Below are 72,089 nucleotides of genomic sequence, written 5' to 3' on the forward strand. Positions count from 1 at the left end.
GGCGATATAATATCATAAAGATAAATAGTTTCTTGACCTCAGTGATGATGAATAATATGATCGTGGATATGAAGGTCAATTAAAAAGCGACAATTAAGTTGACGTTTCGGCCCGAGTAAGGGCCCTCCTCAGAACGAAAAATTATTTATTGACAACATCTGTCACAAGAAAAAAAAAAAAAAAAAAAATTAATGTGAACAGGATGGAATAGATAAAAATATTAAGATCCAAGATAACAGTGGTAATATAACCTATACATAACGTACCTTATAAAGATGCGACGGAAGCACATACAATATGCATTGTTTTTAATACAAATTACAAAAAGAGACTTAAAAACAATTTACAGTGAAGTGGGCAATAGCCCATGATAAAAGGAGTTTGCTATGCGTAGCTCCCAGGCTTGCATCGTTGAGAACAAAATTTTAAAGTAAGATCTCAATCTATATGTGGTCAATCGTTCAACATGCGAACAGGAAGAGAGAGTTAAACAGAAGTAGGTAAAAGGCCACTAATTACTTGAAAATAGATACGCAAGTTACATGATAGAAGAAGCAGCCGGTCAGTAAAGTAGATACTAGTAGTAAACATACATAGAACGAGAGCGAGAAGATAATAACAGAGCAAGCAACACAGTCGGTACCAAGGAGTTATCAGCCTAGCAATGGAGAAGTATAAATAGTACTGAGATGTTCTATATTATGCCTAAGGTTAACAGAATTTGTATGTGAAACAATATTACACATTTCGATTAATAGACGTTTGTAATAGACAGGTTCATTATCTAAAACAGAAGTGTGATCATAATCGAAGGCATGATCAAAATCCACCATATGTTTGGTTAAGGCTGTGTAGTTGTCTTCGCTGTCGTGTATATTGCGTTTGTGTTCACTCACACGTGTATGCAGGTGCCTGCTAGTTTCGCCGATATAAACCTTGTTACATTGTTTACAAGGAATCTTGTACACCACGCAAGAACGTTTATCCGACGGTAGCACATCTTTGCCAGAATCAAAGAGTGCCGATATGTCATGTGTGTTTTTTCCAACGAATTGAATATTATATTTGTTAAAGATTCTATTTAAGGATTGAAACAAGCCAGCTACATACGGAATAGATATGAAATGTTTAATATTAGAGTTGATTGTTGAGACGTTACTGTTACTGTTGGGATCAGTTATAGAGACTATGGAGTGATATTTGACGTGTATGTGTTTGTTAAGAAAAGCGGAAGGGTAAGCGTTCTTGCGTAGCGATTGAAAAATTAAAGTCAAATTCTTATCATGGAATTCAGAACTGGAAAGCCTGATGGCTCTGTCAACAAGACAATTAATGGTACCAACTTTGTATGATCGAGGATGATGCGAGTTAAAATTTAAATATCTTTGTGACCAAGTCAATTTGTGAAACCAATCCGTTTTAATGGACTGGTTACAATTAATGACGAGAACGTCTAAGAAACTGATTTGGTGGTTCCACTCAACCTCAGACGTAAACTGTAGACGAGGGTGGAAGCTATTAAAGACATCAAGAATTGAGCCGACCTTATTAGAAGAAACAGCGGTGACGATATCGTCTACATACCTGAGATAGAATGGAAGCACAAAATCAAGTTTCGATAGACAGTGTTGTTCCAAAACGTCCATCACAAGATCAGACAGAATTGGAGAAAGAGGTGAACCCATAGGGAAGCCAAAAGTTTGTGAATAGATTTTGTTGTCAAATTTGAAAATAGCGACCTTCAAACAGATATGCAAAGCTTTAACAAGTTCATTGAGAGGTACAGGAACTTTTCCAGAAATTTGAGACCAACGTTGAGTGACTGCTTGTATAGCTAAATCCTGCGGAAGGTTAGTGAAAAGCGAGATGACGTCTAAAGAAACCAAAATATAGTCAGGGGGGAGGGTGAGATCCTTAATAGCATTAGCGAATGCGAAGCTATTTTTGACGCCAGAGGCCGGAGGTATGATGTTATTACAAATCCAATTGCTGACAAGGCGTGCCAAACCAAAAGTAGAGCTGTTAGTGAAGGAGACACTAACGCGTACTGAACTCCCGGTTTATGAATCTTAGGTAACCCATAAGCGCGAGGAGGTACACAGTCAGACTTGGACGTCTGTCGTTTAAGTTGGTCAGAAATATATTTGGATCCCACCCACCCCGCCGTTAATTTTTTTTTAACATCTTGCTGTAAGGTACAGGTATAATCAAATTTGACAATGATGTAGGTGTTTAAGGTGCCGCTGACCTGACTTGAAAATATCAAATCGTGACGTCATAAATACGTGCAGCGCCTCTGAACGTTGAACAGTGAACTAAGGCCGCTGATTTCATTGGCTTGTTCTGTTAGATCCAACCAATGATGTCAGTTACAGATCGAAACATACTTCTTGTGGACCATAAACGGGCTGCTGTCACATGAAAAACGCGTATACGAATCGAGCCATGTTTACAAAAAAATAACTGATAGTATAAGTTTTCCCGGATAACGTGTGTGCTTTTGTACGTGTGAATCTCCCTGGCGAGGGTGAAAGAAATTGTGGAACAGTGCAATCAGTGAATATTCAACATGCGGTAGCTCCGATCGGCCATGTTTGTTGTCGCGTGATTTTATTCACTTCATCATTCTTTATTATAAACATTATCAGCGATTTGCCTGAGCAGTGACTGAGATTCACACGTACACTATTATTCAAGCTACGATTTAAAATATTTTCAAATAAGATTCATACTCTCGTTATCGCAGGATTCGTATAGGCTTTTTCACTCAATTTCCCCGCTTCTGACGTCACGAAATATATATATGACATGCCAGGTCAGCGGGGCCTTAAGTTAGAAAGCTGTTCTGACATTTTATCTAAATACATTTGTCTCGTGAGAACCACCGTCGTGTTGCCTTTGTCTACCTTTAGAAATGAAAGTTCACTATTAGACTAGCGGAAGGATTGTGTTTCCTTGATGTATTTAAGCATAGAAGAGTCATAAGGTTTGCACATACTAGGGACATTTTTGAATTTTTTGAGTTGGTTAGTGAACTCCAATCTAGTTTGATTCCTACATTCATTAGAAATTACAGAAATTTTAGACTCAAAGTCAGAGATCGATTTAATAGTGAGAATACATTAAGGTTTGAAGGCTGTACCATATTTAGGTCATAGTTGTAAAACTTTGGCAACGTTGACCGGTAGATCCGTGTTACTGAGATTAACCAACCATTCATCTTCAAAAAGGACGGATGGATAAGACGGTGGACATTGTTTCCCAACAAGATTAGCCCGTTTTATTTATATTAGCAGATTTATGACTGGCAAATGAAGCTTCTACTTTGAGCATTTGAGTGTCAAAGAATTTACTGGCAATCTCAAAAGGTAATTCTGATACGATATCATTTTTGAGTGAAGTTAAGCTGTTCGTCAAGTTGACTCAAGCTTTACTCAGTTTAGAGATAAGTGATTCCCATGCGGCCATCATCAACTTGACGAACAACTTAACTTCACTCAAAAATGACATTGTATCAGAATTACTTTTTGAGATTGCCAGTAAATTCTATTACATTTAATTTTTTTTTTTTCTTGTGACCGATGTTGTCAATAAATAATTTTTTGTTCTGAGGAGGGCCCTCACTCGGGCCGAAACGTCAACTTAATTGTTGCTTTTCAATTGACCTTCATATCCACGATCATATTATTCATAATATCATAAAGTTGCAAAGTGGGTCGATAAAAGATAATAATAAAAAAATGGCCGCTGGGTAAGGCAATTATTAATTTAAATAATAATGCAACAGTTAGATGGTGCTGCCCGCGCTGCGAATCGTCTAGTCATCAAAATAGCCGCCTCATGATGCTGTCACGCCGTCGTTCGTAATATTTGTAACAAATTAATATTTATTTATTCTTATGTTATCGAATCTTGAAATCAATTTGCAAAGTTCGTGAAAATGGGTCATGCCCATGGTCTTATGAGATAAGTGAGTGAGTGAATCAGTGATTATTAGTGGCATCTGCTTTACGGGCTCTTGTAATTTTACGAAACGAATCGTCCGAGGTAGGTGTAAAAAATCAGAATCCAACCAGAGAAAAGATGAGATATTCTGCAATCAGATACACATTCAACAGACAGCTTGACATGTCTCTTAAGCTGGAATAACCACTTCATCAAAATCAAAAATGACCTATATGGGGATTTAGTGCTCTTTAGTTGCTAATTTGTTCCCCAAATTTTGATTTTGTTGCTCCAGTAGTTCCGCCGAAATTGAGGGCGATGTCAGGTTTAAAAAAAGTTGGCAAAGCCAGACCAACGGATAACGGAATAATAACGAAAAAATGTTGAGAATTTGTTGCTAATTATTTGTTCGAGCAATACACTCATTTCGAACAGGTAGAATCAACCCCTGGTCCGAAAACCACCCCCGAGTCGTCACGTACAAACACTACGCTTAAAATATAATGGAACGTAGAGTGTATTTTGTTTTCTTTAGATGATTCACTGAATCAAGTAAATCTGACGTATCACGGATTTTGTTGCTCAACCCCTAATGCCCGAAACTCACCCCCATGCCAGCTACGTTGGAGAGAAATGACAGAACGCGTGTTTTTAAAAATTCGAAAAAATTGATTTCGGACCCACGATTTAGTTGCTCTCGATGTACTGCATCTCCGATTTTGTTGCTCAACCCCTAATGCCCGAAACTCACCCCCATGCCAGCTACGTTGGAGAGAAATGACAGAACGCGTGTTTTTAAAAATTCGAAAAAAATTGATTTCGGACCCACGATTTAGTTGCTCTCGATATACTTCAACTCCGATTTTGTTGCTCAACCCCTAATGCCCGAAACTCACCCCCATGCTAGCTACGTTGGAGAGAAATGACAGAACGCGTGTTTTTAAGAATTCGAAAAAAATTGATTTCGGACCCACGATTTAGTCGCTTTCGATATACTTTAACTCCGATTTTGTTGCTCAACCCCTAACACCCGAAACTCACCCCCATGCCAACTACGATGCATGGAACTGACATAACGCGTGGAGCTAAAAATTCGGTAAAAATTAATTTCAGACCCGCGAATTAGTTGCTTTCGATATACTTCAACCCCGATTTTGTTGCTCAACCCCTAATGCCCGAAACTCACCTCCATGCCAGCTACGTTGGAGAGAAATAACAGAACGCGTGTTTTTAAATGTTCGAAAAAAATTGATTTCAGACCCGCGAATTAGTTGCTCTCGATGTACCGCATCTCCGAGTTTTGAAGAATAATCCACAATTTTTGCAAAGTTACGAGAAGTATGCGATGCAAGTATGCTGATCCGCAAAATTTTAATTTTAGGCTAGTATGTTCAGAGTGCTCCTGTCAATTTGTGGAACTCTTGTTACTCATCACACGCGCACGGTTGCTAACACTATTGCGTTCAACTGTTTATAACGAATTTATGAGGTAAGGAAAGAAATTGTATTCACAATATGTATTCAAAACGATTCGCTCATTTCAGTGGCACTCTAAGATGCTTCGAATGATGAAATTCGCAGAGATCTACACAACAAATATATTTTTCTTTTTGCAACAGGGTTTTTATTAATTCGTTTGCCGTGCAAAAACCAAAATTTTCGGACTTGTGTTCCACGATTCTTTCAATTGAAGCTCCTTGTCGCGGGTATCGTCGTATTCGACCCAGGATTCTCCTCGACGTCTCGAAACCGCCGTGTAATGGCCTAAGGACCTGATGTTCATTTCGTCATCGGACCTACGCGTCCGTATTAATGGGCCCTTGTAGTGAACAAGACCCAGTAGTTCGTACATCGCCGATCCAGATGACACAGGGTTTAGAAACCGTTTAGGCATTTGGCTAAGCTTTATTGGCCAATCGTCATTCTCTAAATCGAACACCTCGAATAACACAAGCTCACCTGCAATTGGACATAACGTCTAACATCAATATTGAAATGTTTCTAAAAAAATGGATTGAATCAGTTAACATGAATCCCACAACATAAAAACACATTTCAGAATACTCACGACAGCATATCAAGTACATTATTTATAGATACGAAATTAAACTAGGTTGAAATTAGTATCAATACCGTTACACTACGTGTTTATAAATACCAGACAAATCTTTAATCCTGAAATGACGATTCATTTTCCGAGGTTGAAGTTATAAGCGTTAGGGTAACTGAACGTAAGGGGAAAAATCATCATTGTGCAATTGTAGAATTACTCTCATGCAGCTGGCCTTTGAAAATGTGGCATATAACACTGTTTGTTGAATCCCATTTCACGTATACTTAGAGCAAAAAAATTGTTCGCATCACGAGCGTGACGATTCACATCCTCGTGCAATCACGCCAAGCGATCGCACGGCTTCGCTGACTATCATGCGGTTAATTGCACTCGGGTATAAATCTTCACACTCTCAATGCAAAAACTACTAGTAGAGAATCAAAGTGAAGGGAGTGCAATATTCGATTTCGACGTTTTCGTATTCTGTATCTCTCAATATCCAAGATCACGTGACTCAAACGCGAAAAATGGCCTAACAGTCCCATTGTATACGCGATTCTCACAAGAAAATCACTTCAACACATTTTTATTCTACACAGAAATGAAGAAATGCCATGGATTCTACGAAATAGTATATTACGAAATAGTAAATTCGTATAATTCACGTAATTTATTCATTTCTGCGACAAATAAAAATGTATTGAACTGTTTTTTGTTTGAATTTGCGTATAAAATGCGTCTGTTATGCCCATTTTTGCGTTTGAGATACGTGAACTTCGATATTTGGAGATTTGATACATCAACGTCGAAATGTACCAGGGCACCCGCTTAAACGGGTATCCTTACAACTGTTTAGATACTGTGAGAATTACAAAAAAAAAAATGATATAATTTGAGTCACTATTCTGCTCGATTGGAGTTTTCAGGTATACTTCTCATTTTATTTTCCGGCAATTGAACCGCAAAATCAGTTAGCTTCGTTTACAATATTTTTCTAATTTAATAAGGTCTTAGCAGTAAGTGTTGTTGAGTCAATTATATTATCTTCATAGTTACAAGAAAGTATAGGAAGAGTAACCATAATCGAAAAGAACAATACAGATTCTAAATTTTCTGGCCGCAGTTAGACAAAACTAATTAGCATTTTCTTTCCTGTGACGAATATTTTTTGTAATGGCACGAAAATTTTAAAACTGGTATCATTATCTTGGTGTACGTTTATGTTTCGAACTTCAACTCCATAAATAAACAAAATTGTATTACATCATTCCTTGAGTTGCTATTACCATTTTCTACTTTGCCGTAACGAGATTTTTACGATTTTCGCATGATCAATTTGTCTCGATGACTTGGTTAAAATAGATAATTATGTATGCAAAATTTCACCTAATGCCGATATTTCTGTTGTTTCCCATCCCGAACATGATTTTAGAGGACATCTCTTTTGGCCAGCGAGCCTAACCTGATCCAAAATTACATTTTTAAATTCTTCTCCATTGCATAGAGTTCCTCGCTGAATTGTTACAATGGGCAACTTTTTCTCCCGAGTTGGGCATCCATTGTCACATTCTGATCTTTCTTGATAGCTGGGTATACTTCTAAGTAGTACACCAGCCAGGTAGCCAACATTTGTTGCGCAGTCAATTAGGCGGCATTCACCGCGTGTGACGTCACTGTCCTTCTTGAAAAGTTCGAGCAATATTGCGGCTCGCGATTTATAAGAGTAGGCTCTTAGTCCTTTGTCAAGGATATCGAAGCACAGCTCGATGAAAGGGTTCTCTTTCTTCGATTGTGTCATCTGTGATCACCGTTACACATTATGTTTGAAACACGAAATATCGAGAATTGCATATAAAAATTTTGATGTAACTAGGTAACCAATGTATTTAGTCAATAAAGCAATTTGCCTCAGACCTTTTTCAAATAAATTAATAAACCCATGTGTAACCTAAGAATGCAAGTTATCGAACTTATCAATCATATTTCGTTCAAAACAAGGAATAGCCAGGGAATTTTGTCCGTCGGAAAAAGTCAAGGAAAGACGTATGTTTTTTATAAATTGTTTTCAAACTTCAACTATGCTTCTTAAATTCAGCAAATCTAACTTTCGGAAATTACATTCTACAGTTTCTGATTATTTGTGTAGAACGAAGCAATACAATGTGTTTTTGAATTCAAATTCATATATTAAACGTGCACGATTTCTGGAGGTTTTAGTCGCAACAGCTGCCTAACATTACTCAAGTTTCGTGGAAAAAGGTCAGGGAATTCTAAATTTATTGACGGGAAAAGTCAGGGAAAATTCAGGAAACTTTATCTGAGCGAAATTATCACAACAGAAATCTATGTTTTACTTACTGCTTCTCTCAACAAAGGCCAATCACAGATCGCAGACAACATTATTTGGAGAAGACTATCGAAAGCACACATATTATTTAAGCACACGTTTTCGTTCCCAATTTTTACTGACTGTAGAGCGCCTGAATTGCCGTTTTTCATAATTGGTAACTTGTTGTGTTTTTCGAACAACAACTTGTCCCTAACTTCATCTGCTCTTATGTCCAAATATCGTGCCTTTCGTGACTTCATTTCGGATGCTTTGCCATGGCCCCGCCAATCTTCAACCTCACGTGTTGCAAGTATTTCCGGCACGCTTCGCGCACGGCTGCAGGCAACGCAAAGTCGACGTTGTCCATATCCTTCTTCGCTGTTTTTCACAGGGACGGAACATTGGCTTAGAGCATGTACTGGCGTTTCGCATATGACACAGAAGTATGCACCTGATGGCTTTCCATGAGTGGTGCATGCAGGACATGAATCTAATTCAACATTATCAGGGCTATTTCTTTTTTCTAAAGCCTTAGATGCTGTCGACGGTATATTGTGAATTTTTTTAGATTTCACCTGCACGCCTGGATCGATGTTAAGATAATTTTAGTTGAAAGACACACAATTATTAATTACTATTATGATTTGTCATTAAAAATAACTCAATCACCAATTACATTTCTAAAGTATACTTGAAAAAACTTCAATTTCAAATCACTTTTGTAATGCGTAAACGATTTCAATGAGGAATAACGTTTAAGACGGTAAATTAAAAAAAAATAAGTTACGGCTTACTTTTGCATTGGGTAATTGAATTTGTTTAAATTATCTTTGTGATTTATATATCTATTTGGAGAAAATTTGATTGAACTTATTATTCTTATGTTATTAAACTCACAATATTAATGTATTCTAACAAACAGACTGCCATTTTATTGAATTTTTATGAACATCCATAATTCACATAAGTAACCAGTCAACTGTGTAGTCAAATCAAAAATGTAATTACAAACTTACGACATTGATCGGAATATATTTCGGTTTGTGTTTCTTCGTCTCTGATTATGTCCTCTGTTTGATCTGTAAGTGCTGATGAATTATCTTTGCGAGATAATTTAGAACTAGCTATCTTAATACGGCCATTAATATAGTCTACGTGCTTCTGCAAAAAGATATCTGCCCTCATTGGCGTTGCACAATATTTTAAGAGGTGAGTCTTGATTTTATCAAACTCTCCCTCTACTGCAGCACTGGAAGCCGGTACACGGCCGTAGCCAAACTTACCGCGAATTATGTTTGACCAGAGCGGGATCAATTTAACATCTTTCAAAAGACGGTCTGCTAATCGCGGAAGATAGTGAGCATTTTCACGATCACCAACCTCTTTTGGAGCGTCATTCACTTCCATCTCAATTTCTGCCGCCCACCTAGACCAATAGCTGTTCGCCGAGCTTTCACTTGTGACAATTTCATCTACAGCAGCAGCGTTATGATAAGAATCATTGCACTATGAACCAACCAAAGGTGGAAAATTAATTGAATTGAACGAACAAGTTTTGAACCAACAGATACGACGGTGATTAGTAAAAGTAAAGATAATAAAATTTTTAATGTGAATAAGAAGCTACTCTGCGTGACGGTAATTATTTTAATAAGAAAAAAAATATACGCACTTCGACTGTTACACCCTCGACCAAATTACTCAACCGAATTTTGGCCTCATTTGATCTTCCAAGCCCAGTCTCTTGTCCAATATCTATAGTCACTTCAGTGACCAATATTTTCAAAGCCGATTTAGCTTCTTCGCATTGCGAGCTCCGCCCACAAGTTAAAGGACCATCTGTCTCAGACCGGGAAACCAGGATTATATTCTTCACAATGCTTCGAGCTTCCCAGATATCTCGTGCAACTACTAACTTCCCAATTGCAGCGAGATGAAAGATTTTAATGCGTTGTGGAATATCTTACAGAAATGAGGCATATGTTTTTATAAAATGAGCGACGTCAATGCGTACGTAATACGGCGGCAGCTCATCAACTCTGGATGCATCGGCATAATGTTCAATTGTGCTGCATGCTGTAAATGCACGTATTACTGCAGTTAACAGAGCTCTACTGGCATCTGTTACTACCTCACGAGGAATTGGAGCCCCAGACCGGATCCACTCCATAAGCCAGAACTGAATCGCGTTAGTATGGTGACTCTCGGATATCATTTGGCATATTGAAAACTGCTCTCCATCACAGTTAATTACACACTGGTATGAAAAGATATGTTTACAATGTGCCTTTTCCGGCTTCTCGATTTTTTTGATGATGCTTCCAGTGGCATCAATTGCAACGGAACAATTACAATTCGCTCTGAAGGACTGTGTTTGATAATTCGTCCAGTAATGAACATGGAACGGGTCGTATCCGATGTTGTGGACCACAGTCTTCAGATGAGTAGCCTTCATAACCGCAATTGCCTTCAATGGGTCCCGATCTAAATATTCGTGGGCGATAAATTCATGTTTCGCAACACCGAGAACTGTTGCCGAATAAAGGTGCGGTGGTTCTGCATCTCCTTCTGACATTAGGTCATTTGCTTTTTTCGCCCGATAAACGTGTACGGCTTTGTGCATCAGTTCTTTGGCTACTACTCCTCTGATTGGTGCTCGAAGGTACCTTTTACCGCACGTACCAAACCCTTTTGTGACAGTACAATTGAAATAAACGTTACTGTCATTTTCATCGACATCTCGTATGACACAGCGAAGTTTACTTCCGCAATTGCACATACCTGTACATCCAAAGAAACACATTCCAAAACATACAATGGATAATACATTTGATTACATAATTCGTGTTTCTTTTGATACACTTGAGAAAAAACTTTCGATTGCGTTTTACGGGCAAAATATCTCATGCACCAAAAACAAATTTTAATGTCGGAAATGCTATAATGGAGCGCAATCGATATTTATAACAAAATTTTCAAGAATAATAAAAAAACACAAAAATCTATTAGCAAATATGCCATACTGTAGACACAATAGTAAATATGGACACTTGTTGCGAATCCGACTTTTGATAAGGTTCGTATCGTTGCTTTAGCCACGGTAGCCGTGTGTGTTCATGCGAAAAAGTATAATACGTATACGTTGCATGTATGTATAATGCAATATTTTTGAATCGAATATAACATATAAATTCACTCAAATGAATATAAGTTCAATATAGGTATCAATCAAATAATGATGAGAAATAAATATCGTTTACATTAGAAATATGCAAAAAATATGTTGACTGTAAGTGAGTATTGAATATAGTACGAAATGCCGCCATGAATTGTGATCAAAGAATTTTATAAACAAACAGAAATTTGATATTTCTTACTCTGGGAAAAATTGCTTTGTTTATTTTAGGCAATTTAAAACAAAATATGTATCTACAAATTTCGAGTTTTTGTATACTTTGCCATTTTTTAGTCCAAAAATGTGCATTTTACAGACATGTTCATGAATATATTTTTTGTTTGAAATTCCTAAAACATGCTAACTAATTTTTTTCGAGGCAAAAAATTGGAAATTTCCGTTTATTTATGAAATTCGTTCATAACAATAAATGACGGAATTTGTTAGCAATCCATCCGCTGAATTGACGTGTCAATAGAATTTCGAATTAATTATAATTAACGTGAATTAATGAGAATTAGCTAAATTACTGAAATTCAACCGAAATATTAGGGATTAACTGAGAAGTAACTAAATTATTGGAAATTAAGTCAAGGTGATTTGAGTTAGTTCGGATTCATGCTAGAATTATCTGTTTACAGAGAAGAAAAATTGACCTGAAATAAGAAATCAAATTGTATTAAAAAAAAAAACATATTTTGAATCAACAGGAAATACAAAAGAATGAATTTAAATTCCTTCAAACTCACTTGAATTGAAGAGAATTATTATTAAAAAAAAATCAAAATTCATGAATTAAAATGAAATAAATAAATTAAGTTGAATGACAAAAAGTTTAAGGAAATACGGGAGAATAATTTTTAATCTTCTCAAACTCACTTGTATTAGAGTTGATTTTTATGGAGAAAAGATTGATATTCATGAATTGAAACGAATTAGGTTAAATCAAAAAGATCTGCCTGAATTAATAAAAAATAATTTCAACTAAAAAAAAAAAAAAAAAAAAATTAAGTACCGACGCGATATGTGCTTGACACATTTTTTATTGAAAAATGTTGCGTCAAATGTGATGACTGTTGGAACGGTTCTGACGGAATGAAGGAACGTTCCGACTGCAGGAATCGTTCTTGTCTCTCACTCCATATCTGTTGCACGTAACAAAAACATACAACGACCTTGAGCTTATATTATTTCCAAGTTCGCGTGATATCACATCCCATATTGGTTTAGATTTTGCAACCACTTTTTTATTCGGCAACAATATTTCTTCTCCGTGCTCCAGTATTTTATCGTCAATTATCGTCTGATTGACTTTTGAGGGTCGACCACGTGCTGGATTCATTGTTAAATCAAAGCTGATGCGTTCACGACAAGGGAATCAAAGATACTGGAGCAATGCGGAGGAGAACATGGAAAAAATCGGCAGTTAAGGGGAAATGCTAATTGAGTTTGGTGGGGATAAAAAACGCCGAAAAATCGGCAGTTTCATTGATTAAGACTGGACGGCGAAGATCAGTAAGGAGGCGCTGGAATACATTGAAATACCGCCACGCTTGAATCTATCCACCCTCCCGTATTAAATATCACAGGCAAAACAAAGCAGATATCAAACGAAAGGCGAGTGCAGGATGTTATATTTCGCGTACATCGAATCGAATATCATGGTACGACATGTTGACAGTATTCCTTGTGGTATCGATCAAAATTATTGGATTATTGAATCACTTGTACCTAGAATTATATTCCCTTAAATTGACGAGTTCAAAAACGAATCGATGTGGTAAGTGCCGGAGAGTGGATATAAACATAAACAGAGACCTCTTTAGACGATATATGGTTATATGCTCTTTCTCAAGACTCAAGCCGCTTTTGCAACCGAAAAATGAGGCCCATAGGCCCCTCAAGGCGCTAGTGGGTCTAGAATAACCCTCAGTTTTTTTAGCGATATTGGTCAAGTAAAGACGGTCCTTTCTCGTACATTTAAAATAAAAACCAAAGTAACGATTCAATTCACTGTGTTTAATATTATTTTAGTTCCATTTCCATTTGTAGAGTTACACTGCAAATAGAGGTACGGAACGTTTCTTTTGTTTAATTATCTCGCGTATTATCCTGTTTATTTTAAAAATGGTGAAAAAGAATCAAAAAGAGAATTTTGTTTTCTGCCCAGCAACTTTGACGCGCGACTCTCTAATTTTTACCAAGATTAGTTAGAAGAGGGGTTATTTAATTGAATAAGGGGTTGGACAGCAAAATCCCAATAACAGCATATCGAGAGACAATGCGCGTGCCGTCAGTTCCCTGCAACGTAGTTGTCATGGGGGTGAGTTTCGGGAGTTAGGGGTTGAGCAACAAAATCGGAAATGCGGTACATCGAGAGCAACTAATTTGCGGGTCTGAAATCAATTTTTTTCGAATTCTTAAAAACACGCGTTCTGTCATTTCTCTCCAACGTAGCTGGCATGGGGGTGAGTTTCGGGCATTAGGGGTTGAGCAACAAAATCGGGGTTGAAATATATCGAAAGCTACTAAATCGTGGGTCCGAAATCAATTTTTTTCGAATTTTAAAAACACGCGTTCTGTCATTTCTCTCCAACATAGCTAGCATGGGGGTGAGTTTCGGGCATTAGGGGTTGAGCAACAAAATCGGAGTTTAAGTATATCGAGAGCAACTAAATCGTGGGTCCGAAATCAATTTTTTTCGAATTTTTAAAAACACGCGTTCTGTCATTTCTCTCCAACGTAGCTGGCATGGAGGTGAGTTTCGGGCATTAGGGCTTGAGCAACAAAATCGGGGTTGAAGTATATCGAAAGCAACTAATTCGCGGGTCTGAAATTAATTTTTACCGAATTTTTAGCTCCACGCGTTATGTCAGTTCCATGCATCGTAGTTGGCATGGGGGTGAGTTTCGGGTGTTAGGGGTTGAGCAACAAAATCGGAGTTAAAGTATATCGAAAGCGACTAAATCGTGGGTCCGAAATCAATTTTTTTCGAATTCTTAAAAACACGCGTTCTGTCATTTCTCTCCAACGTAGCTGGCATGGGGGTGAGTTTCGGGCATTAGGGGTTGAGCAACAAAATCGGAGTTGAAATATATCGAAAGCTACTAAATCGTGGGTCCGAAATCAATTTTTTTCGAATTTTTAAAAACACGCGTTCTGTCATTTCTCTCCAACGTAGCTAGCATGGGGGTGAGTTTCGGGCATTAGGGGTTGAGCAACAAAATCGGAGTTGAAGTATATCGAGAGCAACTAAATCGTGGGTCCGAAATCAATTTTTTTCGAATTTTTAAAAACACGCGTTCTGTCATTTCTCTCCAACGTAGCTGGCATGGGGGTGAGTTTCGGGCATTAGGGGTTGAGCAACAAAATCGGAGATGCAGTACATCGAGAGCAACTAATTCACGGGTCTGAAATCAATTTTTACCGAATTTTTAGATTCACGCGTTATGTCAGTTCCCTGCAACGTAGTTGGCATGGCGGTGAGTTTCGGGTGTTAGGGGTTGAGCAACAAAATCCGTGATACGTCAGATTTACTTGATTCAGTGAATCATCTATAGAAAACAAAATACACTCTACGTTCCATTATATTTTAAGCGTAGTGTTTGTACGTGACGACTCGGGGGTGGTTTTCGGACCAGGGGTTGATTCTACCTGTTCGAAATGAGTGTATTGCTCGAACAAATAATTAGCAACAAATTCTCAACATTTTTTCGTTATTATTCCGTTATCCGTTGGTCTGGCTTTGCCAACTTTTTTTAAACCTGACATCGCCCTCAATTTCGGCGGAACTACTGGAGCAACTAAATCAAAATTTGGGGAACAAATTAGCAACTAAAGAGCACTAAATCCCCATATAGGTCATTTTTTATTTTGATGAAGTGGTTATTCCAGCTTAAGGGGTAAGGCCACTGTAACGGTCCAAAAAGAAAGGTTTTTTCACGAATTTTTTGCTTCCGAAATTGAAGGTAATTGAAAAAAAACTTTTAAGGGTGTTATCGGGCATACATTAAACTTTATTATCCAATTTTTTTACAGCGAAAAAAAAACAAAATGGCGGTTCCACAGCCATCTTCCCGGGGCATGTTTTGCTTGCAGGGCTCCGCGGCACGCAGCACCACTGCTGCACTTTTGAATCTAGAACAAAAAAAAAAAAAAACCGTTAATCTAGAGGGTTATAGCTAGAGAATGTCGATCGGATTTTAAAAAGTATTAATTTTTGTGGATTTGGCGTGCGTTTGAAAAAAAAAAATGATTTTTTACGAAAAAAACGGCTAGTTTTTTGTTAATAAAAAAACAATAAATAAAGTTATTGAAAATCCCGATCGACATTCTCAAGATAATGTTAATGTTCACATCTGGTAAAAATTTCAAGTAAAAAAAATGAAAATTGTTCGAGTGATGCTGCGTGCCATTTTGAAAAACCGTGTTTCGAGAAAAACGCGTTTAAAGTTTTACGACTAGTTTTTTATGGGAAAAAATTAAAAAAAGGAGGTAAAAAAAATTTGTACCGTTAGTCTGCAATTCCAGCACCATACATTTGTCCTTCGATGGCCAAATTTTCGTCTTCTTCGTCTTTCCTGGTCGATTTTTGGAGCGCGCGCGCACTTTTTGCCGCGTCGCTCAGAGATGCCTCGGCGTGCGTGATGCGTTCGGCGTCGGCTTCGATGCAGAAATTATATAATTGGGCACCAATTTCCACCTCCAACATCTTGAATATTTGCAAGACGTTGGTAAGGCCGCCATTGAATATGCAAACAGCGATATCCGTCGTGATATCCAGTACAGTTTTTCCGCTTGAGGATGATTTGGAGCCCAAACTCCAAACGTTAGCGTTGAAGCTTCCGTTATTGTTTTCTAAAGGGTTTAAACTATTTTTTAAGCCAATAAAAAAAAAATCGATTTTTCAAAAAATTTACAGTGGCCTTACCCCTTAAGAGACGTCAGCTTGACTAACAAACAGAGTTCACTCGTCATGAATCTCAGATAAAACAATGCTAACAAAAGCTATTGGAAAAATACTCACGATGCTTCAATCAAATCAGACGGTATGTTACTTCGTTAATTCACATTGGATGAGAATATATATTTATGTACAGAACATTTAATATATGAATAGCTTAGCCTCAACCTCTTCTCTATCAATTGCATGACTTTTTTGTTTATCAAATTGTATGTTTTGTCCGTATTTGTACAATACATTACTTTCATTCAGTGTTCTCCTGTGTGTGTTTTCTTCGCTTGTTTGTTGTTTCGTTTATTTGACAGTCATTCGTACCCCTGGAACCTATAACAAATATTACACTCCTGCAAGCCGACATTCCAAAGAGTACGTAACTGACAGCTGTGCAAGACTCAACACTTTACAGATCTTGTTAAAACAAGCAGATTGTCATCAAAGTTCTAAGCATTCACTTTACTTATCTGTTGGCCAGCACCACTATGTACTCACTAAGAAGACCAATATACATCTGTCAATATTGAAGTCAACAGTTTGCTATACATTTTCATATTGACCGAATCACCTAACCTTCTACGATGTGTACAAACGCAATGATAAGGTAAGAATGAAGTTGAGAATGGTGCTGTAACGATTCTTCTGTGAGAAAAATCGTCACTTTGCACCTTTGAGAATGTAGAATATTTAGTAAACCATGTAAAATATACTAGCCTCATATAGTAAGCTAACGTCATTTCTATTGTTTTAACTATATACGTAATATAACCCTAATTGTATTTCGTTTTATGTTTTACAGTCATCTGTCCTATTCTTATCCGAGTGTTGATCTGTTAAACTCACCAACATTACGCTGCGGCATGACTACGTCATAACACAAACGGGCAGCTACTCGGAAATTGGCACTCTATGTTTCACTTATTTTCTCGAGCTGGCTTTCCTCGACTTGCCAATCACTAACTTCATCTACCTTTCCATCAGCACTATTGACTTTCCAGCAAAAAGCGGTATGCACGGACCACAATACTATTACTAATAGACCACCTTTTACCATACGTAACAAACTGTGAACTTCATATACACAAATTGTATTATGACAGCATGAGTAGTTGAATGTTGTTAGTCTTGTATGTCATTGTTGTTCTTTATGCTTTATTCAGACAGTACCGTTCTTATTACTAACACACTCGTCACAGAAATTACTCTCAGTCTTAACGACAACAAAAATCAAGCGTTTCATCACAATAACAAGACTGAATTCAGCCTCATATAATAAGCTATAATCATGTCCTATGTTTGAACTACATCCATAATAAAATCCTGATTGCTTTTTATTTCATGTTTCACAGTCACCTGTCCCATTCTTGTCGAACCATTAATCTGTTGAACCCATTGATAACATTGCACTGTGGCAACTACATCACAACACAAAAGGGCAGCCACTTGGAAAATGGTGCTCTGGTATCACTCAACTCTTCGAACCGACTTTTGTTGACACACCAATCACTAATTTCATGTACCTACTCATCAGAACCATTCACCTTCCAGCAACAGGCGGTATGCATTCGGCATTACACTATTACTAACAAACCACTTGTTACTATATGAAACAAACTATAGACTTGATGAAAATATAATTGTAGTACAAATGCATGATTAATTGAATGTTTTCCGTTTTGTTTGTGATTGTTGTTCTCCCTTTTTATTACAGATACTTCCGTTGTTCTTACTAACACGTTTGTGATAGAAATTGTGCTTGGTAAAATTAGGATATGAACTAACCGGATACTTTGATTGATAGACTCGAACACCCATGAAATATGGTGAATTCCCCACTGAGAACTTGTGAATTTCTGTGTGGATCGTCACCTCTTTCGAAATTATATCTCTCAAGCATGTATATCTGGTTCGCTATTGCAGTACACAAGGCTGTAGCTAACAGCATGAATTTAAGATTTCAATGTTCATTCAAATAAGGTAGTGAAATATAAAAATTGAAATGTGGTGAAATAACTAGAACTCACGACATTTTTATAGCATCATGAGGATAAAACTGAACTACATTATTTTATTTAAAAAAAACTTGAACACATTTGACTGCCAACTTCAGCTGCTACCTTCAGCTTCATTTAAAGTAGCAATACTGCATTACACAGTATAACACCCAATTTCGTAATCAAACTGGAATTAGTAATGTTAATGTAACGAAGTGTCAGACTAACAAATCATCAGAGGATAATTTGATTTGAAATTGACTTTTATGAAGTTGGCCTGTCAAAATGGAAGTTTACTTTGTTCATAATAGTTCCTTAAATGTCGGACATTCCTAAATAAAGGTGCACAGTAGCAGGCTTTCTTAAGTATACGTTGTTAAAACGTCACTAATTTCATCATCATCCTTGATAAATTGGTAAATCAAAAGATACAAGTACTAGGAAATACCTAATACCTAAACGAAACAGATACACTGTAAAGAGCTTCCAATTATTTATATTCTCATCAAAATGTTCAAATTGTTTGGAGTCTACAAAATCTTGTCACATTTAGAATCTACTGATGTCTTTTGTATTCGAAATAAAATATTTACAAGTGTTATATATCGCCAACAAATTTGCAAAATCGTTTGAAATCATGTGAAGCTTATGAAATCATGAGGTTGTTATACTCAGAAAAAAAAATTTCAAATTTTATTTCCGTAAGAAACTTGGACCACAAAGCGGACTATCTTAGAGTTAAGATAAGAATCTGAAAAAATCAGGTAATATTTTTTCAATTATATTTTAAGTTGATTTGGGGGATGGAACGGCAAAAATTCGTAAACACACTAAATAAAGACCACTCTGTAAATGTAGCATTGATTAAGTATGTGACATATTAACTACAGGTATACATAGGAGTAGTCCACACATAAGTCCTGGGTCATACGAAGCGAACATACCGAGCCATAAATTTGGAACAAAATTTTATATAATTGAGTAAAATTCAAATATTATTATATTGAATGGCGGAGGGATATTGTAATAAACTGAATTTGAATCCAATTGCAATAAACAACCAACGGTGGATATCCTCAAATACCTAATTACAAAACAATTGAAAACAAACGAGGTACAAACCTTGATTTTCTAAAATTATACCAAACTTATGAATTTCCAACATGGCCCGATTATATATATATATGAATGTAATGTAATGTAATTTATTATCGAGGCCGTAGGACAAAGTCCTCTAACGGCCAAAAGCCCAAAAAAGAAGAAAAAGGTACACAGAGTGTACATATTTTAAACTTGACACTAGCATAATGTTAACATTGAAAATAGCGTTGATATTAATATTAATTGGTCTCACAACGTCATTTTTGCTACAAGAGAAAGCAAGAGAACAATAAAATAGATGATAAAATAAACATGGAAAAAAAATAAAAATAATAAAAATAAATAAATAAATAAGTAAATCAAAAAAGAAGTTAATTGCACTGACTCCACAAGCGTCTTCTCAAACAGCCAGCTAGCAGCTAAGACAACGCACTCACTACTTCGACACGCTCAATAGTCAGCAAATAATTGTAGCAACTCGTCTTGAACACGTCTGAAGATGAAGCGGTCGTGATAGCCGGCGGCAAAGAATTCCAGTAAGAAGTGCTCAAAACAAGAAACGAGTGCTGGAAGGTGAATGTGCGCGGAACTGGTGCAATGAGCGTATCAGTACGATTATTGTCTCTATACCTGGCTATGTTGTGGTTCATCCTTACACGCTCACATAAGAGAGCATTCTTATTCATGACCAGCATTCCGTAATAGATGCAACCCAAAAGATACAGCCGACGATTGTGCGGCGCGAGCCAACCCAGGTCAAGCCTGAGCCCGCTGATGTGCACTCCAAGTGGCTTGCGCAGTATAAACCTCACACAGTTATTCAATGCAACTGTCAGTTTCTTCTCAAGGTTCAAGTTTAGGTTAGTAAGGGCAGCTGCATAGTAGTCGAAGACAGGAAGCACTAAACTAGTAACAAGTTGCCGCTTCAGAGGGATATTTAAGTCATTGACGGAATGACGAAGGCGATACAATATTCTCGACGCCGAGCTGCACGTCTTCACAACCTGGCCTGTCCACGACAACCTTGGGTCAAGCATAACTCCGAGGTATTTGAAGCTGACCACGTACTCAATCACTTCACCGTCTAAAATAAGTCTTGGGATCTGATCAAGCCCAACTGAGTTCACATTGAATGCACTGCCCAGGATCATGGCCATAGTCTTTCCAGCATTAATCTTCAGCTTATTACGCTGACACCACATAGTCACAGCCACAAGATCTTCATTCATCCTTTCGATACCGCTATTTAGCTCAGTGAGCTTACACGTAAGGTAAATAGCGCCATCATCAGCATAGAAAAGATGACTGCAATACCTTAAACACTTGGGGAGATCATTTATAAACAATGAGAAAAGCAACGGGCCAAGTACACTACCTTGAGGCACACCAGTGGAGCACTCACGCCATGCGGAAACATTATCACCATCTCTCACTGCATGCTTTCTTCCCGATAGATAAAAGTACATCCAACGAATAACTTCATACGCGAAACCAAGTCCATGAAGCTTACGCAGCAAGAGCAGAGGATCAACAGAATCAAACGCTTTCGTCAAGTTAATAAACACAGCCATAGTAACTAACTGTTCATCTATGCCACACCGCACGTCATCAACAAACTTAATCACAGCAGTCGTACCCATACCAGGCCGAAAGCCCGTTTGACACCGATCCAGCACATCATGGTCATTAAGAAAACGAATAATCTGATCCAACACAACGCGCTCACAAACCTTAGACATTGCACATAGTATCGATATCGGACTCATATCAGCTACAGTCTGCGGGCTGCGAGCCTTGGGTATCGACGTGATAAGCGACGATCGCCAAAGCGTCGGGTAGCACCCACTGTCCAACGATGATTAATTAGATCTGTGATCCGCGGCCCAAACAGAAACTTGAATTTCTCAGCACATGAGCTGAGATGCCATCAACACCTTCAGCCCGCGAAGTCCCCAGTGAAATGCACTTCGCTACCTCACGAGCGTCAACACGAGCAAATGAGAACAGAACACCGCCCCCTGGCCTCGCTGAGCCTGCTATCTCTTCGTCTAGCGACGGAAGCTTGGCCTTCAGTTATTGTAGCATAATAGTCATTTAAATCCTCAACACTAAAACGCAAGGCATCACGCGACTTAGCAGACGTTGCTGTCAACCCAAGCCTGTCCATTTCAACCCAAAACTGCTTCATATGCCCAGCACGATTGAACATTGATTGAGGATAACTTGCTTGACACTTTTTCCAGAGTGACTGAGCCTGACGCGGCGACGTAACATAGTCTTCCCAAGCCTGACGATGACCACTTCTCTTAAATCGCCGGTAGCACCTATCACGATCTCTGCAATCGTCTCTTAGCTCCTGCGTAATCCATGGAGCCGGGCGACGCTTAGCAACGAACTGACGCACAGGAACGCACAGATCAACAACATTTTTGAATAAATTATTCAGCTTAATGAGACGTGAGTCTAAAGATCGCAGTGTACCACTAACATCCTCGTCCAGCTCATGCAGTCTCGAGTTAACCATCTCCGCCGCGGCAGCAAAATCAGCTTTCTTCAACGACAAACTCTTCACAAGCCGTCCAACGGGCTTTGGATGTTTATACTTGAGATAGAAGTAAATCAGGTCATGCAAGGACAGAAAGGGCTGACCTGACTGACCCCACGATTCAAGAGCAGCAAGATGACTAACAGCACAAACATCAATCCAGGTGTTTGCATCGACAGTGTGATTAGTTGGCTACAAAGGCACAATACTCATACCAGTTCTCTTCAGAATGAATATGTAAAACAAACTGTCACTTAACTGATTATGATACATAAGAGCAATACGCAACAGTAATGGAGAAAAATGTACAGCTAAGCAATATTCAAAGTATGATACTAAGTGCTGTGAAATAGAAAGACTGATATAATTACTAAAGTAAAATACGTTACCTTAGCAAGCTTGTCCTTCAGTCAGCTGAAGTAAGAACAAACTCGAAAGCCCGTATCATAGGTATAATCACAAATAACCGTGAACAGATGTATGGAAGAATTAGATCTGAATAAAAAAGTATCAAATTTATGTTGTACTATACCGATACCTGGTTCATATCAGGTGAAATAGGAATGGATCATACACATCATAAAGAAGGATATTAAAATATTATTTATGAAATGATTAGTTTACTCAATATTATATTATGAAGATTATAGATTTTATTATTTTTTATTAATTTACAGCTTAGAACATTAATAATTGAAATAAAATTGTATGGATCCCATATCTGGTCCTCCTCTTTGCCCTCCCCCTTGTCCTCTTCCGCCTCTTCTTCCTCTTTCTATCCATGCTCCTCTCCTCTGTCCTCTTACGCATCTTCCTCTTCCTCCTCCTCTCCCTCCTTTATCTATCCATGCTCCTCTCCGCTGTCCTCTTCCGCCTCTCCCTCTTCCTCCTCCTCTCCTCTGTGCTCGTTGGCCTCGCCCTTGCTCGTTTTGATTGTCCCTCCGCCAGACCAACTCCTCCATAAGTTCGAGGATTTGTTGAATCTGTAGATCAAAGTATGAACCGTTGGTAACAAATATAATTCGATTTCAGTTACCAAGTACGGAGAGTATTAGATCATGATTGTTTTATCCTTGGTACAAAGCATACGAACAATATAAAGTAAATAATTTGTTGCATGTTCATTAAAATCAACAGGTTGAAGAGATGAAATACAGAGGCATTGTGTAAGGTTATTTCAAACAGATATACGTGCAAACATGAAACTATAGAGCTGTATGCAGAGTCCGAAGAATCTATCGAAAGATCTGTTACAAACTAACTACGTAACGAAATATGTTCAAAGTAAATGGTCCACTTGCATACGATTTGTTGTTACAACAATTCGACATCAGATCATCTGGCTTGTAGAACAGAAGGTTTGGTAACATTGCAAGACTGTACGTACGTCGGCGTCGGGACGTCCATTTATACGCCGCACCACTGGCGCTGGTTCTGGTGCTGGTGCTGGTGTCGGAGCATTGTTGGCAACGGCATCTTGAATTGCCTCATCGATTTCTATATCGGCTACAATTGAATAGATCATTATACACTGTACTACAGGTAATATAACCATTATTGATATTATCGAAAATACAACAATTCAATAGAATAATGGATTAGTGTAATATTTATAAGTGCATCACAAAAATATAAGAGTTACAATGTCGAAAAACGACAGACCATACAAGATCATTGCCTACTTAGTTAGGAGATTGGACGAATGAAATAAATAATATTAGATGGCAAACAATGAATTATGAAACTTGATGCCGTTACAGTAAGCCATCTTATGTTCACAAATCCGGCTGTCCTTCCCAATAGGCAACACTAATAATTCATTCAATATAATAACAAGTAAAGTAAAACATATGCTAAATCACGCACATCGAACACCACTAAACACAAATTAGAACAATAGATCAGACACATGACGATATAAATAAGTAATTTGAACAATAGCTAACGATTTTGTACTTCCACATTCTGCTCGAGCGGAATCGAATGGAAGAAGGAAGATTATCCCGCGCCTGGTTGCATATCAATTATAAAAAACATTTGAATTTTTGAACCAACCAATCAGGTTCTCAGTAGTTTCGACTTAGGACGAATCAAAATCCGTGTACACAGAAAGTTGACCAATCGCATGCCACTGACAGCAACACCGATCAACACATTGATTACTGTATTCAAATTAATAATGTATTATATGGGTAGCATGTCATAATATCACACGACAAAATAACACCGACAAAATATCACAGACAAAATATCACAGCGACAAAATATCACACGAAAAAATATCACAGCGACAAAATATCACACGAAAAAATATCATAGCGACAAAATATCACACGACAAAACATCACGACGATAAAATATCACAATCCAATTATTCTCCCCTCGGATATACAGCGTCCTGTATATCCCACTGATTCCCACTCTCGCGTACGATACGTCTATCGGATGTGGGGGCAACGCGAGAGTGGGAGTGATTTCTGATATACAGCGTGATCTATCGCATGATTAGAATTTAGTATTGATTCTGTATTGCCTCGTTATGCCTCTCAAATTTCTCAAATCTCAGAAAGGTAAGCCGCTACTTATACACGAGGGCTTCGTATATTCGCGTCATCGTGAAAACGAGGAAGCGATTACTTGGCGCTGCACTTTGTACAAGAAATTATCTTGTAACTGTTATATTCGAACTACTTCCGATAAGCGCACAGGTAATATTTCTTTTTCCCTTTCCGCTGTTTTGTTATTTGTGAGTATGTATTCTTATATCTACATTTCGATGACCAGGCTCTGTCGTTGGTGATAAACCCGAGCATAATCATGCTCCGAACGTTGCGTCCGTCGAGAGTCGCAAAGCCCAAGAAAAAATGAAGAAACGGGCTGCAAAATCCAGTGAGGCTACTGGTGTTATAATCGACGAAGTATCATCAGGTCTTTCGGAAGCTGCTGTTGCCGAATTACCGAATCGTGATACTCTGCTACGAAGTATGCAACGTGCTCGAGCTGCTATTTGCATTCCGTTTCCAACTCCGCACTCGAGAAGGGAAATGATCATTCCGGAGTCGTACACCGTTACGTCAAAGGGGGAAGTGTTTTTAATGCACGATAGTGGAGGCGCCAATCGTTTTTTGGTTTTTTCTACTCAGCAAAACCTCCAATTGTTGGCCGAGTGCGATGTTTGGCTCGGGGACGGCACTTTTACATCTGTTTCGTCAATTTTTTTGCAATTGTATACAATTCATGGCCTGCGTGCTAATAAGATATTGCCTTTGATTTATGTGCTTGCTCCGAACAAGACAGAGCGTTTGTATACAAAGTTCATGCGGTGGCTCTTGGAACAAGACCTTCAATTTAATCCGAGAAGGATCATAATAGATTTTGAGTTGGCTGTGATATCGGCATTACAAACGTGCTTTCCGAATGTAGAGATAAGCGGGTGTTTATTTCATTTTGGCCAATGTATGTGGCGAAAGATTCAAGCTTGTGGCCTACAATCTCGCTATAGTCGAAGTACCGAATTTGCGGTACATATTAAAATGATAATTGCTTTGGCTTTCGTTCCGATTGATGATGTTGTTGCTGTGTATAAAGCGTTAATCGAAAGCGAATATTTCAAGCAACATGCCAATGAACTGAAAGATATAGTTCGGTATTTCGAGGAGACATACATCGGTAGCGAAGTTAGGGGGCATTGGCGTTCACCTCGAATTCCGGCAAGCATATGGAATTGTTATGCGTCCGTACTTTCTGATGAACCACGAACGAATAACGCCGTTGAAGGGTGGCATAACGCTTTTAATCGCCGAATCAGAATTGCTCATGCATCGATGGGACAATTTATCGATGCGTTGAAACGTGAGCAAAGTGCGACGGAGGTGGTCATGGCGCAAATTCGTGCGGGTTGCGAAGTTGCAAGACCACGTCGTCGAGTGTATCGTGATTACGATGCGCGATTAAAGCGTGTCGTTCTGGAATACAGTCGCGAAAATAGTGTTGATTATTTACGAAACATCGCGTACAATATCAGTTTGTAATTTTTCTAATTCTAATTCTAATTTCAAATCTAATTTTTCTACTATATATATTTGGTTCCGCAAGACTCTGATTGAATAAACATCCCTTGCTCTTGCTCAGTCTTGTTCTTGCTCTTGCTCAATCTTCCTCACTCACCCAAACCAGACCCACTCCCACTTTATACGACACCACCAAAAAGATGACCTGATTGCGTCCCAAGTTTCTGGGCTTTCGGGGATATTTTATCGTCGTGATGTTTTGTCGTGTGATATTTTGTCGCTATGATATTTTTTCGTGTGATATTTTGTCGCTGTGATATTTTTTCGTGTGATATTTTGTCGCTGTGATATTTTGTCTGTGATATTTTGTCGGTGTTATTTTGTCGTGTGATCAGGTGACATGGAACCATTATATGCTATTCATGAAATGTATCAAATAACTATTTATCGTACAGGATATAATTATTTGATGAATTTATTACAGAAAAGTCATGTATAAATTATTCGTATAATCACGAATGGGTAAAATCATGTTTTACTAATTCCGTGGTTATACGCAACGATTCACTTGACATTCTCAATCAGATAAAATAGATGACTTTGAGAACGGCAGTTCAAAAAATCAAGACGGCGGCCAGCCGATTCAGGGTGCGTTCCGATATTCCCTAACAGTGCTCAAAACTCCCTAGGACAAAGGCAGAGCAATCCACGAAGTCAGTAGCGCAAAAGAGATGAAAGATTGTTGGCATCACCCGGGAAGTAATATCTGAACGCAACCTTAACTTGGAGATACATTGTGTGCACATATCGAACAGATATAATTTTAAATTATTCGACAAGTGAGCTGTGTTAATGTTAATTGGAAAGAATTTGAATTAACACGAGAATACGAGATTATTGATATTGTCTTCAATAATATCAATATTAGACTTCTATGAGTGAGCAATTGATATTGTCTTCAACAATATCAATATTTAATTTCTTTCGGTAAACTCTTGATATTGTTTTCAACCATAGCAATATTCAACTGCCTTTAGTAAACTAGTGTTGATATTGTCTTTAGCAATATATTACGATTTCTTTTAGCGAACTAACGTCTTACGAAATAACAATTAAAGGACTTAAAATATCATCTTTCTCAACGTCAACTTCATTAGTATTAAACGACCGAGTGAAAAACTATAGGCCTGACACACACACACGAGTGGCGTATTTACAATTATATTAATCATCGCAACGGGTTGGTTCATTTTGATTACCAATTAATCGTTGACTATAAAACAGTGTCAAACAACGGTTACATTATAAGAAGACGTCGACTGTAAGTAGACTTTTAACGGTTTTTTTATATAACCTCAATAATACCATAGCATATTAAGCATATATTGACAAACATTACTTGTACTCAATAGAATTATACCAGGTTTTAATCCGAAAAAATGCCGAAAACTAAGAAACAAAGCTATGCGAAACGTAAGCAACGAAAAACTGAGGCGATACGATCTGCGCGAATAAATAAGACCGCTGCTCCGAAGCCCGCTACGGCAGCTAGTAAAGATTTGCATTCGGTGATACAGATTGACGATGACAATGAGACGATAGATGTGCAAAGTATCATACGTAGAAATCAGGCAGCGATCAGAGCCTGCATTTCAGATACAAAACGTGAGTTGACTGATGAATGTATAAACGCGTTCCTCAAAGTTCTTGCTACAAACACAACATTTGAGCCACAAGATTCGATATTTTATCAAGGGACACATTGGTACCGCCGAGTTACCAGTAATAAAGATATACAAATAATTTACCGTGGGGATGTGGGTATCGATAATATCGGTCACTGGACCTGCATATATTACGATGGTGCGGTAGTACACGTGTATGACACGTTGAAAATGCGATTGCTACCTATACAGCATGACATATTGAAATGTTTGTACGGAAATTATTCAATTGTGTACGAAAATGTACAAATGCAACCTGATTATGTGTCATGCGGAGTTTTTGCCTGTGTTATTGCTACATCACTCGCACTAGGTGAGAACCCTGTGTCAGAACAGTGCTTGGTAGATGACGATGGACGGCTCAAGTCTACACTGATGCTGCGACAGCATTTGGTGAAAGTGCTTGACGAACAATTATTGACGCTTTTCCCAACAAATCAAACGAGAACGTCCGCGCACCATGAACAGCAACAGACAAACGCACTGCGAATCGCGATAAAGATCGAGAATAAAGAATCAAAGACGTACGATCAACCAAAGAGAACTTATGCATCAGTTTGCAAAGAAATGGTACCTAAAATCTCCTCAACTTCATACGGTGTGTTAGACAATAAAGACAAAAAGCTTGAACAGCACCCTAATACCAGTCACGAAATAAACATTCATGTATGTACAGGGATTAATTACTACGAGGGCAGAAACGATAATACAAAACGAGTACGTTCTTCGTCAACTAATCGCCCATTTCGGAAAAACAAGAGCGATGATACATCGGAGTGCGCAACACAATCGGTTAATCACAAAACCAAATCGGTAATAAAACAGATTAGAAAAAGGGTTAGATGTGCTGAGACAAAAGCCAATGTAATTAAATATCAGAAGCGGGCGAAATATACGGCAAATCCGGAAATTAAGAAGGCATATCAAAGAACGAGGTATGCGGCCGAGCCCGAATTGAAGAAAAAAACGGAACAAGCTAAATATGCCATTAACCCGGATATTAAAAAGAAACTTGAAAAACAAAAATATGACGCTAATCCCGAAAAAAAAAAAATTAAACAACACAAAGATGACGCTAATCCAGAGATTAAAAAAAAACTTGAAAAACAAAAATATGACGCTAATCCCGAGATGAAAAAGAAACACCAAAAACAAAAGCATGACGCGAATCCCGAGATTAAAAAGAAACATCAAAAACAAAGCTATGACGCTGATCCCGAATAAAAATAACACATCAAAGAACTAGATATTTAAGGCATCCTGAGGTTCAAAAAGCAAAATACAAAAAAATTTACTATGCTCGTAAAGAATCTAAGAGTCACAGAAAATAAATTGTAACTAATAATATTAGTAGCAGTAGTATGCCGGTTCTGGACCACCGCGTGTGCGTGCGTCCGTGTGACCGGCCTAAGCTGACTTAACGTGGATATGCCGGTTCTGGACCAACGCGTGTGTGTCCGTGTGAGGTGTGTGTGTGTGTGTGTGTGTCCGTGTGAGGCGTGTGTGTGTGTGTGTGTGTGTGTGTGCGTGTCCGTGTGAGGTGTGTGTGTGTGTGTGTGTGTGACCGTGGTTCTCAACCCGCGGTTTTCTGACGTTTTTTGTTATCATCAGTGGGTGATTACCATCGCAGTGCGCGTGTGGGTGATTACCATCAGAGAGTGCAATGGTAAGTAGAACTCCCGTTCACGTCTGGTCAGCTGCTCGATCACGTCTGGCCAGCTGCCCAATTAAGACGCCGAGGCGGATTTTAACTTCCACATAAACCTGTCGTCCAAAATTACCTTGTTTTCGCGAAAAACTTACAATGTCGCCCGATTAACCCCTTCGCATAAACCTGTCGGTTTTTCGCGATTTAGCGCATCCCAAAATAACACGATCCCCAAGATCTTTTCACCCCACCCCAGCATTATCGTTGTATAAAAGCAGTTCGCCAGCAAAAATCCGCAGTCATAAAATCTCTTTCATCAGGTGAAACTTCCATCTGAACAACAACGTTGGTGTAGTTGCGGCCCAACTCGACTGGGCCGACCTCAGGCGGCTAACTGGCAAGCCTCTGCGAGAACACTTTGCCCAGCAGTGGGCTCGAGTTCGTTGCAACACAGTTAGTGCCGTCCGTGAAAAAAATGTACCAGGCTACATTTGCCTGCGATGTTTCGTCGTCCAGTGAGTATACACAACGCCTCAAAATCATCTACCATCAACATCATTTACAAAACATCACTTTTTTGCAGCGCCAACATAGAACACTTCGACAATAATGTGCTATTCCACATATCGTTCGTGAAGCCTGACTCGTTCACGTGTCGAGTTTGTGGAGATAGCTTATTCGAAACAACCCGGCCAATAGAGGGTTGTACTAAGTGCGAAGAACTGATGGTCAAATTGAAACATGTTGCTGAAAGTATTAATTTTTACTTTTAATTCAACGTCGGAACACGCCTCCAACACCGCACTCGCACATTCCCCTGAAAATATAATGTCTGCAGTATCATTTCCGGCCTCAAGCTCAAAGGTCATCAACTTCCGCCTCCTAATAGTCGATTACCCCACCATTCATTTTCCGCGAAATGCAGGTTTATAATTAGTCATTTATATGCTCTGCTTTGATATGCAAAAGAATTACATTGTATGCAGAACGTTCTCAAATGAGTTATTGCCCACAGACATCATTGTTTCATACTCCCACCACCATTTTCCTCGGTATATGAAAACGTCATCATACATGAACTGCAAGAATTGGTAAATATACGCCGCGCCGTCGGCGTTGATCGCATTCTAACCAATGAATTATATTTTGTCACAGACAAACTTACTCGATGAGCCACCAACCGCGTCGAACAACTCATTTTTCGGAGGCTTTGGTTTGAGTCAACTGCTACCCGAATGGGATGTATTACCGGAGAACGAGCCGAAGACTGGTATTCCCGAATCCATCAAACTACTCACCGACACACATTCCTGTTCTCTCAACAACGACGTCGGCAACGGAGAGGTAACCGTCCACATTAAAATCTACAATAACAAGGATATTCTACGAACTGACAAAACTGACTGGTGGCGAACCGCTCTGTCCAACATGCAGTTCACAACCAACCGAAGCTCTTCCGAATATCAGCTTTTGGGTGACCTGACTGCGAAAGTCATCTCCCGAATCCGCAAACTCCCCGGCAGCAAACCTGAACGCAAACGCCGAACCACTCAAAAAAACAAATTTAAACCTTATTGATAAAAAAAATGTATCGATTGAATAAACAACTTTATTAAAAATATAACAATTTTTTATTTTTCAGTGTACATCTATTTCATTCATCGAAATTACTCTTGTCCTGATATTCATTGTACCACAGTCTCATGAGTTGCACGTTTTCAAACGCACAAATCCCTGCATGCAGGGCCGGATTACGGTCTGGGGCGCCCCTAGGCGAATCTCATTTTTTGCCGCCCCCTCCCCAATTACTCGTCATCCAATCCATGTATAGAAATCACAGTGAAGTACAAATTTAAAAATATAATATAATGTAATATAAAATTTTTATTTATATATTATATTACATATATATTTATATATATTGCATATATATATTGATATACATATATTACATATATATTTATATTACATGTATGCATATTTATTATTTATATAATAAAACTCGTGACTCCCAAGTACAGATAATTTATTTGTATCATTACTCAACCGAAATAACCTCTGCGAGACTTCACACGCGCGAATTCTGTAACAAGGTTGTCAAATTGGGCATTCTTTGTAATTTCTGATTCGATACACAAGATGGCAAGAGCATTAAGACGCTCTTGTGATATGGTCGATCTTAAATAGTTCTTAACTCGGCGTAATACCGAAAATGAGCGCTCAGCCGAACAGTTAGTTGCTGGCATACTCAATAATATTCGAAGAGCAATGTTGACGTTCGGATAGACTGGACCCAAGTTTCTCTCGAACAGCATTGTGCACAATTTACTTGCTGAGATTGATTGCATTTTTAAGGTTTTTAAATGTGCCCCAAGATGTTGACATTCAATTTCAATCGACTCTTCTAAATCTCCAGAATAGAGGGACTGCAGATCACGTGTTTTCGATCTGATTTCATCGTGGTCCATCTCTCCAAGTCGTGTCAAAAAATTGAATTTTTTGCACACCGTCACGTACGATTTTGAGCGAGAAGTCAACTCATCGATAAGTTTGTCTATCATAAAGTAGAAGGTGTTGACCTTGAGATTCTCTCTGCCGGAAAAAAATATGCTCGTTCTCGCGATTTTCTTGAAAACTCGTTGCACGCCTACGCGGTCGCGACGTATCTTGTACATACTCGTTGATACCACACTTCTCTTGAGCTTTGCGTTTGTACACATCGAATTGATCTCGAAACCCTTTTATATACTTGATGAGAGAGTTGTATAACTCGACGATAATGGGCAACTCGATATCCATAGTTTGGAAAGCCTTACTTACGGCGTGAAACCTGTTCAGTATTTCGTTCCATACAACGGTGATAAAACAATTTTCTAATGTATTTAGAGAATTCAGTAATCCTGTTGCTGTTGCGCGCGTCTCAGCTTTTTCATCAATGTTCTCACAAATTTCAGTAAGTGCATCGAGAATTTCATCCCACGATTGACATAGGCTCTTACAGGCATCCGAATGAGCAGACCATCGAGTTTGAGAGAGACTTTTCACTACAATCCGCCGTCAATGACGTTAAGGTTCAGGTGTTTTAATAGAATCTCCCACCTATGAGTTGATACCGAAAAAAATGTATACAAGTTCTGTAAAACCGCGAAGAATCGAACAGCTGTAGAACATGACTCGACCGCGCATTTTCTGACGAGGTTCAATGAATGAGCTGCGCATGGTACGTAGTGAACTAAGGGATTGATCTCTTTAATTCTTGCTTGAAGACCGCTGTATACTCCGGACATATTACTCGCGTTATCGTATGACTGACCACGACAGTTTTGGATATCGAGATCGTATTCTTCAAGCGTTGATGAAATGTGAGAGATTATTTCTGCCGCTTTGTGACCGGTGTTAGGAAGGAATTTGATGAAATGTTCTTCGGAATATCCCTTTTCGCTTACGTAACGTATGATAAACGTTAACTGATCAACGTGAGAAATATCTGGGGTAGAGTCAACGCTAATCGAAAAGTATTTAGCAGATTTCGCTTGCGATATAATTTTCATGGTAACGTGCTTTCCCATCAGATTTATCAGTTCATTACAGATAGTTGACGATAGATATGATGTAGATCCTCTACCCTTATTCCCATGCAATCGTATGTGTTCCGCCAAAAACGGATCGAACTCTGCGATCAATTGAAGCGCTGCAATGTAATTTCCACCGGATTCAGAGTGGAAATGCTCGATTGAACCTCTAAAGGCTGAGCCAGACATTGCGAACGATTTTATAACCGCAACAACACGTGCGAGAACACTCCGCCAATAAATTAATTCGTAAAAATTGTCGAGTTTTGGCATTTTATGAAGAATTTCCGACTCATTTTTTAACCTCTCATGTGCTCTTTTCTTGTACTCAGCACCACTCAACTTTTTTCGGGCGTTGTTCATCGTAACAATGATATTGATTTGATTCTAACAATGAATACGAATGAATGAATATAATAATAGAAGGAATTAGATTGATCACAATGAATATCACCATCAACAATCTTGTACACTCTCAGAAACTCGGGACTCCCAGGTTTTCTAATCTGACATCTGACGTTCCTGCCCTACCGTTATAACTCCCAACGCTATTGTAGCTTCTCCACTGGGCCGTCTGATGGCGCTGAGTAGCAAATCTCAAATAAAATTTTAAGAACGCTTTATTCAAATAAAATAAAATAAATAAGCACATTCAGCATTAGACGGAAAAAAGTCAAAACAAATTTAACAGAGTCAATTTGCGCTTTTGGTAAAACTGAAGAAAAAAGAGTGTAGCACAGGTTTTTGCTAGAAAAGTAAAAAAAATCGTAAAAAAATCGAAGAATCTGCCGCCCCCCAAATTGTGCCGCCCTAGGCTACAGCCTAGGTTAGCCTAGGCGGTAATACGTTACTGCCTGCATGAAAGCTGCAATCAACAATCTTCTTGTCGTAGGATTTTCTCAACATTCCAATCGCTGGACAGCCCAGTTCCATCATATCCACCGCATTCAAATTTTCCGCATATTCCTCCAACCAACGAATTTTTTCCAATCCCTTGACAAGCACCAACGGCGTTCTGCCCAGGTGATCGCGCATAATCCTCCTCAAGTTGCCGTAAGTTGTAAAACCATCAGTCCACTGGAATCCATGATGATTATGCGTAAGATACTTCACTTGATGGCGCAGTTCATTCGACAACAGGTTCCAGGCGTATGGATCTCGAAATATGTAATGGCTCATAGTCTTTGCTACGTTCTCATGAAATGCGACTTCTTTCACCACGAATTTATTCCCAACGCCGATAAATCCCTGCACATCCACGAACATACAATCCATTACAGCAATTTTCGAACAACGTTCGTTAGAGGTGTGTACTCGACGATTCGATCGTGCAGTATGAGACAATATGCAGCCGTGCCATCCTCTATATCCGTTTCGCTCTCAAATTCTATTCGTATGTCAACTGTAGCACTTTTTATAGATTCATTTTGTCGCGAACAATCTATCACTATTATTGGTGCATCCTTGATGTAAGTTTGCATATCCAGAATGGGTCTATTTACAGTTCCATAATACGAATTCTGGAACTTAGCATACATATCGTACAGTAGAGAAAATTGTTCATTTTTACAGCTTACGTTAAGATTTTCATATGGATATGAATCACTGTTCAGAAATAGCTTAACGTTGCGTAAATCGCAATGGTCGAAATAACTCGCATGATTCTTCACGTTTTCCTTCCGATTTCTTTGCAATGCAAATATCACATATCTTGGTTTTTCCAGTTGCGTTGCTATTTTGATGGGCCAAACTTGCATTTTAGATTTCGGTAAATTGGGATATTCGTGCAACGACCAAGATCTGAAGCACATCTATATCGGTTGATTATTCTCCAATATTCTCAATAGCGACAGCTTTTCAACATCCGATGGCATCACATGCGGTATTCTCCATTGTAATTTTGTTATTCCCAAACGCATGTCTTCCGCAGCTGCACCAGTTTTGTAGCAATTTTTATCGGTTCTGCTTCGTATGAGAATGAGTTCGTGTCGAGCGTTGGCAACAATTTTCTTATAATCTTCTGCGACACCCAGCACGGTATTCAACGGAATACACAGGCTGAAATCACCCGTGTGGTGCTTGCTTTTATATCCACCATCCTTCCATCCGAATATTTCCATGGCATTTTTCTTACTCTGATCCAGCGAAATATAATTTTTCAACGTTGATGTTATTCCTACATTCTTACAACGATCAATTTCCACACCATTCAATTCGTAACGTATTTCATCGAAGAAAAAACAGGGAAAGTTTTTTTCCAGCTCAGAATCAATTTGATAATTTCTCGCACCCGCAACAATTTTGAAAGCTTTTCCCTGAATGTAGATGAAACTCTCACTCGGCAGCACACACAAATCCTGCTGTTGTATCAAAATTCGTATCTCGTCGTTATTGTTGTAGGAGGAATTTGCATACGGATTATGTGCATGCACGATCGCCTGGTTGATGCTGTTGTCGTAGACCGGCGATGCATCGATTCTCAGGATGTTGGACATCATTTTCGAAGTTTAAGCCCCAGCAAAATCAAAATCTTCTTGCTTTTTGAAGTAAGCAAACGTTCGGAATTTAGTGACCCTTTTGTATCCCTCGGCGATTCAGTACTGACCGAAACAGTGCTGGTTGCTTGATTATATGCGTTGTTGTATGTTAGCATTTTCAATCTTCTTTCAAGTGAAGTCGTATAGTGATTTCTTCCCCTCTGAAATTGACCGGTGCTCCGCTCTGGTCAACTATACTCAGCGTTATGTTGTCAATCACGCGAACACTCACCGGCATGTAGATGATGCTCCGGGGCGATTCCGAAATTTTATAACCTGGTGGAACGTCTGGCGAAAATTCGTGTATCGTGTGAGCCTGCGAACTGTTGCTGAATGCGCCATATGTTACGCTACACTCCACTTTAATGGAATTAACTTTAGATATTTTTATCGGGTTTGTCGACTCGTGCCATTCCCCTGCTTTACGTATCTCACTATCATCAAACCCTAACAATGGCGCTATCGAGTTATCATCCAAGAAATCAATGTCCCATCTACACCAAACTTCCGATTTAAGTGTATTATTGTTGGCTCGAATTATTATGTTTGGTCCTTCGACCACCTTTTTACCAGCGCTAACATTTTGTGAAACATCAATCACGTATTCCATATGTTTTTGCAGATATTTGTTTACATCCTCAATGGTATACGACCCCGTCGGTATAGTAATTCGATTATTGTAATTATAACCCAAGCTGTTGCATGTTTCATCAATGTTGGGTATTGAACTGTATGACTGAAACGTGACCAGTCCCATTGAATACGATTTGCGGTGATTTAGAATCATCGGTGGAAAGTAATTCGCACTCAGGGTCGATGTATTACTCGTTAACGTGAAGGTTATAGACATTATTCCTTCGCTGCGAGAAATTTCAAACACAACTCTCCGCAATTGGATGCGTTGTCAGACTGATGCCTGTCATGATTGTACCAGATAACATTCCTTCCGCCGAAGTATCGCACAACTTCGTTCGGCGGTGGTAAATTGCCAAAACTGTCGTAATAATACACGTTGTGTCCAATTTTTTTATAAGCCACCCAATGTGTCCCCACTCCGGCATCACTATCTAAATTTATAATTCCGCTCTCGCGAACTCTGATTCGTTTCGGTAAATTGTTCCGCATGAAAATACCCCGGAAATGTAATATTTTCATCATTTTGAGAAATTTCCACAGTTCACGGCCTGTAGTAACCCCGTGCAGAAGTTTCACGTTTTGGAGTTTTTTTTTAGCTTGTTGGTTGATTTCAAGAATAGCCCCCATCCTTTCTTGTGAGGTGCTAAATGAAGTCCCCTACCACGTCCCCCCAATGCGATAGCCTCCATTGTCTTATTGTGACGTTCGTTTTCTTCCAATTTTTTAGCCGCGCTCGACGCATCATTCACCGCTTTAGCGATGCCCGCCACCCCACCTGCCAACGATCCCGCAGCTGATAGCCCCGCGAATATGGGTATCAATAGCGGTACAAAACCACCATGCTTTGCAACCTTCAACACTCTGGGCAATTTAACATTCTTCTTATCCCCTCTAATTGCCTGTTTTGCTGCTTTGCTGCTTTAAGCGCTATGCGTATCGCGGTCCCTTTGTCCGTCGGTTTAAACTTTTTCACCGCCTGACGTGCGGATGTTATAGCAGCACGTACCGAGGGTTTTCTACTACCCATACCAAGTTTGACTTTAGCACGCATGGTTTTGCATTGAATTGAAAACTGATCGCATAGCCGACAGCGAAGCGATGGAGAGAACTTTTAAACCGATTGTTGAGCCGCTGACTGCTATAGCAAAGGCATCTGAGTTCAAAGCGGATGCTATAAAGCCTGAAGTGTTTGCTGAAAATGATGAAGATGAATTGGATAATAGTATGGCTTTGGACTATCACAAACAGACTCCAAACTCAGAATATCGCATACGAAAACCGAGTCAATCGCTTATCCGGAAAGTGTTTTAACGCAAAGGGGGTCTGGAGAAATCTACACCCAATACGCCTGAAAGCAGTGATATTGAAGATGACGCGAACGTTACGATTGAGCGAACTATTCCCGTCTCGCGTGAAACGGTTTACACGACGCCAGTCACCGAATCTCATCCGGAATTGCCGCGGTCAGCGTTGATGGAGCAGATGGCTGACCCTGATACTTCAACGCATATGGAACGCGCGTTCGAGGAAAACTTTGGCACTTTGGCCAAGAATTATATAATGAATTCAATTCGCGATACGGCAAAGACAATGGATTCGGTTTACGGAATTAGATTTGTGAACAATGATGGGGCCCCTGGTTTCATGATTGGTGACTCACCGATTGAATTTGAGCCAGATCATTTTTACGTTAGAAACATGCGATTCAAAACAACTCCGGGTATATTGGAACTCATGTTTAAGAAGATCCCCGACGAAGATATTTACACGGATGATGATCTTCGTAAATATCGCGACATCATAGATTCTACAAATGCTCACAAAAGAGGCTATCTAAAAACTGGTCAAGTATGCGGTAATAAATCCTACAAATATCGGAACGTTATACGCAAGTTATTTCCAAGTCGCTCGGCACTCGGTGAAGGTCTCAACACCAGTAAACATATCGTGCGAAAGAATTTTCGATTAGAGTATACATATTGGGATGATCCAACGAATTGGTGGACAGGTTGTGGTTATTGAGTCGTTTCGAGGCTGCCGGTAACACAGCTCACACGAATGAGATTATCTCAATAGCGGAGGAATTACGCGAAGCTAATATTATTGTTTGAAGAATGAGTGGGCAGAAAATACAGCTGGTCAGAGAGCTACGTGCAGCGGCTCGTCGTAACTCTAAGCGCCGACGAGTGATCCTGAAAGGCTCTGATGACTTGTGGCAAGCGGATTTGGTCGAAATGCGGCAGTATGCCAAAATAAATCGAAATTTCAATTACATTCTAACGGTCATCGACGTGTTATCCAAATTCGCGTGGGCTGTGGCACTGAAAAATAAGAGTGCTCAATCGGTTGTCGACGGATTTAAAGAAGTTATTCAAAGCGGCCGTTCACCTAAGAATCTGCAATCGGACGATGGTAAAGAATTTTTCAATGCCGAATTTGAAAAGTTAATGAAAAAGCAAAACATCAACCATTACTCAACCTACAGCGCTATAAAGACATCGGTTATAGAACGTTGGAATCGCACACTCAAGGATAAAATGTGGCTATCATTCAGCCTGAACGGATTATACAAATGGATTGATAATATACAACAGTTGGTGGCGGAATACAATAAGAGCAAACATCGTACCACGGGTATGGCACCGATAAAAGTGAATCGTAAAAATGCAAACCAGTTACTCGCAACAGTCTACAGCAACGTTGAACAAGTTAAGCCAGCAAAATATAAAGTAGGGGATTTCGTAAGAGTTGGCAAGTACAAGACGATATTCGCGAAAGGTTACACACCAAATTGGTCGACCGAAATTTTCAAGATTCAAAAAGTACAAATCACAAATCCGCGAACTTATCTTCTGATAGATCAGCAGTCAAACCCAATCGAGGGAGGTTTCTATGAACAAGAACTGCATTCCGTGAAATATCCCGACATATATTTAGTGGAAAAAGTTTTGAAGAGGAGAGGTGATAGGTGTTCGTGAAGTGGTTGGGTCTGGATAAATCACATAATTCTTGGATAAACAAAGACAATGCATTGTAGTCGTTTTATTCACATCGTTTCATATTTTTTTGTTAAATAAATATTATTTCTATACAGATGGTGTAATTTTTAAATGTCCCCAGGGTAACGTGTCTGTACTATCCGGTAGTAAATATCGCTTATCATCGTGATGGCTTAAAGCAAGTTTCAATTGTCGAATTAAATACACTTTATGCAGATTCGAACGAATGGTTCGCTGCGTTTTTGAAACACTCTCGTGTTGGTTAAGGCAGTCGAGATAATTTTCGGAAGTTATTTGATTGTTCAATACATTATTTTTTACACCTTTTGCTCTCTTCACCATCTTATTGTCATCCATTCGCGTCGCATACATTTTGGATCGCAATCCGACAAATTCAGTCATTATTTCGCCATTTCTGTCATCCTTCGTTAGTCCTACAACTTTTTTGTTAACCTGAGGGATTTTATAAATATTATCCGCAGGATAATCGCTGGTGTCGAATCTGTCAATATTGTTGCGAATGAATTCATAAACGTCGCAAGATTTTATTTCATAAATAAGACTATCCGTATCGGTATACATTAACTTACAATTTGATTTCAACTTTGGTAACATAAAAGAATAATGAAAGTCGTAGACCAAATTTTGGATAAATCTAGAATGGCCATTCCGGCGTAAATTGGCTTGTTAAATATCACTTTGAGCCTGTTCAGCTGTATCGCAACGAAATTTTCATCGAATATACTTCGACTGTGGAAATTTGGTCGCGATATCAGTGCTTTGGCACCGCAACATCCATGCCATTTTTGCGCTAACTTGACGTCAGAATATTTACGAATATTTTCCATCGTTTTATCAAATACCGCGTTGTTCATCAGTTTGTATAGATTCTGTTCGAATTTGTTGGCACTTTTGGCTCTTAACGCCGTGTTCAAATCAATATAACTCTTCTACCATGCTGATTGTTTGAATTTCAATATTCTATGAATTTTACGCAATATCAAACCGTTTTTCACACACTGTTGCAAATTACGATAGTGTATAATATAACGTGTCTTGTTCTGCAACGTAGCTCAAAGTTTCGGAGTTTTCCCACCGGGAGGTTTTTCATGATTTGGACAAAAGAGTAAGTCTTGATGTAATACGTGAACATTGGTGGGGTATTCTAAATCTACCTCCAATATGTATCCATCATCAGAATCTTTGCCAACGTGCATGAAATCAAAATCATGTAATCGATGCACCCATTCAAAATTTCTACAAGGCAGGTACTGAGACATCGCCCAACCATATAAATTATTTACGTCTAAGTAGAGCAATGATTTGGTTTCCAACTGCGGATTGTGATCTGTCATATATTTATTATTTGGTATACTGTATCGATTCGAGCACTGACTCAATCCTCCACGCAAGCCTCCTTCAATGAACAGCAGCATATCAACGTCCGTGAGCAATTCCAGCTGAATTTTCGTGTTGAAAAGCATGCAATCCCAAGTGAAACCGGGTAAGGTACAGTAGTGTGCTGGATCTAACTTATATATTCGGAGGCAATTATCGCGGAAATTTTGAAAGACGTCTGCGAGGAGCATTACGTCATTTTTCAGATACAAATCACTATACTCGCCCAATGTTGTGATATTAAAACTGTGCCAAACGTTCTGTGCATGAGCATAGTTTTCGTCTTCAATATTTTGGTCGTTCAATACGTTATAAAATGATTCTTTCGAGGGTAATGAGCGTTCGTTCAGTCGGTCAGCTTCGGTCACGTAATCATACGGAAATATCCCTTTGCGGGTCAGAAGATTGAATTGCGAATCTGTGGCGTTGGGGAATTGACACTTCAAATTCGTTTAATCATTGTACCGCAGGTAAGAACTTAGTTCGGCTGAACTCGAACTCATATATCGATAAGAATCGATGAATTGAAGTCTTACGGCGAGGCTGTGAAACGTCTGGGTGAATGCTATGTACTTTTCTTTGGTAATTGGTAGAACACTGAGCGAGGATGATTTATTATTAGCCAATTCACCGATTATGAAGTGCGCATCGTAACCACTCAAGTTGTGGAATACAACGGGTACGGTGCGATTGAGTTTGTAATTCAGATTACAATTTGAATGTGCAGGCCCGCGATATAGTCCTGTAACATGACAATGATCCTTCACGCGATCATTTGAATGCACAAATTTTAGCTCGCAAATGTGACATACTTCAGCGTTTTCGAATTCAGTCTGTTGTTGACCAGACAATTGATACATAGGTTTCTTTTGATTGAAGTATTCAGCTACCCTGACTGCGATTCCGTGTAATTGATGGGCTAACCATTTCTGACAATCGACACCTCGATAGGAATTGTAGTATGATAGCGACTCATCGTGACTACATTTAAAATAATAACCTACGCTATATGGTACATGTTTCTGATATATCTTCGTATGCGATGATTCAGAAGACTGTGAGGGATTCTCCAACAAACGCTCAACATCTGCGTAAACTATGTATGGTACTTGCATTTTGTTCGAGTAATTCTCAAACTTTAACCACTTGTTGGACTGATCTGGAAGCGTGAGTTTACAAGGTGTATCTGGACTGCAATCAAGCCTGTGCGCGAGCAATTTTGCTTCGGAGTAAAAAAAATGTAAACATCGATTACAAACATGGATTGCATTCGTACGTGCATTCAATTGACGATTGACTAGTCGCGATAAATTTTTCATCCAACAGAAGTGTGTTCTTTCATGGGAGAATTCATCATCAAGGTTTTTATCGTGTAGCATGAGCAAGTTGATGTGTTGGATATTTGGATTTTCATGCCGACTGATGAGTAGTGGTAAGATTTGATGCCGCTTGCGCCGTTTCCCCAGAATATATACATTCACGGGAATATTATTAAGTTTTTCAAATTTCGGTATGTCATTTCATTTTGTAGGGAATTTGATACCAGTGAAATTGAATACTTGATTGTAATGGGGGTAGGAAGTTACTCGATTCGCGTTTGTTGCAGCAGGATGTCGAGCGGATACGAAAGCCCAAGCAAAACAAGCCTTATCGGCATTTTGAACATTAACCACGGCTTTTTTTAACCTTAATATCGCTCGGCAAGTCCATCCACATCGAACCTACCAGCGGCTCATACTTGTTAATGTTACCTAATAAATTATCTATACTAATCAAGGCCCAGCCACTATCGCGCTCCTGAAATTCTTCGATTTGAGCCAGTAGAGGTGATGCAACATACTCGTCGTACCATTCCGCCAGATTCGAGGTTGTTTGAAGAGTGGAGTTCTTCGTATGGAAGAATTTTGTTTCGGATTTCACATACAGGCCAAAAGTTGCAGATAGCGTGGTGTTGACTTTCAGATGGTGATGCTGGCGAAGCAATGTGTTGAGTTTCTCGAAAATAACGGTGTATGCAGCTGTGAGGAATAGTTTTGGATCGCTGATTCGAAAGTTGGTGATTACCCCGGTGATCAAACGCTTCTCGAACGCAGATTCTACATCATCCCATTGAATGGCCGGAGCGTCGTGTGAGCCGCCTCGAATTGAAGGGTTTAACACAGCACGTTGAGGGGTCAATTCAACAATGAGAGTCTGAATCTTTCGTTTATCGGCAAAACTGGTGGTTCGATCTCTGTCAAAGTCGTTGAGGGTTTTTAGAAGTTTCAGACTAATAGTGTTACACTGCGAAGCGAGATCTTTATTGAAGTCCGTAGTGAGTCGCTGGTATGCAATATCTAATTTATCAATTACGGTATGAAACTTGTCGAACCGGTTTGTCATTGTGCATCTAAAAAAAGTTTCGAAAATTATATGAACAGCACTCGTGATACAATGTACGATTCAACTCGCAGCTACTCTTCGTGCAAAGTATTAGCAATTATGCTATAGTTCTCATCAGCAGCTCTAACGTAAATATATTCATCGACTACGGAGAGATCCTGGTGAAAAAAGTATATTGGTTCCCACTCGATGTCTTCGAATCTGTATTTCACTGATGACTGTAATGGGATGCGTGGTTCGCAACGAGCCGGCTCGTCAGATTGCGTAAGCAGGGAAATGTGACACTTGTGGCAGTATTGAGGAAAATCAATCAAGTTGTTGCAGGTTGATTTGAAGTATGCGGTTCCTAGAGATCGCGGTCTGATTGATTGGTCACGTACGACTTGTTTATAGCACTGATGGCACAAGTTCAGAAAAATTGGTGGATGAAAGAATCGATTATCACCCTGATACATGTCGCAAGCGTAGAACTGATATGCGACGAACTTGTAGTATTACATTGTGAGGATGCGAGATAGCAGTGCAGCATTTTACATTGTGGTGAGGAGTGGTGGGGGAAGCCTTTCGGGCGGTGACGAAGCGTTGTATAATTGCATGGTAATAATGTATTGACATGGGTAACCTTCTGAATGGCGAGGGTGAAGCGAATGCGGTGGGGAACGGTATAAGAACGTCGTTGCAAAAAAAAAATGCTAGATGGATTATCATGGTGAAATAAAATACGAGCGATTATGAGTCCGAGGATGAGCGATGCAGCAAATATGTGCTTGTAAGATCGGTAGAAATTGGTGCGCTTACGAAACGAATGAAGAGAGTTTTCCTGGTGACTGCTGGGTACGAGACTGATGAACAGCTGTTGTGTCCAGGATGTGCGGATGCTTATGATATACCGGTAGAGGATGGATTGGCATTCATACGTCATACGACTTATAGCAGCGCTGAAGATGCATCAAGTTGGCCAAATCAACCGCAGAATTGTGGATTGCGTAAGGATAGTTTGGATTTGATAATACCAAGCAGTATATGTATATATTGCACATCGAAATAAAGAAATATTATAACACTATATTGTTTTTATTAATTTTTCACACGGACTACAAGTTATTGAGCGGTAAAAAACCGCTGGAACATGATAATTTTTCACACGGGCTACAAGTTATTGAGCGGTAAAAAACAATCCCGCTAGAATATGACTACAGTATAGGGAGTGAAAAAATTATTAATTTCGATCGGGTGTAGATGTTTGATTCATTTTAAGTCTGGAGATATAATCCATTAATCGACGGTTCTGGTCCATAAGTTTGTAATTTTTATATTTATCATGCAATTTAATAAGAGCAGTAAATAATAAATAAATAAAACAAGATTTACATTCGCCTTCTTAATCATTCATCTTTGATTCAAATTTAACAAGAACGGAGCAAAATATGTATAACCAGAGAACCTTTAATATGTCTCTTTTCTCTTTTGGCAAGAAATTTAATTCAATCGGATTTCAAATACACAAATTCAAGTTAGTTAAAACTTACACACACATCCATCCATACAACACTCATACAGACATTTTAAAATACGCCGCATTGTCAAAGTATATATTTTAAAGTTAAATTTAGAATGCACTTGTTTGTAAAAATTTAAATTATTCGGGTATCAAAGGGAATTCACTAAATGTTATTTCATCTAAAAATACTCATGATACGAATAGTTCCATCGATGTTGAAAGTTCAGCAGCAGCCTTCGAAGAGATCCACGTTGATGATGATAACGATAACGTCCGTTAAATGTACATGGAGAATATTTGATGGTGGTTCCCAGTTTGATGCTCACGTGTTCGAATTGAATTCGGATCTTGATATCTTCGTATTATATCGGCATTAAATCTCATTGATGGTCCACGTTCTAGTTGTCGGATTTTCTTTGATACCATTATTAAACTTTGAATTGTACTTTTAGGCGTTTGAATGTCACATTAGATTGAAGTAATAGAAATTGAATAAAGTTTTAACTAATTCGGAGGAATTTTGACCACGTGGTCCAGCGTCTTCTCCAAGTGTGTTTAATTTCCTCATTTTACCTGTTCCGCCTAGCACCCAATTCTAGGTGGCTGTGTCGGAACTGTTCAAATTTCGCGTTTAGCGCACCCAGTGCCACGTGTAAATTTAGGGCGCGAATAATTCAAATGATATTATATCGTCACAAGTTGTTATATGGTGGCAGTGTCGTTTTCGGGTTTTGATACATTGCGTTCCGGTTCGGTGGTGGTTGTTCGGATGGGAGTGAACGTCGTTGAGGGTGATGTCTGGTCCTCTGTTGAATTGTTACAATCTAGATTAAAATGATTCGTAAGTTTTTGTCATGAGCGTATAATAAACTTGAGTTTCAAGTCGATTTTGATCATAGCGAGAGTTTGAAAGTAAGAGGCGATGGTGAAAGGTTTTTCAAATGACTCTGAAAAATAAGATTGGTATGGTATCTAATTTTTTGATAGATTTTCTGCACTGAATAGCGGATAATTAAGACTCACCGGCGGGTGCGGCGGTTATGTTAATTATTGGAGTGGTGTCGTTTGGCACTGAGCTGATTGTTGAAGCAGTAGTTGATGATGTTACAGTTTCGGCTACAACGATAATAGCTTACATTACGCAAAAAACATGGTGAAAGACTTGCGTAGGCTGAAGATTGAGAATACTCACATCGTGAGGTGGGCGCAATATCGTTGTGGTTGGGCGGTGTAGAAGTTTGTGGGCAGTACCAAAATGTACTGTGGAGAGTAATAAAAAATGCTTTAAGGTGTGCACAAAAAGGGTATAGTAAGGAGGTAATAGCTACCTCCAGCAAAAGTCCGATTGAATTTCGTTGTTGTTTTGTAAGGGTCGATCCCTTCACTGACGTCTATGTGGACGACTTGACCATCACCGTGCACCCTAGCATCCGGGGTGTGATAGAACACGTTGAGGTTGCTGAAGTTTGAGGATGGTTGTTTGTCTAGCGGTCGAGCAGCCGCAAGGGTAATGAATGCGCAAATTGAGACGATGAAGTACATGGTTGCGATGCAGTGCAAAATCAGACTGTGAGCATCTGCAGCAAGACTATGCGCTTTATAGTATGAATTTGGCGGATGCGGGAAAGTGCATCTCTGATGACCGTGTGCTAATAAGGGAAGGTGAATGTAGAAATAGCAGATTCGCGAGGTGCACGTTACAGTGTTAGAAATAACTGCAACTTTGTTGGCAGGTGGGAGTATATGCATTGAAATTAGGCTGCTGGCCAGGCGACATATTGGCAACGGGCAACGGGCTTAAAATGGACGTTACGAAAAATGTATTGAGGTGAGTGGTCAGAATTTTGAACATTTGTTGTGAAATTTTGGGAAAATAATCTTGCCCACGCAATGACTGCGCCATTAAAAAAATTTAACCGATTTATTTTTCTTTTCCAATGAATATCCCATGATCCTTCAGTTTTAAGACCATGGCGTTCAAGTACTTTTAGACCTGGAATTTAATGCTCTTTTGATTTCCGGAACAAAAAATATATCATCCCGTTTGAAAAACCAAAGTTGACCCTTAAATGACCTTGATACTACGACTTTTGAAGAAATTCAAAGACACCATCTTATGTCCCCCTTGAAACCAAGAAACTAATGTCCTGAACATTTTTTCCTATCCCGCTTGGTTTAGGAGAAAAATGCCTGGGTCACTATAAATGCCTCAACCTGTATATATTCAGGGATCAATTTCCACTGTCTCTCAGTTACGGAGTAACCATTCACAAAAGTCGAGGCTTGACTTTAAACAGCTTTGTTGTAGACATTAGCGAGACTGTATTCACTTCCGGACAAGCATACGTCGCTTTGTCAAGAGTCAAATCGCTCGAAGGATTACATTTGATAAATTTGAATCCGCGATCAGTGAAGGTTCAGGAATCGGCACTTATAGAGTACAATCGGCTCAGAAAGCTAAATAAACCGGAATTGGCTGAAATCAATATTACACGTGTACCGAAATTATTAGTCAAAGACGCTGTATGGTCGCTTCCAACGTATGTACAAGAAATACAAATAGGACAAAATAGTGACGCATTACAAGATTCTTCGCAAACCGTTGTCGACATCGAAAATGTCGACGGTGTTTCTTGTTACGCCAACGCCACTCTCCAGTGCCTGTTTCATTGCCCAAATATTCTATGCGAGTTAATCAAACTGAATAACAACGATGCATTAGAGAAATTAGCCTATTCGTACGTCAAAAATAGAACTAAATTAAATTCACTCGCAGTTCGAGAGTTGGCGGGCGGGCATTTCCAAGAAGAAACACAGCAAGACGCAGCCGAATTTTTGATGGCACTGTTAGAAAAGTCTAATACTGTACGTAAAGCAATCGAACATCAGTTCATCACAACTACTAGATGCAATAATTGTGGCACTAGCTCGGACAACACACAGTCCAATCACATATTAGCTCTACCCGTTACAGTCGCACCAGGTGCCAAGATTCCCAAAAACCTACAGGATTTACTGAATGCCACTTTTTCACGATGGTCAAGAATTGACAGTGAATGCGAAAACTGCCACAAAAACGATAGACTACAAAAAACTGTCGTAACTTCAGTCGGAAACATAATTATTGTGCAGTTAATGGTATTTTCTTATCAAGATGGGCATACAACGAAAATTCTTAATTTTAAGGCAAACGCGATTACCTACAACAAAAGTGTAGCTTGCCGGTGTCAAATTCAAAATAAGTAGCGCTATATTTCACGAAGGGGAAAATCTCGATCAAGGACACTATACGGCAATGCTAAAAGACAAAGCCAATAATTGGTTAAATATTAGTGATACGGCGGTTCGTAAGCGAATCTGGTCGCGAGGAGCTAAAAATGCTTACATGTTTGTACTAAAAAGAATACCTTAGCTACATTCGCGATTTGTTAGTGCTACACTGAGAAAAAATTCGTTGAATCAAAAAAATTTTTGTCGATTCAAATAAATCCGGCGGTTACGGGCGGCGAAATGAATATTTTGTAAAGACAACTAAAGCAATAATTGATTGAACCAAATTGAAAACAGTTCAAATAAACAAATGTATAATTGAATGAACAAATCAAAATTCAAGTGCAAAGAATATTTAATTCACTGAAATTCATCATTTAGTTGATCTGACGTATCTTTCATTAGGCGAAACGAAGCATTGTTGAAGAAAACAAACGTCTGATCGAATCAAAGTCATGTTTTGTTCGTTCAACTGAATCGTAGCCGAAGGCATTAAATATTTTGTTACGGCAAACGAGACTAGGTTGAGGCAACTCAGAACTCAGTTCGGTGAAAAATACCATTTATTGCTCCGAAAAAATATGCTCTTGATTCCAAACACAGTGCGGTTAACTGAACGAATCTTCAGTCAGAACAAACGGATACACCGTTTGTTCCTAACAAAACTTTGTCGGTAGATCGAAATATTTTGTTACAGCAAACGAGATTAGGTCCAGGTAACTCAAAATTCAGTTTGGTGAGGAGTACCATTTGCTGCTCCAAATAAATATTCTCTTGATTCCAAACACAGTGCGGTCAACTGAACGAAGCTTCTGTTAAAACAAACGGATACACCATTTGTTCGTAAGAAATCTTTGTCGGTGGAACGAAATATTTTGTTACAGCAATCGAGACTAGGTTCAGACCGCTCAAAATTGAGTTTGGTGAAGAGTATCATTTGATTATCTGAAAAAATATTTTATAGGTTCCAAAGACAGTGCGTGGTTGAAGTAAATGCATCTCCAGATAAAACACATGGGTACGTAGTTTCTTCATAATACATCTTCGTTCACGGAATCAAATGTAGGTTTCTCAGGGAAATTAGGTCGAATAAACTCGACTAAATTGAAGAAATGCATGTTCATTATATTATAATATATTTATAAAATGCAATATTCACTATGTTATGAGTAGATATTAAGAGTGGTCAGCACGAGTAGTCCAATTATTGCATATCAAACGCTACAATAGCTTTATAAACCTTAGTAATTAAATAATCACATGGAAACCTATTTTTAGTATTATAGATTCTAGATAGAACGGAGAATCGGTGGAAAGTACTACCACTAGTGAAGTATTAGTACGATATCAATGCACATATTCCGATATTAAATTCTAGAATAACTTTATACATCTTCAGTTATATATTGTGACGTGGCGGGTCTACCAGCCCGTCACCGACCCGCACCTCCACTCCCAGGCGGCCGCGTCAAGCGCCCTTAAAGAGCAAAGGAGAGTCCTGCCGTGCCGCCGATGAACAACCAGAGTTAGCTTTAAGATTTATTTATTGTTGCTAATGCTTTTTGTTACTCCCCCAACCCATTCTCTGAGGTGACCGCCACTGCCGCCGCCACTGCCGCCGCCAATGCCGACGCCATCCAACGACCACCCTGCGCTGCCGTCGCGGGAAACTCGGAGGGACCACAGGACGACCGGCGTGGAGTTCGAAGCCCCGGACCCAGTAGTCGCGCTGTTGCTTGCTCGGACCTCGATGCCGCCAAGGACATACTGCTGCTGCCGCTCAGGGCTCGAGTTGCCTCCACCTGAGCCTCCGATAAGACCGGCCTTGCCACCCGGCACCCACAAACAACCGGACTCAGTCTCCCCCTGGGCTCGCCGATGCAGAGAGGAAATTTCCGCCTTCGCCAGACCACCCTCGCAACCCGCAGCACAGCGCGGCGAACAGACCGGCTGCCTAGGCTTCCGCCGGTCTCTTTCCAATCTACCTATCATCTCCTCCCGTAGCGCCACCGCGGGACCGCGATCGCCGAGGGCCGGCGGCCACCTCACTCTCCCTTGCGCCTCGTTGTTGATAGCTTCGGACGTATCGTAGTGATATAAACTGCTTTGTAGACTGTGTAGTCGTTGTGAAGATTTGAAGTCGAGTCCTTTTTGGTGTTCTGTCTCTGCCGTAGAGAAATTGTTGCCGCTCCTGTTGTCTCTGGAAACCGGAACTGTTTGCCGTGGAAAGGTAGGCTACCGCTATCCCGAATCTCGCTGGCTGTAGATTACCAACGGCTTCAGGCCATTTTTTTTTTCCGTTTGCAACAGGTTGCCGACCGGCTTTGGTCGGCCATTTTGTGTGAAAGCCCGCGAGCCTCGTCGTAGTTAAGCTTTTCCATTTGATTATCCGGTTGATCTTATTTGCTGCTCTTATTTTATAATTAATATTAGATACTCTGGTTGTTCCTTCGGTAATCTTTTGCCGCTTTATTGTAACGTATCACTTGTAATAGATTGTGTACCGTGCCGCTTCCCGGCCGCGTACCAAGTACGTGAGTGTGAAAGAGAGAGAGAGAATCTGTGAGTGAGTGTGTGCGCCCGTGCCGTCGTTGCCGAGCGTAACTACCACCGTCAAGCAGCGACAGGCGACCGTGCCGATATTATAGAAAAAGCGAAGGAGGATTATCTCGTATTTGTGAAACTGTTAGATTGTTAGCAAGTTTGTTTTTGGAATTGTTGTGCCTTGTTTTGAGTTTCGAAATTGTTAACGAATTTGCTTTACAACGATTCCGTAATTGCATGAGTTATCGAACCGTTGATGATTTTACGTCGCTTATTATTCGCCTATCTTGGTCGCTTGCCGCTCGTCGCTTCTAGCTTACACTGCTTGATCTTTGCCGTGTTATATTGAATTGTTTAATTTTGTTGCTGTGTTATATTTTATGCTATTTTGTTTTATTTTTACTTATTTTTGAATTGTATCGAAGCGTACCGCCACCGATAAGACCGCTTGCCGTGTAAATATTTTATTACCTCTTGCCTTCTGCCTTGCCGGAACGGCGTTGTTTGTTAATCAATGCTGGTAATTACATCTATAATCATTCGATTATCCACTATACTATTTCACCTTCGCGCCCACGTTCCCCTCACCCCTAGCTAGTCGGCTGTTTTTGTTTGTGCTTGCCCCTGCTAAAGTTTTGCTTTGAGGTTTGGTTGTGTGAGTTTGGTTCGCCGTTCGAGTCAACGAACGAATGCTATTAGCCCAATCGAATTAGTCCAAAATCGGCCAAAACCCGTTAAAAATTCATATCAGCAATTTTCTTTCAGAAATCGTTAGGGGGGGTCACTAGGAGTCTACATTTCGATTTTCGACCGCCTCCACTTCTTGCTGCCTCCGCCATCTTGAATTTAAGGGGTAAATTTTGTATCTTAAATAACTCGTTTATTTTCAATTTAACATGAAAAATGGTCATTACAAAAGTTGTTTAGAATTGAATTGTCTACAAGTTTGATCCTTATCAATTTTTCCGTAGGATTGATATTTTTCGATTTACACCCGAAAAAAGGGGTCGAATTTTTGTTTATCGAATAACTCGTTTATTTTCAATTTAGCACGAAAAATAATTATTACCAAAGTTGTTTGTAATTGAATTTCCTACCATTTTTGTCCTTATCAATTTTCTCGTAGGATCAATATTTTTCGACGTAGACCTGAAAAGAGGTGGGGGTGAAATTTTGTTTATCGAATAACTCGTTTATTTTTCATTTTACACGAAAAATGTTTACTATCAAAGTTGTTTGAAATTAAATTTACTACCATTTTTCTCCTCATCATTTTTTCCGTAGGATCGATATTCTTCTATTTAAACCTGAAAAGAGGTGGGAGGGGAACCGAAATATTCTATTATCTCGTTTATTATTGATTCTTTCGCATAAACGATAATAAACTGACTGTCCGAAAATTTAATTTGCGACGACTTTGATGCTGCCTTTTTTTAAGATTTATATTTTTGGGATATACGCTCATGGTAAAGGGAAAGAGGGGTGTAAATGAACCGTTTTTCGAACTGTAAAACTTTTGCAATGAAAAAAATGAACGTTTATTTTTGTACGATACATTTCAGAAAAACCTTCGAAATTCAAATTATGCAGGTTTAGAACGTTTAGACGATGGTTCGGCCAAACTCGAGTCGTCTGAATCTTCCTCATCATTGTCGATAACCACGTCCAGAAACTCAGAAGGGTCAATGGTCACTTCTTCCGACGGTAGATTATCGGTATCATGGACGTCTTCTTCATCAAGCAGCTCTCGAATTGCGACGACGTTTTCGCATGTTTCTCCGCTGCAGTTATGGCACAACACAGAACATTTCAGTCCTGCTTTGCGGCAACCACACATTTTCCCGCATCTCGTTTTGCATTTGCAAGAAATTGTCTTGAGCAATGATTCTGGTGCTGGATCGGCAGTTGTAGCGACAGGTTCCAATCCACGATGAGTTTTTTTCCACCCCCAATCCGTAAACATTTTACGTGTAAAATTGAAAAAAAAGAGTTATTTGAGAAACAAAAATTCCACCCCCTCTTTGTACGTCTTAATCGAAAAATATCGATCCTACAAGAAAATTGATAAGGACAAAAATGGTAGGAAATTCAATTACAAACAACTTCGATGGTGAACATTTTTCGTGTAAAATGAAAAATAAACGAGTTATTCGATAAACAAAATTTCACCCCCACCTCTTTTCAGGTCTACGTCGAAAAATATTGATCCTACGAGAAAATTGATAAGGACAAAAATGGTAGGAAATTCAATTACAAACAACTTTGGTAATAATTATTTTTCGTGCTAAATTGAAAATAAACGAGTTATTCGATAAACAAAAATTCGACCCCTTTTTTCGGGTGTAAATCGAAAAATATCAATCCTACGGAAAAATTGATAAGGATCAAACTTGTAGACAATTCAATTCTAAACAACTTTTGTAATGACCATTTTTCATGTTAAATTGAAAATAAACGAGTTATTTAAGATACAAAATTTACCCCTTAAATTCAAGATGGCGGAGGCAGCAAGAAGTGGAGGCGGTCGAAAATCGAAATGTAGACTCCTAGTGACCCCCCCTAACGATTTCTGAAAGAAAATTGCTGATATGAATTTTTAACGGGTCAAAACCTAATCCGATTGGGCTATATAGGACGGTAGATTTCGACTCTGGTAAGAGTATAGTCTCTTACGGCTCTCTCGAGCCTGGCGCCCAACATCTGTTCTGCAGTGCCGTCAATCTTTATTTTTCCATCTTTCTATTGCCGTGTTGGTCAACGCCATTTTTGTAAAGGAGCCTCTGTGCCGACCCCGCTTTCCCCCGGGTGAAGTAAAAAGCCCGTACAATATATACATATCTTTATATCTTTATAACTAATATCACATGAAAACCTGTTATTATACGAGACGAGATCTTCTTACAAATTGACATATAAATGTCTGATCAACTATATGCCGATAAGTATAATCACATTGAAAAATAATACGAAATCAGTACACAAATGGGAGCATAAAATATCTAGCAAGGGGGAACCATGTCACTTAAATTTAAAATGGTGGTGAAACTAGATAATTCCATATAGTAATACGTTTTAAGTGAATTAAAATTCCAACACAAAAATTTGTTTGAAGCTTGTACCCATTAGTGATAGAAAAATATACGCATCTGATTGAATGTCATCTTTATTCACCAATTCAGACTGGTCGACTTGGTTCACCCTCGTGAGTATCATTATATAAATACATGACTATTATCACACATAAAAAATTATACGTAATTGAAACTCCTTAACTATTAGGTGAACTCATAAACAACAATATCAGTTGACATAAAACTCTGATTATGTTATGCAAAAATAAAATCTCAAAGTAAAAAACAAAACTATAAACGAAATACAAATGTTTTGCACGAGAACATTTGTTCTATTTTTATTATATAACTTTCGTATTTGTATTAAGGAAGTTCTTAACAAAATGTCTACACAAACTGTATTCTAAAAACTTTTCATAAAATTGTATACCATAAAAGGAGATATAGCCAGCGAAGAAAAAGTATTGACAAATAATTATCCCAATGCGAAATGGTCAATAAGAAGTTGTGGGTTATCCATTTTTTGCAAAAAGAGAAATTTACAAACTATAACAAACTGGATATAAATTAGAAAGTTTAAATTATGTTTTTGTATCATATGGTTTTAATGTTCAGCTACAGTTTTACGTTAGCATTGCAACTAAACTTATATGCTACAGAGAATACAATTGGCATTGGCTACATAAGTTTAGCACCAATGCTGATGAAAAATTTCAGCTAAATATTAATTCAAAAACATCATTCAAGATCCTAAAGTGCATACTTGACCAAATGAAATTTAAATTCTATATTCACAAGCTTCTGGCAAATGAATCTTCCATTCAAAGACATGGGACGTAGTAGTTTGCATCAGTCATAACGTGCATACTATAGGGCAGATGTGTGACAAGTTGCGTTTGTGATATGAATCCCTAGTTTTTTGTTTCAATTACTTGAAATGCATGAACGTGCTGGACAAGGCCTAAATTTCTCAATTTTAAGAACAAAAAATGCACTTGAGAAGCAGTATCAACAAGTACATATTGAATTTTTCCTAATATTAGATCCAAATCATTATCATCTATCATAAGAATCATACCTGGTGCATACGTAGTACCATTTACCTCTGCCCAAGTCGTGACCATGCATTTATAATTGAAATTGCTCGGAAGAGATGTTCAAAAATTACTAAACTGTTCAATGTTATTCAACTCTGTTCTGAGTATACCTCCGCAAGACAGACGCTCCTCAAATCCTTTACCATTGATAAATCTATGTGCCATTTTCAATTGATTTTTTAAAGCCAATGTGTAAGCTGGATTAACACGCGAGGTTGAAACTTTGGCGTTATCTTTAAAATCTTTGTGCCTTGCTTCGTAACGCATACATGATATATTACCCAATGGTCCAATCTCTTCCATGAGCCGTGGGTAATGATTTAGGAAATGATGTTACGGCTTGAGATTTTTTTTGAAGATTTTCATGTACAAGTGAATATGTTCGGCAATCAAAGTACGAAGTAACTGACAACCTTCTATTGTGACTATCGGAGCAGCTATTATGCAGTTAATTTCACGGAGTATCACATATAGCTCCCATGCTTCGTTATCTGAACTAACGAGATCACCCACAATCAAACCCAAGTATCGCACTAAACAACACATTTCAGAAGCTGACATAATTAGATATCCTGATTTTAAGGTATCTCCCTTAATTATAGGTGGAGTGTTCGAAGCAATTTTGGTATTGAAATTAAAGAGCTGAATCCTTTCGTTGAGTGTTTGGAGGAAAAAAAACTTTGTTTTTGTACACCAATTTATCTAGTAGCTTCGCCATATCATATCTGAATACACCTTCATCTAGATCATGAGCCGGGTCAGCACTGGAATTTAGTATCACATGATAAAACGGGATTTGATTGAAGATACATTCATCTTTCACACCTCTAGAACATTCAGCCAAATCTGAGTTGTAATTTTCAATGGTACGCAACAGGTCAACATCCTCTGTCATTTGTTGATGGAGTGTGTCTTTGTCAGCCAAGCAAATTCGACAACAATATTGTGAATTAAAACTAGTTGTAAAACCAAAAATACTGTTGAGCCCCAAATTATCTCCTATAATCAATGATAAGACAAAGTATATTGTCGTTTCTTCACCGCCAATAACTGTACTGATCCCTTCAGATTCAAGCTCAGTGATTTGATCTACTAAGTTGGCAAAAATAGCTTTATTCACATACTTTTCCTGATCTTTGGTGTGATGTAATTGAACAAGTATAATATTTTCAATCTTACTTTGATACTCTTTAGGAAAGCAAGCTATAATACAATACACAGCTCCCAGTTTATGTACTCCTTTATGCGACCCTAAGGGATTATTTATTTCGAAATCATCAAAATATATCACCAGAGGTAAGACAATTCGATGATTGAATTTATGTTCAATTGCTTTTCACCGTTTATCTTGTACAATCGACGTAATTACGTTATTTTATTTGAGCTCTTTGAGCTGCGACAATGTTGACTCTAAAACGTATGGTAGCTCTAAAAATCTTTTTAACAACAACTTCATAGGTACTATTTGTAAATTAGAGTTGACGACGCCAATTTTCATCTCTGTGCTATGACGTCTTGGTTGTAGTGTAGCACCTACACAAATAGATTCTGCTGCAATAAGATTGTTAGAATCTGAGAGCTGTTTCAGTGCTTCGTATTCAGTACTAAAATTGTTCAGAGAACCTTGTATCAACTCTAACATAGTGTTCAAGTCTGATCTTGGATCTGAGCATTCAGTACAGTTATTTCTTTTTTTGAGTATTTCGCAGCATGTACTACCATACAGTTCAGTAACATCTTGGATCACTTCTTGTGCAAGAGCTCTGGTCATAGAAGTGTTGCTGTACAGTTTAGAGACAAAAAAAGCAGTGGCATTAGAAATAATATTAGAAAATTCTGATAGAGAAATACAGGGCTCAACAGCAGGTGACATTAATAACTGTTCTGCATCAACAATGCATGATGATGGTTCTACAACATTCGCATTCAGATCACTACTCGACTCTGGTATTGATTCCACGTGGACACTTCCTGTATCTTTAGTGCAATGACTGGTTAGAGAGCGTTCCTTACTGGCATGCTTAGAGAGCAGATGTTTTTTGTACCCATATATATCATTGAAGCTACGTTGGCAATTTTCGACTGGGCAAGACAAGGTTGAATTCTGGTGTAGACCATGGCTTAATTTAAAGTGTCCTATAAAAAAACTGATATTCGAAAACTGATTGGAGCAAAGTGGACATGCATACGTCACGTTATCAAGGCAAATTGAGATACAGATATCGAATGCTGACTCAAAAGTGTGTGATTATATAGTGAGAAATTTTTTTTGGCGTGGGTTAGAACATCAGTATCGTGTAGACATTTTGTTTAGCGACGCATGATGCTCATTACTCAGCAGTTACTGCAGTTGAACCTTGGTTTTGCAGAATGTTTTTTAGATCTAGTATGTAAGCTATTTGTTTATCGTATTTTGTACTGATTCGGTACAAACCGTGTTGGATCAAATACCAGATGTGTTCGCTTTGTGGTGGGTACGCAGCATTGAAGACGTGATATGCCTTAAAAAAGATGTCTATAGCGTTCAATGTAGACCCGACATTGTAGAGTGTTGAGTCAATGCACACATAGACCGCAGAAATCTCTTTGAGAGTAGGCCCAACGATGATGACGTAAGGTTGAACAGTCAGCTACAATTCACTCATCGCCTCAACTTTTTTTAATTGGATTCGAGATACATCACCTGGAACCTAGAGTAGAGTTGATTTATTCAATGTTTCGGAGCGCAAACGTATAAAAAAGTACCACTTTTTATGCAATATTTCGTACCATTAATGAGTAATCCCTTGTTTTGGACACATGAAAAAGCGGGGTCAAGTAGTGTAAATCAAGAATACATGAAAGTTAATGTTCATCAATAATTACAAGAAATAAAAATAATAATAACCTTCGCATGTTCTAGCAGACTTTCTGCACACTCAGTTATTGTTGGCTTCCAGTGTTTAGCCCCGATACGCATTCTGCCTTTTGGTGGCACAAAGTGAGGTAGAAGTAATAGTTGAACTGCGACTTTACTGTCTGCAAATAGAAATTAAGGAATATTTTCAATCTACTACTAGAAAAACACCAACGGTGAGAAACATCGCGAAGTTTCAACCAATTTCTTAATGTTTGGGAGGTTCGATAGACAAATTACTAGAAATTAAATCGGAATTGGTCTGAAATTTCATATGGTACAATTTACCTCCATCTAAACTTGACCGTGCATGCGATGTAATTGTTCGAATCAATATTTCAAATTGAAGTGTGATTTTTTTTCCAAGTTTGATTAATTATGCATATTTTTTAGAAATATCATCAATCGTTGTAATATACCCAGAATTAGGATTCAGTTCCATCGTATAATTTTAATATCCACTACCCTCACCTTCATTCAAGTCGCCAGACACCAAAAGATCATGTAAATCATTACATTTTTTTGCTTCTTTCATTCTAGATAAATCGTACAGAGTATCAAAAAATCTTTGCCAATTGACGCTGTTATTAGCTATCTCTGACAGTTTAAGTAGTTCATAATCACGGTTTACGAGTTCATGACCTATAGGATGTAGCAGGATTGGCCATTCTTTGAGAATATCAGTAACTTTATTCCAATCAGCCTGCTGAATTTGATTACGACGAAATTGATGAGTTGCCGTCCAATGAGAAATTACCAATTCCCATGGGGCTTGATTTTTTTCTAGCCATCGAACACTCTTTTGAGTTTCAATATCCACTGTAAATTCAAAGTAAATTCAAATCTATTATAGTAGGGGAACAATCCTCAAGTTTTTCACGAAGCTATCTTTTCCTATTGGCTGGTTCCATTTCAAACCATCCAGCAAGGTCGGGACAAAAAATTCAAACGACTTGTAAATGATTTATATGATTCTTTGGGTAATTTAAGGGGACCCGTATTTGGTCATTTTGCTCCAAAAAAATTTCATCTCTGCACGGCTATTACCATTTTTTGTCAAAAACTCGTTTTTACAGATTCCGTAAATTTACTGTTTTTTTAAAGTGCTATAACTTTTGAACGATTTAACGGATTTGAGTGACTTTTGTTTTCAAAATGTGCGTATTTTTATCTTCTTTCAGAAAATCACAAGCTTAGGAAGATCGACACAAAATCGCCGGAGTTATTCAACGTAATGTAAAATAATCCCAAAAAATTCAACCCCGATTTTCGGGAATTGCATATTTTTTTTTCTCTCACCAATTTTTTCTCGAATAGTTCTTTAAAGATACTAACTCTTCGCACAAGTTTCGTTAGCGGATTAGTTCTGTAAAAAGATGTGACGAGAGGTGAATCTCGCACTTATTTGGGGGGAGAGAGGAGGGAGACGAGAGACGGGGAAGAGTGACTGCACGTGCCGGCGTTGTGAAAAATAAAGTGTATCGTGTATTTAATATTGGATGGATCTTAAGGGCTACTTGACAAATGGGTCGGTCCCGCGTGGCGGCTGGTCACGCCCCAGCCGGTTAGCGTGCTTCTTAAATCTAAATCCTTAAAAACTAATGAGTTATTGCTAATGAACGTGTGAGTGAACGGGGTGGGTGTGTGTGTGAGTGTGTGGATGTGTATGGGGAGTGGGGGGGGGGCGTGTGTGAGGGGATCTGAGGGAGATGCAGTGGTTGGATGCAGTGATTGGTGGTGGCGGTGCGGAGCGTGGTTGGTGTGTGGTGAAGTGGAATTAGATCGGCTGACCTTTTCGTTTCGTTGCTTGGCCTTCGATGCGTCCGGCGGCGTACGTGGCTGGCACAAGAGTGCCTTCTCCGGCCGGCCCGGCGCGTCTTCGGGTGCGCCCGGGCCGGTTCGGCATTGTTCGGCCCCGCTCCGCGGGTTTGGGGCTTATTGTGACGTGCACGCGGGGTGCAACGTCACAAAGAGTTATGAATTTTTCAATATCACGAATTTTTTATATTTTCAGGTAGCTTATATTTTGTACTGTAAATCGATTTCTTTATGTCGCTACATTGTTTCTTTCTGTTTAATACATGTATACGACGAAATAAGTGGGTAGGAGAAGTATGAAAAATCCATTCAAAAATAAGACTATATTAATCCCAAAACAGTTCAATATTACAATAAACATGAATTCACTATAACTATGTTTGAAGCATGTCATACATCGTCAATTAATTCAAATTGTTGCTTCTTCAACCCAAGGGTGCTGACTTGTTGTTGTAGTAAAGGTACAGTTCGTATTTATATAGATATATAGATATTCTATATAGATAGAATAGATATATAGATATTATATATAGACATGAACTGTGTGTCTATATAGATATATAGATATTCTATATAGATTAGACTGTATTAAAAAAATGGACTTTTTTTTTTTCAATATACTGAAAATATTGTTCAGGATACTGAAAAAAGGCGCCTGTCAAAATGGGAGCTCTTAATTTTAATACTAAGTAGTGCCTCATCGCGATTTTCTACTTTCCATAAGAATAACATGGCAAAAATGGTTCTTGAATATTGAACTGTTTTGGGATTAATATAGTCTTATTTTTGAATGGATTTTTCATACTTCTCCTACCCACTTATTTCGTCGTATACATGTATTAAACAGAAAGAAACAATGTAGCGACATAAAGAAATCGATTTACAGTACAAAATATAAGCTACCTGAAAATATAAAAAATTCGTGATATTGAAAAATTCATAACTCTTTTTACAGAACTAATCCGATAACGAAACTTGTGCGAAGAGTTAGTATCTTTAAAGAACTATTCGAGAAAAAATTGGTGAGAGAAAAAAAAAATATGCAATTCCCGAAAATCGGGGTTAAATTTTTTCGGATTATTTTACATTACGTTGAATAACTCCGGCAATTTTGTATCGATCTTCCTAAGCTTGTAATTTTCTGAAAGAAGATAAAAATACGCACATTTTGAAAAAAAAGTCACTCAAATCCGTTAATTCGTTCAAAAGTTATAGCACTTTAAAAGAAAACAGTAAATTTACGGAATCTGTAAAAACGAGTTTTTGACAAAAAATGGTAATAGCCGTGCAGAGAGATGAAATTTTTTTGGAGTAAAATGACCAAATACGGGTCCCCTTAAATTACCCAAAGAATCATATAAATTATTTACAAGTCGTTTGAATTTTTTGTCCCGATCTTGCTGGGTGGTTTGAAATGGAACCAGCCTATTACATTTCTGTACAGCAAATTTCACATTTTTTCTTCAAGAATTTACTAAGTCGATACGATAAAGAAAAATTTGAAAATTTGTATTAACGAGATAGTTAACACAATTTAGAATAATTTGAGACAGTCGAAAGTCAAAATTCATCAAAAGATTGGTTGCTATTTTCATAGGAATCCCATTTGGTTGCTTTACATATATTTTATGTTTTGTATCACTGATTTACCTTCGGTTATTTCATCACCACTGGACTGATCAATGCAAGTACTGCTTGAGGAACCGTTACTGGAGTAACGAGATCCTGTCAATTTTTTATACTGGCGTAGTTTATTGCGATACTTGTCGTCGAGTTTTCCTCGAGAACCAACAGATACTTTGGAGCGGGAATTTTGTTTTTTTATTGATGGTACGTAATATGTGCCGGGCTCTTCGTTAGGGAACACCTGCTTAATCTCTTGGGATAAAACGTGAAAATCTTCATTCTTGTATGAGTTAGAACTAGAACGGTGAATAATAAAAATTAGAATCAAGTAAATCAAGAACTCGAAATATAAATCAATCAGTTTTATTTATGTAGTAGACAAGTGCTGCCAAAATTATTCTATATATTGTTTACCTATTGCAATCTTGCAGTATTTCACTGATTATAATACCCACTACCACATTCCTACATTTCCGAGTCAATTTTCTAGTGCTTGAAAATGATTTGAGAATAGCACGACCATGCATGTAGTTATTAAGCATTTGTCTAACGTGCGGGCGACGGAGTTTTCTCAACATTGCGTTCATTGTGTCAGAATCAGTGTTATTGGAATCCAAATTTTCCTGATTATCTGATTTTTCTTCAAGCACGGTCCGGCTTTTCTCAGAATCATCAGTGGGGTTCTGACAAAAAAAAAAACATTAGGTCTAGATGTCAATGTTTTAGAGAGTTATACCGAGCTGTGGAGAAGGTCATTGACCCTACATTAAAACTGAAGAATACTGAACAAGACACATCAAGAGTGAATAGCCGGAAAAGACGTGCCTGCATTTCTTCATAAAAGACTTTAATGGAGAAAAATGATATTCAGGAATAACAAATTCTTTTGTCGATTAGTTGTTTTAACCGGAATTTCCGAGTAAGCTTCAAGACATTAGGTTTAACTTGAACATAAGTTGAAAGATAGACTTGAATATCAAGAAAAGCTTACGAAGGCTCATTATGACTTGAGAATGGGTGAGTCGGAGTTAAATGCATCTCGACTGAAGGAAACCCGAGAGGAATCCTAAGCAGGCATGGTACATATCAAATTTTTTTTTCCGAATTTGAGCAACTTACTTTAGTTACTCCTTGCACCAACTTTTTGCTTTCTTTTTTCTTCGCATAAAGTTCGCCCCACTTCAAAGTGAATTGAATTCTCAAACCGATTTGAGGGATAAGTTCTTTTATTAAATCAGATGTTAATTCCGGGAGAATAGTTTCGTCAATACCATTGTCTGTGGAACAAATGTTGAAATTAGTTTTCATCAATTACAAAAGTTTTCAAAGAGAGGTATTTGATAACTGAGATAAAAAATAATCACAATAAAAATTACAATTATAATGATAACGCTGAAAAATAGTTTACGAGTGACACCTGTTAATAGACAGGCTCAAAGTAGCCAGTTAGCAGCAAAATGAGATAATGTAATGTCTTCGACATGTTCTAAATTCATTGTCCCAGGTAATGACTAAATAGATTTAAGTACTGACCGGAGTGAATTTACAATCTATACTGAAAATCACAATTACTCTGAATTTTGTCAGCACTCTTGCTATTTTCCCGGTATGAGATATTCGTGTGATTCGAGTTTCTCAACTGTTGAGGGGGTATATACACTTTTATGTGAAGAAGTCGATTTTCGTAGGACAAAGTTAGGTTATGAAAGGTTAGATCTTCAAAAGTATGACCAATTTTGTAGATTGTTGTCGTAAGTGGCTAAATTTTGATTTTTGAGCTCCTGCAATAAAAATTGAGACACAGCGAGTCTTTCCAAGAGCTCCATCGAAGCCTTGCAAAGAATCACTTGGTTGTTATAAAGAATCAGGTCCATTATTGGACTGATTCAGGAGTTTCTGGTCTTCAATTGCTCATAAGAGAGGCCTCTATTATATGAGGAGAGAATTTGTTGATATGTCAATTTTTGGCTGACATAATAGAAAAAGAAAGAAACAAATGAAATAAAATCAACGTTGTTTTTTTTCCAAATTGAATCACTTTGACAATTCCTGTAATATCAAAAAGTTCTTTGCTCATATAATAGAGACATCGGATTTATAAACAATTGAAGACCAGAAATTACAGAATTGGTCCAACGATGAACCTGAAGGTCTATGTCAAGCAAGTGGTTCTGCAGTTTTAAAAACTTACCATAACTGCTATTAAACTGTAAGTAACACAGGATGTAAAATATGAATGAGGATTCAGCCCCTTAATTATTTTAATTTTGTTTGGATTTGATTGGAACCATTGATACACAAAAGGAAATTTATCTCTTCCAGAGAATTTTAACAAGTTTAAAGGTGTATATCTCCCCTTAACTGAGAATCTGCTGGCAGACCATTGATTCGATCCTGACACTGCCGAACACCGGATGATGCTGAATGTAACGATTTTGTCAATTCTGATATATCGATACTCGCACAATAAAAGGAAATCTCACAGCTAACGTACACAAGAAAATCGAATTTACACAATCTATCAAGGCTCTGTAAGATTCAACAATATCATAAAAGCAAAGACTATAAATGTCATTAAGATAGGAAGTGTCGATTAGTCGTGGCATTTGTGAGAAAGGCTGGTAGCATGAGCACCGTGGATTTATTTACTTAAATGTTGCAACATTTATTCAAAATGTTTGCAAACATAGAATTGAACTATTGATTACATCAACGCCCGTATTCGTTGCCGTAACTGAAATTCAGTCATGGAAATAGTATATTGTGTATCAAGGAGAGAAACTCGGTCTTTCCAAGCCAAGCGTGAGTTTGCAATATGAATCGTAGGCGACCGGGCACACGAGCCGAAGTTGAATATTGCGAATACGCGAGGCATAGAAGGACCGAGTCTCCTTGTTGTACACGATATTTTATATAACAAAATCATGTTACGCTGTTTTTCATGAAATTGAGGTTAGGTTGAAGTGTCGAGGAATTTTAGGTATGCGGACGCATACGGCGCGCATGCGCAGATTTTTTTTCACCGACCATGTTGCGCAATTTAGGCTAGAGTGCTGAAAAACACGTGTCTAGTTCAATTAGCAATTATTACAAATTTCGCTATCCATGCAATTTTTTCGGCTTAGTGCAGCCAGTATGTATATATACAAAACTCAAGATAACGCAGCCTGCTTCTTCATGTGGAATCTCGCGATACAACAAGCAAATTGTAGAATTACCTTGGAAACGTTCAACCAGGCTCTCGAAACCCCACGACATGAGGAGTTGTTTGCAGAAATCGTCAGCCATTTCAGAAAATATTTGGCACTTATAATTTTAAACGCTTTTCTCTTCTCTTGAAGCGTTTTACACAGTCGTTTAGCACAATGAGGAGGGAACAGCACCATGCGGCACGATGTGGGCAGTCGAACGTTGGGACGCCAAGTGCGATCTCGATCGCCCCCACTCGACAGTGGAAACTGAGAATCGGGTCACATGACTGTCGCATCCAATGAAATTTCGGGATCTCGAGTGGCGTGTTTCAACAGCCAATGGGAGAACGCTTGGTACCCTGGTTTCGAGATTCAACTAGTCGTGGCTGGCACGGCGTCTCCACACATAAATGTAACGGTTTTGGGGCTCCGGCAGCCGTGAGACGCTCAATTAGCTGCCCCCCAAGAAACAAACAATTCGACAATTTATTCCCAATGTAATCCAAAATTTTATTAGAACGAAGTTCCTTTACGCGGCCTGAGAGCTAAGACCTCGGCTGAGACGTTACACATCAATTTGTAACATATTCTAACATATTTCCACTTTACGGGAAAAACGAGATTAGCGGGAAAAATTAAATTTGTAGGAAAAAAGTTAAGCGGGAAACATATGTCACTCTCGTCCCACTTTTCAGGTCAAAATGGTCAACTTGATGGTTGAGTCGGGAATAAAAATTTATTTACAATTTGTTTTTGTTTTGAATCATACGTGAGCTATATTGTCGGATTATTGCAATTTTGCATTAAAGATTCGAAAAATGGGAACTGCAGCAAGTATGTGTAATACGAACTTAGAAAAGCAAGCAAGTTCATAAAATTGTATAACTTGATACAAATATTCACTGTTTACATACGTTTCATGTACCATATGATTCGAGTGCTCACTATTTACTATTTTCCTAAAATATTAAATAACACTTTTCGATTTGATTCCTTACTTTACATTATTTGCATTGAAAAAATGATAGGAAATAAAAAATGAAATATACAGATTATAAAGAGAGAGATGAAGAGAGAGAGAGAGAGAGAGAGTCGTATGGCGGGGGCTTAACGCGTCTTCCTGGTGTGACATATTTCCATTATAATCAATCTTCATTTCTAATATAAACGATCTAATTTTTCCTTAAAAATCTTTAAAGGCTATTGTCGGATAAGAATAGTGATTTGGCCCACTCAACGTTTTGGGCTGATTATGGTTTTATTATGTTGGTACAGTTAAAAAAAAGTGCTCGACACGAAATTTGGTCCACTCCCCCCTTCTGCTGGCCTTACCACCCCATGGCAAAAAACCCAGTTTTCGGTTTTATTTCTTAACTTATCGCCAAGTCAACGAATCCTTACGAAAAAATACAATGTTTATAAGAAGTAGAGATCCTTCAACCCCCCCTTCCCTTTCAAAAAAAATTCCGAAATTGTTTAGACATTTTTTTCTCGACAACAAATTGTAAGATACACGCGGATGTCAAACTTCTACTCTAATTGTATTTTGACTTGAAAATCCACCGGTTAAGTTTTATGATTATTCAAACCCATCTCAAGAACGGCATTTTTTTAAATTTAAGGAAATTCTCAAAAATCGTATTTTCCATTATGATCATTTTGACACGTGCCCCATGATGCCCCTATTTTTTTTTCTATTTTTTTAGCACTCAAAACATTTTGATCTATCAAAAACTATGTTTTAATTCTCGAATTCTTGATGAGACTATTCAATTTGGTCTCCGCAGTCACGGTTGATGCGAACCAATCGAATATGTGGTATCTACAAACATGTCCGTTCGTTATTATGAATTCACCGGCAGTTCGGTCAAACAGTTCAACTTGAATGTGTGTGAAGTTGGCCCAGCACTTTTTGAAAATTGTAATTATGAATATTGTGCCAAGTTGTGCTAAACGTGTGCTAACTTGTGCCGTTTATGCGCCTTTCTTAACTTCAACGGTTTTCGAAAAAATCTCAAAAATCGAAAATGCGATGAGCCCAGCACTTTTGGAAAATCGGCAAAATAAAAATTGTGCTATATTGTGCTTGATTTGTGCTACCTTGTGCCGTATTCAGTTTTTTCAAAAATCTGTACTTGGGGGTAAAGAAAAGAAAAAATAAAAAAAATAAAAAATTTAAATCAAATTAACAGGTTGGGATGAGTTGTGCTAGGCGAGTACGTGAACTTTTCCCTCTTACAAAAACCCCTCCGACCTACCCTTGCACTCGTAAAAATGAATTTTTATTCCGGCTGAGTTTCAAATTTCCGAAATTTTCAAAATTTCGAAAATCCGCGAATTGTGCTGAGTTGTGCCAAGTGAGTACGTGAACTTTTCCCTCTCACAAAAATGACTCCGACCTACACTTGCACTCGTAAAGATGAATTTTTATTCCGGCTGACTTTCGAATTTCCAAAATTTTCAAAATTTAAAAAATCTGCGGATTGTGCTGAGTTGTGCTAAGCGAGTACGTGAACTTTTCCCTCTCACAAAAATAGCTTCGACCTACCCTTGCACTCGTAACGACTACCCGCGCTTTTTAACCAGACTGGTCTGACCTCCGCTGAATGCCGCTAGGTCGCGTTCTCTCCCGCGATCAAAGTCGAACGACTGAGTGGTGACCTCTACCAGAACCAGACCTCGGCACCCAGCTAAATTCGCAAGAGTTGACAGAAGGTGGCGTGACCTTATGTAGATAACCGAGAAACGAAAGAATTGGGACGTGCTGTGTGAGCCAAATACGTGTCGGTCTATAAAAGACAATTCTATCAGTTGATAACATAAATTGCCAAGATGCCTCCCATAGAGGAATTGTTGAAACATCTTCGAAGTCCAAAATACAGACATATTTTAAATGATGACGGAAGACCCGTTTCCCCCAAAGCTCTGGTCTATACAGAAATTAGTGAATTATTACAGGGAGCAATGTCACCGAAGTATATATACACTGTAATACTAGTTAACAGATACGGCGTTCATGATGAACTTCTTCAGTATCACAATCTACAGCGGCCAATAAATATTATAACGTCGTCATCCATCGACGATGACGAATCTTTTAATCGGACGAACAAAGAGACAGACATCAAATTTTTGATCAAGATACCGCTCAAAATATGGCACGATATTGATTGTGAAAAAATTATTTACAAGTCTACCTCTAAGGTCCAACGTAACTACTCCACTTTGCGTCGTGGTAGATGGACAAATGCGGTGTTCGATCTCGTATCGAAGGAAACTAAACTGCCGTGTCCCTTCATGTTTAAACGGTGCACGATATCTGAGAGTGGAATTTACCTTACGGTGTACGCATCGTGTCCACATTGTAAATGCACCTTGACAGGCATTACTGCTAACAAGCCCTCAAAGAATGCCGATGTTCGGATGGAGTGCTGTGTGGCAGGATTTGATCCGGCGATTGAACACGTCAAGAAACGACCTTTGAATGGTGAAAAACGAATCGAAGTGACGGAATCATTGGCAACTGCTTCGGCTACCATTTGGCGCAGAAATTTTGCTAGAGATCATATGGATATGTATGACGGTGAGCCTCCGAACCTTCACAGGGCAGCGACTTTGCGAAAAGAAAAGCAGGAGAGACGGGATAAATTTTTAAAATTGAAAGGGACGTGTGCCAATTCCAGTTTAAATAATATGAAATATACCGACTACGCAGGTTCTATACACGCTATAGGTCACGATCCTTTTTTCGTACACCATTGGACCACCACACAAATAGCGGTGTATATAGATCACCACGACGTCGTAGATATCGATGCTACCGGTTCATTAATAAAGAAATTTCTCTTACCAAATGGTGAACAATGTCCGCACATTTATCTGTACCAGGCACTTGTGGATACCGGGACCTACAAAATGCCGGTATTTCAAATGTTGAGCGCCGCCCAGAACTTAAATGCCATTCAGTATTGTCTTTGCGAATTTCTGAGAATCGGCGAGAGACACAAATCCGGGTTCCCCCTACCACGAACAGTGGTATGCGACTTTGATAAAGCATTACTTGATGCCATTGCCAAAGCATTTGGTCAAAACGCGAATCTCAAGGCTTACTTGTCGACTTGCTATGCTCTACTCTTGAAAGAAGCCTAAATTCAGATTCCCAAGTGTTTTATACGTTTAGATATTTGCCATTATATGCACTTTTTGTCACGATGGAAATTTTTTTCAGCACTACAAAATCCCAAAGTAAGAAAATTTTATCTTTTTGCCTTCGCATTACTAACAAAGCAAACAGTTTTTGCACAATTTGTAGATTTAGCAAAAAGCATCGCTATTTTGTCCCTCAGCGAAGATATCGGAAAGAACAACCTGGGAGAGGAAGTGCCAGCTGAACGCGCACGCTGTATGATTATATGATTACTGGAAAGATCAAAGGTATCGATGATTTACAAATCCCAGAAGAACTTCCTGATGATAACGGTAATTGTATTCACGAGCATGAAACTTCGTTAGACGATTGTAGCATCGTGTCCTGGGCCCATGGACTATTAGATGAATGTCGCAATACGGTAGCGTCGTCGAGTACGGGTGATCAGCCGAACCCTTATTATGTCCCGAAAATCAGCAAAAAATTGAAAACTTTATTATACTATTTTCCCTTATATACGGGCGTGATGATTGGTGTTTTCGGATACGGGGAAGTAAATATAAGCTCTGCACCTGTCGAGTCGGAAATGAATGACGTGAAGCACGTTATGTTGCGCAACGAATCCCGACCAATAAGGGCAGACAAATATGTCGCTACGCATTTGTTGTCGTTCGAAGGCAGAGCAAAGCTAGCTGTTGCCTCACAGGAATGGGCAATGCAGGATGACAGTGCAAAAAAAGATGCATCCTGTTCCATCCAGAGCATAAAACAATCACCGACGAGGTTGACTCCGATTCTTCTTAACGATGACGAAGAATTGGTTAATATGATGGTACCGGAAAATATACCAAATGCGATGGGTTTGACTCCAATTGACGATATGAATACGGTTGTACCTCAAAATATAGCAAACACTGACGACTATAACGTATCACACACTATCCATGATGCGAATGCGGTGATACTCGGACGAAACACAAGCCCTGACTCCTCTTTCATTGCTGGTGAAAACAACGTGTTAAATATAGAACATAATTGGAGGAATAAGAATCCAGCAGCACGTGGAACGAAAAGAAAGACATACCTGGACGCATGTCCAGAATTTGAACTGACCAGCGTTTCGAAGAAAAGTCGTCTTGGACTAGCCAATCTGGAGAACGGCAATATGTGCCCGTCAATAAGGCACCAACAAAATAGGATTGTTGTTAAAAACACGTGCGGCCCTGACAGCATAATATCTATATTGGCTTGGGCATGCGTAAATTACACGTTTCTGAAGGAAATATCTAAGTCTACGTCGGATTTTATGGTTTTTTTGCAAAATTTTCTGAAAGATGGGTGCACTGCTAAAATTTATAAAGAAAGAGCTCTGTTGCTGAAAAAAGTGCAACAATTCAAATCGACCGTTGAAAACAATGTATTGACTGTGGATTGTTATTCGAGCATTGGTAACGTAGCCCAATACATGCTAGTTAATGATCCCAGCTATACAAAAACAAAAGTTTGCCAAGGTTGCTCGAAAAAAATTGTGAGGAGATCGATTATTGTGCCTATAAATGTAGACATAATAGTGAACCATGGCTTGGGAGGGCTCAGCGACGCAATAATGAACGGTATGCCGAATAATATATCCATGTGCTGTGATCAGGAGAAAGTAATAACTATGACATATGGTTCACAAATCGTAGTGGAATGTGATCCTGCCGAGCTTGGCCTAAGACAGAAATGCAAGCTGGCTGACTTTCCGAAATTTCTACGCCTCAAAGAGAAGTCCTTCATTTTAGCTGGAGTAGTCGTACGTTACGGAGGATACGGCAAAAAATCAGGGCATTATGTAGGATACTCGCACCAAGGAACTAAATGGCTCGAATTTGACGATACAAAGCGTCAAATTGCATCCAAATCCGAGTCATATCCAATTGACCCGTTTTTAATCATTTATACTTCGGCCTGATTCAACTACTACTCGTATTTTGGCGAAGTTGATTCCCACACAGAAGCTACAATTCAAGCCTTTTCTCGGGCTAGTCAAACTATAGTTTTCATGACAGAACCAACACCATCAATTGTTTCTTAGCCAGTCGATTTATATTTTTAATTCTTAAGTATATTTTTACTTTTAATTTGTCATTCTATTTACAATTAATCTCCGCCTTAAAGAACAATACTGTCATTAGACGTATTATTTATAAGTGAATTTTTAATGTTAGGGTCATACATATTCAAGCTACATATATGCGTGCATTGTGATATTTCACATATTTTGAACAAGCACGTGACGCGTAATACTTCTATAAAATACCAGTTACAAGAAACAAGTCTAGGTTCTACGTATATACCTAATTATCACAATATATAACTAAACATAATATGATTTCTATAAATATACTACATCGGTAACTATGCGCAATACAAATAAAAATACAACGAACGTTCAAAAATTAATGATAATGAGAGCAAAGAATTTGGAATGAGAATCTAAAAATAAGAACATGGTAACAGTAAAAACACAGGTAAAAAAAAAAAGAAATAAAAAAAAAAGAAATAAAAAAAAAAAGAAGAGGAACCAAAATCCCGCCACGTCCACGTCGTTGGTTCTGGGTCATGCCGAGAGTGGGAACACGGAATAAAATGCGAAATTCCGAAAGTGCATAAACACCATTCTGGCTGTAAACCGTTATATCCGCTGATAAGTTATCTAAAATTCGATCACAAATTATTTCTGGAAAATATGACGGTCGAATTAATTTTGGTAGGAGATTGAGTCTGAATGTAATCATTATAATTCATTTTTCACAATATGTATCGATCAAATACTACAACTCTCCTGGAATTTTCAGGCTCCTCCCGGGACTAGTAATCATTCATCCAAAAAAAGGAGTTGTCTGATGTACGAATGTAAGGGTCCTGATGAAAAGCTTTTCAGAATACCGTATAAACTACCAATTTTGAGCATGTTCATTATTATAAACAAGATGCAGGAGACATAGCAGTACATTATGTTGCTGTAAAAAACGTTTTTATAACCGTAATCAGGGTGAGCACCCTCTGAAATAAAGAAATGAGAATCGGAATGAGTTTATAGAGTTTCGGTGCGAGGCCGATTTTGCAAATTTTTTTCTCAAATGCACCAGTTGATATTTTCGCTGGTCAAGGCTGTCAGTAATCAAGTTTCCAAAATCTACTGGCTGTCAACATTTGTGTTTATCTCTCACGAAGTTTTTGTTTTTCCTGAACAATTTAAAATCTAGCACTTTGATTGTTTCGGCAAACTGCCCTTTAAATAACATACACGTTTGATATTTTCACTTTTCAGAAAATACATTATAGAAGTCATTCCGGAAATGAATAAAATTTATCAGAAAACGAATGTAAAGTGTTTATTTAGAGTTTATAGTAGAATTGAACATCAGAATTCGTTTTTCTCGTCTATTTCGAACAAATTTTCGAAGTTATTCGAGCCTTGTTCGAGTTTTCAGAAGAACGGGCTATGGCACAAGCTCGGAACAACTTGGAGAAAACGAATAACTTTGAAAATTTCGAAAACTTGATTGTCACCTTGGAGAAAAACTCATTTTTACGAGTGCAAGGGTAGGTCGGAGAGATTTTTGTGAAAGGGAAAAGTTCACGTACTCGCCTAGCACACCTTAGCACAATTCGTGGATTTTCGAAAATTTCGGAAATTTGAAAGTCAGCCGGAATAAAAATTCATCTTTACGAGTGCAAGGGTAGGTCGAAGCTATTTTTGTGAGGGGGAAAAGTTCACGTACTCGCTTAGCACAACTCAGCACAATTTTCGGGTTTCCGAAATTTTGGAAATTTCGGAAATTTGAAAGTCAGCCGGAATAAAAATTCATCTTTACGAGTGCAAGTGTAGGTCGGAGTCATTTGTGTGAGAGGGAAAAGTTCACGTACTCGCTTAG

At 38.6% G+C, this 72,089-nt stretch overlaps 3 protein-coding genes across 3 annotated transcripts; 1 reads left to right on the forward strand and 2 right to left on the reverse strand.

Moving 5' to 3' along the window:
- Nucleotides 1–653: 653 nt before the first annotated feature.
- On the reverse strand, nt 654–1,685 carry LOC124412787. Its single transcript, XM_046892904.1, has one exon. It carries the CDS (start codon nt 1,683–1,685, stop codon nt 654–656), a length of 1,032 nt encoding a protein of 343 aa, XP_046748860.1.
- A 22,152-nt stretch (nt 1,686–23,837) lies between these two features.
- Nucleotides 23,838–26,130, forward strand: LOC124412788. The gene is made up of 4 exons (XM_046892905.1): nt 23,838–23,858; nt 24,162–24,263; nt 24,666–24,807; nt 24,884–26,130. Exons 1-4 carry the CDS (start codon nt 23,838–23,840, stop codon nt 26,128–26,130), a joined length of 1,512 nt encoding a protein of 503 aa, XP_046748861.1.
- An 8,734-nt stretch (nt 26,131–34,864) lies between these two features.
- Nucleotides 34,865–35,548, reverse strand: LOC124412789. The gene is made up of 2 exons (XM_046892906.1): nt 35,344–35,548; nt 34,865–35,229 (listed from the first exon to the last, which is right to left on the reverse strand). The coding sequence occupies exons 1-2, from the start codon at nt 35,546–35,548 to the stop codon at nt 34,865–34,867; spliced, it is 570 nt and encodes a 189-aa protein (XP_046748862.1).
- Between the last annotated feature and the right edge of the window lie 36,541 nt (nt 35,549–72,089).

The sequence above is a fragment of the Diprion similis genome, chromosome 11, assembly GCF_021155765.1.
Source record: "Diprion similis isolate iyDipSimi1 chromosome 11, iyDipSimi1.1, whole genome shotgun sequence".
NCBI lineage: Eukaryota > Metazoa > Arthropoda > Insecta > Hymenoptera > Diprionidae > Diprion > Diprion similis.

Coding starts and splice junctions, on each gene's coding strand:
- LOC124412788 (XM_046892905.1), top strand. CDS start 23,838: ATGAAACTTGATGCCGTTACA. Junction 23,859..24,161: donor TGAAACTTGATGCCGTTACA/GTAAGCCATCTT, acceptor CCAACCAATCAG/GTTCTCAGTAGTTTCGACTT. Junction 24,264..24,665: donor CGATCAACACATTGATTACT/GTATTCAAATTA, acceptor CTCAAATCTCAG/AAAGGTAAGCCGCTACTTAT.
- LOC124412787 (XM_046892904.1), bottom strand. CDS start 1,685: ATGGGTTCACCTCTTTCTCCAATTCTGTCTGATCTTGTGATGGACGTT.
- LOC124412789 (XM_046892906.1), bottom strand. CDS start 35,548: ATGTCCAACATCCTGAGAATCGATGCATCGCCGGTCTACGACAACAGC. Junction 35,230..35,343: donor AGCTTTCAAAATTGTTGCGG/GTGCGAGAAATT, acceptor GTAAGAATGTAG/GAATAACATCAACGTTGAAA.